We start from the raw sequence: 68,068 nt of genomic DNA on the forward strand, positions 1-68,068 counted from the left end.
ACTGCCCGCTACTCCACTGCAAATCCGCGCAGCAAACAAGCGAAGGCAGAGGCCTCGTCTCTTGTAGAAAGACGTCTACCATACCACTTGTATAATACAACATGAAATGGCAACCGCTAGAACGCCAGAGTGAGCGTCGAATAAACGCATCCAAAGCTTCTCGCACCGTCTGTCCTCTATGATCGTTCCACAGGCTTTGCTGCCTCAGGATTTCTCAGAAGATTGTTTCTTTCCGTACCTGATCAAGCTCAAGGTCCCACTGCCCGATGTCCTCATGTCGGGTCCAGTCTCGCCACCGCGGAAGAAAATTTTCAGACATCACACCAGGCTYATCTCTCCATGTTTCAGAGCTCCCGACCTGGCAGGACGACGGCTCCGGTGCAATCTCACAACCGGGGCAGAGAATAGTCTACGGCAGTGATAGAACGAAGCTGAACGAAACGGCGCTGCCTCCGGCTCATCTTACTCCTCACCCAATGCGGATTCTGTAAAACTTTTGCGCGCAACCGGGAGTGCTCAGCACATCCGAAGCTACACCAAAAGCAATTTGATATCAAGCAAAACCGGCACGAGGGCTTGGCGGAAAAGAGAGCCCTCAAACCCAGTTCGTGTGTAAGAATAGATGGCCGTAGATGCGGCATGAAGGAGTCTGTGACCAGGAAGCTCACTAGGTCAATTGTTATTGACCATCGCACAGCTCGCAGACACCACTCGGCAGTCTCGCTGTTGCACAAGTGCATTGACTTGAGCTGTTCCCAAGATCCGTCGGCCACGACATCTACAAGGCCACAACAGTGCCGCCGTACTTTACCGTCCGCTCCGGGCTAACGAGACGAGTATCCCGTGAGCGACATTCCTGTGATCAGTGCCGGTCAGCTTTGGAGATCTCGTTACACTTACGATCAAGCTCCCTACCACAGGCTTTCAACCTACTCAGRGCTCTCCTCAAACATTCTGGGCATGTCAGACAGTTTCAAATGCATTCTCTTCAAGCTCAGGACATTTGATACCCCAGCACCGAGGCCCCGAAATCATCAACGTCGACGCTGCACTGCGCTCGAGTCCAGCGGGCTTCTCGGCGCCCGCGACATCTTCGGACTGCCTACCCAGGTACAGTGACTGAACCTAACCGCCGTCACCATCAACACATAGCAAGGCCGCTGCTTAACATCTTGATGTTAGAAAGATAGAAGCGGGTGGTGAGGTGGAATACAAGGATGAAACCGAGCCATCCCGACGGGTGTCCATGGCACCCTCATATTTGGATAACGGAACACACTCCCCCGCGGGATCCTTGCGATTGGAGGATACCATGGGGAATGGGATAGTACTGTCGTCCATTCCCTTCTTCGGCTTTGGGTCCTTGCGACGAGAAGGCGTGCCCGGCCGGTGATGCGTCTCCTTATACTTCACAACGACAGTCTTCTTGCTGCGTCTCGCAGCGCTGGCGGGGATCGCAATCTGCTGTTACTGATGCCAAAGGAAGAAGAAGAAGAAGCTGATCTGCTCGATCTACGGCTATGGTCACAGATCTCCATCTACTTGGACGACAGCCTGACTTACACACGTAAAATTGATCATGCCAGCCTTTTTCGACAAATCCTCCCCAAGCCAACACGACTCCAGATTACATTGTTGCCAGCCAGGTGAAATGTGGCTTCTTGGAGAAGAAAGTGCCGACTGGACTTCAGGAGTCAGCTCGTGGATGTCGCGTTTGCCGGGGTCTGCCTCACAACCACATCTTCTACAAGCCCGCAGCCAGACTGCTCCACAGGGCCCAATAGCCCTATCTCGGCTGTTAATCCAGCATCAATCTGCAGCGCTTGTAAACTTCGTCCGCTACAGCAGCTTGCAAAGTCACAACGATGGGAGCAAAACATTTCCAAGCTTCCTTCACGAGTTCAAGAAGACCCATGAACCGCGAAGAAAGGCGCAAATGTATTCATCAGCACAGCAATAAGGTCATCAAACTTGGATTGTGTGTTATGCTCTGGTAATTCTACCGCTAGTAAAGCTTTGAAGCGGTCTATATCGCGATCATTGAATGAAAGTATTGGATATTATGTGCCGTCCATGCGTCCCTTTTGCTGTGCTCTGTCAGACCCCTGGAAATGCGGTGTTGCACCGCATTCTCTACTCAAGCGCGACTGAGTAGCCTGCGTCACATTACTTTACCCGAGCAATACACCTCTTCGTAATGGCCTGTGAAGCCAGAGTTGTGGTTCGCCAGTGGTCTTCTTGTCCTCCTCTGTGATTGCGCATTCCCGCATGTAGTAGAGGTTGCTCACCAACGTCCTTCCACACCCAAGCCGGATCCATGTTGCCTATTGAGGCTCAACGCTGAGGCATGAGACCTTTTCGCTCGTGTCAAAGTCAGATAGGGGTAACTTCGACAACACTTTGTGCATCTCAAGTTTTTCTCCTTTGCCGACCATCGACTACACCATCCCGCAATCATTCTCATGGGAGATCTTATATCCGGCACCTGGCTGTAGTCCGAAGAAAATGTATTGGCGTGGCAAAGCAAAATTGGCAGGATACTGCGAGCTGATTATAGGAAGATGTGGGTTCGACGGCCAGATCTCAAGGAAGCTGGACGAGCACTCAACCCTTTCCCTTCTTCCTCTACGACATTTGTGTGGTCGAAAGCGGCCACGAAGTGATTGAGGCCAAGGATACGATGATCACTAGTTGCGAGCCGGGTGGATTTCCAGTCTGTAAGTCGGGTCGAGAGGTACTGCGCTGGAGAGCCTTCGAGCTTGCTCTGCMATTGTGCAGTTGTTGGGTCGTTCAATACGCTCTGAATCGGAGATCTAGAAGACATGGTAATCCGAAAGTTGTAAGAGATTCGCGGCAGAGAGCTTAGCTGGTCGATAGGTACGAACAATGTCAAGAACGCTTCACTCTTCCACTCGAACCCACGGCAGCGACGTGTCCACTCTGTGTATATCGAAAGCTAGGGTGATGAAGAGCCGGAAGATATGAGCATGGTGACATGTGTATTCTTTCTGATCCACCGCAGCGCGCGTGTCCGACTCGCCTTGGAGGTGCGAGTCGGGTCAGAGAGATCCTTCCATTCGCCCAATATGAGAACTCCGGTGTTCAGCCTGGAACTGTGATCGCGAGTTTGATCCGGTTTTCCCTCTCGGTTGCTGCTGCTGGATCACTTGCATCCCGAAGCGTGGAAATTTTTTTGTAACGCAACCAAGGCGCCCTACCGAACGCGTTCAATATGCCCTTGACGTAGCAGTGACGCTCTCATCATCTCGAAACGCTCTCTTCAATTTCAATGGATACATACGCCGCCCTTGCCGCTGCTTCCAATCATCTGTGCAGAAACATTAGAGGAGATTCGTAACGCCGTTTCTATCTCCCACTCGTCATCATGTTCTTAGTCACTGGCGTCAATATTCTTCTCCCACTCCCTTAAGATCTCAAGGTCGATTCCCATCCATTCTATGTCGAGGCTCTCAGGCCAGTCTTGTAATCCTTCGTCCGTGATGAGTGGTCTCCAGCCCAGGCCTGGGAGCTTATTTGTCATGGACTCAACTGCAAAGGAGGCCATGCCCAAGACACGAATATGAGGTTTACCAGAGTAGGTCTGGTTGACTATCTCGTTGACTCTTCCAACGTGATACGAGTTCGGCTTAGGATCGTACGAAGCAATCAGACGGCGGATACTACTCAATTCAACCGCAGTCGGATGCTTGGTCTTGAGTTCCCAAGCAATAGTTGAAGAGGAAGAGTAGGAAGGAGGAGTCAAGCAGAATGTTGTGGAGATGGTKGCGCGAAGCTCCGTCCTGTCCATAATCTTCAAGGAATCGGGGATTTCTACGGAGCAGTTGAGGTATCGTTGCTCTTCGCACAACATCTTCTTGCATCATTGGAACCAAGGGAAGAAGTAAAACTTATCCGGGCTCAGCAGATTTTGACCGCTGCGTCTGTCTAAAGTGAGAAAGATGGTGGTGTGCTTCTTCAGCGCGCGAAGAGCCTGCTTCCGGGTGTCACGGGAGATTGAAGTCATTATAGGAAGCCGATGCCATTCCAAGATCGTGGAGTCCCATTCCTCCAGCTCCTCCTGACCCAATACTACAGGTGCGCACGTCGGATGATACAAAGATATTTTGAGGTTGAGGTCCAGTCGCTTTGGGATAGCATGCTCGAGGATGAGGTTTTTTAGTTCGGCTGGTAATGTGATCCAGAGGGTGGACATTGGCAGAACGCCGGATCCTGGTGTGGTGGGGCCGAGGGCGAGCATGGTGGCGATCTATGAACTTGTTAGCCATGTGCATCAAAGGTGCGACTAGCATGGGAGAATCGACTCACCTCCATGTGGCTCTTCTATACGGTCAGTGCAATATGCTGGTGTATAGCTTGTTGATGCGTCGAAGAAGGAACGCAGAGACACAACCGGCGCAAAAAGAGAGTCACCAGTAACAATGTCGAGCGATGATATTCGAGATTAAGAAGTAAGACGCGAGACACGCGACCTTGCGGCGAAGTTCGGTTTCTGCCGAGTAGATCCCGCCCGCCTCAGTCAAATGACCTCAAAGCTGTCAACATGAGCTTCCTCTCAGCCTGTCGCCTGCAATGTTACCTAACTCGCCATATGCAGTAGAAGCAGAGAGACATCTTGCTTATGAGGACGATACCACAGACTAGGTGAAAGAAGAAGAAGACATTGTTGAATTTATGATTGGTGATTGTATTTGATTCTTGTCTGCATAGCAAAGCAGACTCCAACGATCCTAGTCGTTAAAGTCATGTACCAAAGTCCGCGGCCACACAYCCCTCTTCGCCTACTTCTCACTCACGGGCACACCGCCCTCCTCAAGACTCTCCTGCTCACCATCCGGTTTCGACCCCTTCAAGCACTGCTCAACGGTGCTCTCCCAGATCCCCTCTTCAAAAGCCTTCGTTCCCATCTCCCAGATCGCCTTGGCCTCCCCCTTGCGTCCGAGGTTCAGCATGCTAGCCCAAGCGCTGATCATGCAGCGTACTGCGAGAGGTCGGTCTTGGAGCTGCTGCTCGCCCATGAAAGCTTCCACGTTGATGCGCTGGAAGCCGTTGCGGAAAGGACAGGTCACGATGGGAGTTGGCTCGGTGATGAGGTTCTCCACGCCGCGGATGTTGCGCGCGGGAGATTGGTTGGTGGAAGACTGTCGGGTGGGGTTAGTGTTTGACCATAGGCMGTTGGAGGTTGAAGGGTTGTTGATAACCATTTTGATGGTGTTCGAGTGTTTTGGAGGTTGGTTGCGCGTGTGACTTTGCTTGTGTGTAAAGAACTTGGATGTTGGAGAAGTGGTGAAGTACGCGACGCAAAAGTGGTTGTGGATGAGGTTGATGTTTCGTGGGGAAGATTGAAGGTTAAGTAGCCGCCGATTCTGGWTTGTGCGACTTGATGGCCCGTGCAGCATTATTCTGCACAAGGCCATTTTAAATTTGAGCACAAAGGAGCCAGAAGAAAGTTCTCTAGTGATTGAGAACAAGGGATTGCGCCAAACTATGCCGTCCATTCTTTTGGGCAAGTTCACAGACCGCACAAGGGGATAAGATAATGCATACGGGGAGCAGGAGCAGTCGATTCAGGATACGCTGGACAACGAGAATGCCACTCGCCACATAGCTGTGTACCATGCTCTCCCCAATAGCCGCTTCGGTAATCCGCATGGCTGGCCTTCGCGTTTCATTGCCTCATCTATTCTTCGTTGAACTCCTTGAGCGCTTCGTCGAACTCAAGGAAGCCATAGATGACTCTCCCAAGGTGCTTCAAATCTCCGCAGTGCTTCGCATCTCCCGCTTCATCGAACTCCGCCCAAGACTTCAAGATGTGAAACTTCGCATTCTCGCGACGCTCTCTCAGCTCAGCCTCTGTTGGGAACTGCACGTACGGCTTCTTGGCAATGCTGAAGGCTTCTTTGCCGAAGATGGTCTGGCCAAGGTCCTCGACCAGGGCGGCGGCGTTGTCTCCCCCAGCGGCGAGCTCAGCACGGGCAAGAGCAAGCTGACTCAGGGCTTCCTCTTCGTTCACGGGCTGCGTCAGCTTGGGGTAGCCGGCGGCAGCAGTGGAGATGGTCGCAGAAGTGGAAGTGGTGGCAGCAGAGGAAGACGCTTTGGCGGCGGAACCGGCGGTTACACGGCTGATCCTCTTTGCGGTGGGAGTGGCCTGAGAATCATATGAGCTGTGCGCGTTTTGGAGGACCGCATCTATTCGTACCATTTTAAATAGCTCCTCGACTCTTGTCTATATCTGCTGGTGAAAAGGGGCTTGTCGATGTTTTCTTGTCGAGTTTGATGATGTGTATATACTGTATCTTTGAAATGGTGATGGAAGTTATGGTGTGATGTAGAGAACGGAGGAATGTTGTAAACGGGTGGTGTGGTCTAATATCTGAAATCGTGCATTGACAATTTCGTTTGCTAGCGCGGCGCAAGAGGTACATAGAAAGTTTATTTCAATTCTGCCCCTCTCGACATACACCTTTTGTCAAAACAACGAAAGCAACTCCACAATCATCAAACCACACAATCACAACATGGACAACGCTGCTCTTTGTGACTTGATCCAGCGCGCCTTCGAGGCGGCGCTTGCTGGCGACCGTCCGCCTCCCGATCGAACCTATCTGGTGGAGGAAACGGTGGAGAGCATGATGGAGAGTGTCAAGGCGCATGCCGCAGACGTACGTATAGCGCGCACTGTCGGTCGAACTACAGCTAACGCCATGTCACAGCTCGACGCTCTACTCGACAAAAAGGTCGAAAACGTAGTGAAGTTCCGTGACTTCAACACGTTCGGCACCTATGWTGAAGACGAGGAATACTCTCGTCCAAAGCCAAAGCGGAAGTCAAAGGGAAAGGGAAAGGGAAAGGGTAGAGCTTCGGCCAAGGCGGGCAAGATCGACGAGCATGCTTTCGTGTCGGACTCCGCGCCGGTGGCAAAGAATGGAAAGGTGAAAAAGGGAAAAGCTGCAATCGGAGACCAGGACAAGGAGTCCGAGGAAGACTCACCCCCGAAGTTAATCCTCAAGGTCAAAGGAAAGACGAAGGCGAAGGAGAAGACCAACTCCAGCGTATTGATTTTCAACAGCGAGGAGGAAGATGTTGCGGTTGCGGCTGAGTCCCCACCAATCCCAAAGGAGAAGGCTAAGGGCAAGAAGAGCGTGCACTTCAAGGAGGGCGAAAAGGGTGCAACGGATGCGGCCCCCCGGCCAGTGCCAAGGAAGTCGCGCAGGAAGAAGGGAGCACTCACTCCAGACGACGAGGGCGAAGATGTCCCGGTGGCGGCCGAGTCCGTATCAATGTCAAAGAAGATGGCAAAGACTGTGCAAGTCGCGGAGCGCGAAGAGGATACGCCGGTGGCCGCCTCCCCGCTAGTGCCAAAGAAGACGCGCGGAGAGAAGCGAGCATTGACTCCAGAGGATGACGGTGAAGATGGCGCGGCTGTACAGACTACTCCACCACCAGCAAAGCGCACCAGAGCAGGGAAGAAGGCAGAGAAGTTGTCTGAGGAGGAAGGCGGAGAAGAGGCTGTGAAGGAGGATATCGCTGTGACTGAGAAGCGCAAGAAGAACACGGCTGCTGTTGCCAAGGGTCGGGCCAGGAAGAAGCAGGAAATGGAGGATTTGCGTGAGGAGGTGGCGAGGTTGAAGGGTGCAAAGGCTGCCGAGTGAAAATGCTTGGAGCGGTACTGCGTGACGATGGGATCATCGTCGGCCTGGAGGATGGTCGGAGACTCACTTCGGTGCCTGGTCGGTCCTCGTTACAGCCGGGAGATCTCAGCTTCTGATTATGGACGTCTGATATCTAGAGACGACACCATTGTGCTCTTATCAACTCTATCGGTCTGTGATAGATTTGAAATGCGATCGGAAAACGGCGTTATGGGATTTGCAAAAATGCATGTTGTCTTTTGAAACTTCCTCGTCTCTCTTCTTCCTCGTCTCCCTTCTTTTTCTCTCCCTTCGTTCTCTCTCCTTTCCTTCTCTCTCTATTGAACTACTGACGATGCAAGTACATGGGACTCTCGGGTGGGAAGAACGGTGCTGCATAGACGGCGCGCGAACATTTCGTCAGAGGCGTACCATACACTGCTATCCTACACCATTGACCTCCTTCCTAATATCACGCTCGGTAGTGCTAACTACGACACTTTTCTGTTGGCGGGCCTRCTATGCTCGTTCTCAAACCACGAGCGACCCGCGCTGATCGATAGACTGTCTTTAAACTTGCTTGAGCTCTCTAAGGATTCACGACGACTTTGTCGACAGCGAGATGCCTCCCTTTAAACAAATACTCCAGCGTCTTCAACAAGCAAGCCTTGTTGCCTGGGTAAGATTTCGACACGCATTGTTTCGACAGCTGTACAGCTCCACTGTTGATCACCATATCTCGCCTGACAGCAAGGTGAACATGACATGACGTGGGAGTCTCGCCTCTGAAGGTGCCGCTATTGATAACAGGATGGCTTAAGCGCTTAGAAGGCGTTTCAGCGACTGCAAGTATACGGTAGGTAAAGGAACCCTTCCAATGGCTCTCATCATACTCTCATCATGATCCTACGACTTGATACAGCATTGACGTGCTTTCCCAAAACTTACTCTTCCTCTCTTCCTCTTCTCGTTCCTCAATAACTTCGAACATTCTAAGCCCTCATCATGTTCGTTTCCCAATTTCAGATTGGCAATGAGGAGCAGTCGGGCCGATGAACCCTCATGTCATTACTTTGCCATATACCTCAAGATTGGACTTGCATCTTTGGGGAAAGTTCTTCATCCCGCTTTCTCGGACGAAATCCGCAGAATTCTACATAGTGCAGATTCGGATCCCAAAAAAGCAGCAGCGAGACCAGAGAGTCGGTCACAGAGGGGCTGTTAGCTTTCCATGATCGCCCTCAGAGTGGGAAAACAATATCGGATGCGCAACTCTGACCTCCATCTCATGCTACAAGATCATGGTCCAATGTGCTGACCATACTCTGCTGCCCTAGAGAAGTTGCCGAGACCAAGAAGACTGTGAAMGGCTATAGAATCGGACAACGATGACCTTTCACCAGAAATACAGTGCCACAGTGACATTGCCCAACTTTTGAGCGTCTCGGCCTCCTGCAAAAGATACAGCTAGGTCTTATTCAGAAGCCACACAAGTGTGTTGGGGGACTTCGGTCCAATTCGTGTGATGATGAGCCAAGTTAGCTCGTGCTTTGATCGCTAAAAACAGTCATAGTGATGTGAAAATGTCGATATTTTTGTCAGTGAGTCGTAAGTACTTGTCAACAATCGTGGTACATCACTCAAGCGTAGAGTCGTATCATTCGTATTTAAAGCATGGGAAATCACACTACAGGGATGATCAGCGCTTTGCCTGAATGTTCCCCGCTTCAACCATTCTCCAAGCGGCTTTGCACGCCACGCCCCGAGTTGGCCGTTCAAACCTGGTCGTCAGAATCTTCTTCCCAATCTATGCCCGCCAATCCYATAAAATCATCTTCCCACAAGAAATTGTCCACCTTCGTTTTCCTCTCCATTCGCTCCCGCTCTGCCAGACCGAAACGGCGATTCTCCTCCATCTGCAGATCGCGAGCGGTGTTCCTCCTCAGGCGGTGCTCGTCGGCCTGAGCATCCATCTGGTCGATCGCAATTCGCCAAAACCCAGACAAGTTCTCCGGAGATCTCCAGGGGACCAATGATTCGTCCAGAGAAAGAAAAGTTGACGATTCTTCATGCTTGCATCGTCGGTACGTGACGAATGAACCGTCCGAATGCTTCTCCGTATGGACGGAGGACGACTTGTCGATGCACTTCTTGGCCGTCGACACAATATCCATGAAGAGCGCCTCTACATGTCCTTCCATCTCGGATTCATCGCCATAGCCCGCATTCAACACAACGTCTTCCAGTATCTCGGTCATCTGTTCCACGGGCCGATTAGGTGTGGTCATAGCCAAGTCCACACCCCGAATGACGTTGAAGAGGCGATCATTTGACAACGATCCCCCTTTTACTAACTCCATCGCTACAAGCCACTGTCCCCAAGCCGTGCACGCAAGCAGCTGAGCAATCTCATGTTGCTTGGGTTGCGCAGTCGCAAGGATGCTGGTTGATGGCCGGACACCATCACTACGCCGGTGCGTGTCTGATGAATGTCTGGTAATAGTGGGAATCTGGAGTCGGCGAAGATCTTCTCTCAGGCTGTTGATTGCCTCCGTCTGAGCTTTGATTAGGTTTTGCTTTTCCGCCTGGAGATCCCCGAGGCATGTTTCGAGATGTTCCGCAAGGGCCTGCATATTTTCATTCGAATCGGAACCGTCCGAACCCCAAATTCCCTTTGGAGAAGTCATGATGTAGCGCATTGCGTCGACGTAGAGCCCATACCATTCCAGTTTTACGGCAAGCCGCAAAAGAGTAAGGGCCTCAGCTGGACGTAAGAGTAGAAAACACCGATATCACCTAGAGACCGAATGACCTCTTGGGCAACTAGAGAAAGGCAGCCATAGTAGTCGGCGAGGGAGCACAGGTCGCAGAGCTTGACGAAGTCGAAGCGCTTTGTAACGTAATGAGACCGGCCGAGGTAGCTCGTAGGAGCATAACCGCAAAAGCCTCTGAGCGGCTCGAGCGGCTCACCAAGGAGGAGCTTAATGAGGATCATGTGTTGTTCGGCAGATGATATGCGCGCAGGTTCCAGTTGACATTCTTGCATTGTAAGGACCCGCCATTCAGGCGCAGCAAGGTCCGAGCAGCTGAATGGGATGGAACACGGAATTTGTGTCGCTTTCGATAGCGCCTGCATGTGTTAGTGATAGACAGGTTCAGTTCGACTTTCGCAGATTCGTACCTTTGCTTCGAGAAGATATGTCTCTTCCACCGGGTTGAGTGCGAGAGTGGAAACGCGTATTTCCTCGCCGTTGTCAGTCGTCACAAGCTCCGACTTGTCCCAGATGGCGCAATACCTGTCCTCCCCCGAATGACGAAGCGTTGGTGCCAAAGTCGGACAGTGCTTCATAATCGTTTCGCGATCGACGAGAAGATCTTGGGTCGCATCTTCGGTCAATTTGATCCGGAGACCACCACGCGTGTTTTGCAATTTGGAGTGGGACTCAGCCATCGTCAACTGCTAGGAGGTGACGATTCTGTGATGATGGGTTGCTTTTGAGCATTCGAGGTTGCAGCGGGAGATTGCTGTTGGTGTTTTGTCAAGCTTGTGATTGAGAGTCTGAAGTCCAAATAGTGTTGAGCGGTACGGGCCTTAGCGCGAGTGAAAGTGGGGCCGCACTTGGCTCCAACCCCTCTCCACAGGAATCGCGAAGAGAATCATCGTCACCGATCCGAATGACTTCAGCCGTGATATCTGCTTTGGGTGATCCCGATGCCAAGAGCCGAACACGTATGTAAACTGTCGATATTGTCGGCCATTCTCCTATGGCGCGTCTTTATCGCCCTTCGCCCAAGCCTGAGGTTGGCAGAGCACTCTTAACACCTAAGACGACGTGATAGACAGTGATGGGACGCAAACAACGTCGCGAACACGGCAATGAACCATCGTCTACTCCAAGCTATCTCAACCCCGGAAGCTTCAGAGCGGCTGAGTTTACCATAATTACAAGTAAGTCAATCCAGACGCAAGCACACTGGGAATAAGGCATTTTTTGCGCGGAGAACAACATCGAACACCGGGGGGAGTAGACATGGWGCAACACTGAAAGCTTCCTTGCTTACTTGGCCAGAGGATGTCATGCCTCATCATTACTGCGATCAAACATTTGAGATATTGACTGGGTTTCAGGTTCTGCCGCCAAGACGAGGGGATTGGAGGCGAGTAGAATATTTTGAACATCAGCCAAGGCGCTCTGCATTCAGAAGGTAGCAGGCCGAAGATAAAGCAAACGAACGCAAGCATCGACATCACTCCATCCACTCACTCGATCCCTCGTCCCCTCACATGTCGAGCACGACCCTCTGCAGCCCAATCCTCAGCCTTCTTCTTTTGTGCCCTGAATTGCGCCTCCCACTCCGCTTTTCGAGCCATAAGCCCGCGATACGCCCGCAAGCAGGCCGCCATGCTCGAGGGAGCAGGGAGATCTTCGCGCCCTGGTAACACGTCTTTGGTTGCGTTGTTTGCCATCACATCATGGAAGTACGCCAAGTGACCCGGCATCCAGTACTCCCAAAAGTCTGTTCCCTCAGTGATGTGGTGGTAGACCTTTCCCTCAATACCCGCGAACACAAGGTCGAGGTCGGCGTTCGGAGAGCCTTCCAGCGTCTTCCAAGTCGGATTTGCGAAAGTTTCAACTTGGTGGCCGGCGGAAGGGCGGATGAGTGTCGCAGAGAAAAGCTTGATCACACTGCGAACGAGGTATGGTGAGACGATCCTTAGCGCGAGGTACTGCTGAAGATATAGCGCCGGCGCACGGTCGATCTCAGCCTCGTTGGTGACGGTGGCGATAGTATACCACTCGTCAGTCGCGCGCTCGTCGGCGCTGCGTACGGAGTCACGCATGTCAAGTACGATGGCGATGCGCTTGCTGGTCAGCTCTTGTCTCCAGGCGGCGTTCATACCCTCGCGCCACGCTTTACAGACGACGAACTGCGCTTCGTATGCGCGCCACTCGTCGCCGTTGAGCATGTAAGCGACCGTCTCATCGTGGTATCCGGCGCCGGTGGCGTCAGGTTTCTTGCGGAGGGTGACGTGTAGGTCGACGGCAAGATATGCCATGATTTCGACTTGAACATGCTCGGGTAGGTGGGCGAAGTTGGTCTCCGGCTTGGGCGCGCTGGTGTATGGGGCAAAAGCCCAAGGAAACGCGTCTGKGACTGCGTTCTTCGCCGCCTCGTTCTCATCGCGGAGCTGCTGGATTTTGGCGGACCATATGCGGTTGCGCGTGGCGTCGTCCATGACTGGCGCGGTGGAAGTCTGGATGTCCGCGCATTAGCTTGAGTGACACTCGACATGAAGGAGGACTTACTGCTTGTTCAGACATAGATACAAGTATCATTAATGGAATATACAAGGTAATGTGTATATACTCGATGGAGAAGTTGAGTTTGTGGAAGGTGAGGATGTGGAGGTTCAGATTGTGGAAGGTGAGGTTGTGGAAGAGAAGATGTGTGGGCAAGCTTTCAGTGTACAAGTGTTTGCCAAGAAGCTTCGCGAACCGCACCGACCTTGACGGCAGATCCCAGAGCACCCCACTCACGGGGTCTTACAGGGTCTACGTTTGGCGAGTGGTATCGGGATAAACCATAAAGGTACTTTCTTGGGTCTCCTCGCATCTTGTGCGGCAATCTTCTCTCCCTTCCCAAGGATGATCACGGTTTTGGTCAGGACAATGGGCTAAGGAAGGGCTGCGAACTGACCTACCCCTGGGCAAATACCCAAGAACGAACTAGTATTAGCAGGCGCAGACTGAGGGTTTGGGATCACTATCATCACTAGGTATTATACAAGCGGCGATCCATTAGTCCGGCTTAGAGCTGTCAATATGAGGATTATTCCTTAGGACAAGGCATCCTTAGTCATGTCCATTAATGTCCCGAGGCGTTGCTTTCTACAGGCTCGATGGTTCAAAGCCTATTAGGATCCCTGCTATTAGCAGAGTAGCCTTCRATCAGTCGAGAGATCAGGTCCGGGCGCTACTCTTGTTGATGATTTCTCATATCGACAGCTCCGGTCCGGCTACCGGCTACTTCCAGATCCCAAACCATACAGGGAGAAACCTTGATAAGAGACAGTAAAAGATGTTGTTTTTCCCTAATGGAAACGCCTGTAAACACCGCGGGTCCCCGTTAACGTTACATGCTCTCAAAGTTCAAAATAAACAACCTCAAAAATGCGCTGTTCCGCTATGTAAAATCCAATAACACCCAGCCAGCCGCGTTTGATGTTGTCAACTGACATCCCATTGAATGCTCGCACATTGATTCCCTCCCCCAGGCGCTTGGTCATCCTCCCAAAAGAAGCCTAATATTCGTCTTCCGTGCCGTCGGAAGAATCCTCGTCAGTGAAGACGTGTCCAAGCGCGCGACGCAACTGCCTCCTCTCCCGCTTGACTTTCTTCTCCTCCCACTCGATGCGTCGCTCCTCCTCCCCTTCCCGCAGGCCCTCAACTTCGTCGACAGCCTCCTCCCAGAACTCCTCTAGCGCATCTTGAGAGCTCCAAGGGAACGTGGTCTCGTTGTGCGGCAAGAACGTCAAGTATTCTGCCTCTGGCTTGGAGTACCGGGCACGACGCCAAGTTACCGCTGTCCCGTCGCTCAGCTCCACGTCACAAGGCGAGAGAGCCTTCTTGACCAGACTGTTCGCTGCCAAGACAATGTGTCTCAACTCAGTACTGACTTGCTTGATCGCGGGGGAGGAAGGATTGTGCCCCATAGACACCAAGATCTTCTCCGCGGTATGTTGACCAAACAGATCGGCAGGGAACTTCTTCGCCGCCCAATGCTCGATCTGTGAGATTGTCGAAGCGAAAGATCCAGCTGGTCGACACAGAGGGTTGCCGGAGCGAGAGGTGTAGACTAGGTCGCCAGACTCATGCTGGATCAACCAATTGCTAAAGATCGATCCAGCAAGCCAACGAGAGGTGTAGGGGCTCAACTCACGCGAGCTTCTGTTCAATAGAGGGTAGTCAAGGACGTTGGAGTACGATGTTCGTACAGGGATTGAGGTGCCGGCCGTCTTGACATCCAATGGCACGAGCGTCAGGTTGCGAAGCTCGATGGCAAGACGCGGAATCATTCCGGTCTACTCGCTTTTCAGCCGATCCAACTCAAGCGAGAACTCATCCTCAGTGAGATTGAGGTGGCTTGCCATCTGCTTGTGCAAGTCCGTGAGCCCGCCGGAAACCCGGAGGCTGGCCATGATATGGCGGAAAGCGTCAAGATATACCTCCTTGGACTCGAGGATGACAGAAAAGCGAAGCATTGCAAGCGAGTTTCGGCTCAGGAGCTCCCAGAAGTCCTTACAATCTGTCATCATCTTAACGGCCTTGCTCGAGATGGCATGCAGGCCTCCATAGTATTGCGCGTATGCGCATGCTTCTAGGAGGGTCGAAAACTCGCGCGACTCGGTAAAAGGACGGTAATGGGTGTCCTCGAGTCGAAACGTGTGCTCCTGATCGTGAAGGAGCCTGAAGAGGAGGATGTGTGACTCGATGGCATGTACGCGCGCATCGGATCGGTGGTTGAAGAACTCCTTGGAGACAGTCTGCCAGACAGCCGGCCCGAGCTCAGATCTCGTGAAAAGCGGGTAGAACGAGGACCCATTGCTTGGTTTATAGTCCTGTGTAAAGTCAGCGCCATGTTGAAGGGTCGACATAAGAAAACGTACCTCGCTTTCGAGGAGGAAAGTGCCTTCTACTGGATTTAGTGCCAGCGTCGTCACTCGTACCTCTTGGTCTGGGCCACCGCCTTCGACGCGCTCGAGTATCGACTTGTCCCACATAGGGTTATAATGCGGTTCTCCTAGGTGGCGGAGAGTGGGCGCGAGGGTTGGGAAATGCTCGATAACAAGCAGGCGGTCGAGGATAAGATCCTCTGCGCGGTTCGGTGTAAATCGGATGCGGAGAGTGCCGCCGTCAACGCGCATGGTCGCGTTGGAGATGCTGAGGCCGGCGAGAAGGTCCGACATCATTCTCAGTGATTGTTGATGAGGGAGGATGGGTGAGTGACTGTTGATGAGGGAGGATGGGTACTGGTGTCAGGGGTTGCGAAGGGATCGAGGTTGTGGAGATGTTGTTGGGAGGAAGAGGTTGTTGTTGGAAGCTCGACTTTTAAAGAGTCGCGGCAGTTTTAGCGTGCAATTAAGTTCTGTCATGTCAAACTCTAAGCTTTGCGACGTCACCCCGCAGGGCTCGTGATCACAATCGGCATGTGGAAGAAACTCGCCGCCAATCTACTAGGACTCTACACCACAAGAAGCCACCCGCAGGTCTCATCGGATCCAGTCACAAAGGATGCCTCCGGGGGATCTCGTCGGTACTGTCGAGCCGCAGGGACTTCCTCACGGCCTTAGTGTACTTGGAGTAGTACGGATAAGCAGAGCTGTCGATATGAGGATATTTCATCGAGACAAGACACTTCTAGTCGTCTTTATGACGTCTTAAGGCCTTACTCTCCGCAGGAGTGACGATTCTAGAGCTGCTGGAACATATATTACTAGTAGAGTGCCTCGTTATATAACGGAGAGAGCAGTGAAGGGCGCGGGTTTTTTGATGATTCTCTCATATCGACAGCTCTACGGACAGGACATCAAGTTGAGAGAGTCGTCGCTCCAAAGGAGGCAATACTGCGAGTAGTACACAGGGTCCTAACGCATTGCGAAGCGCTTCATCTTGGATGTCGAGATGGACAGCGTGGTAACGAGGCAAGTCTCCACGGGGAGGGGTCTAGGAATCTGAGCGCTATATTGTTCATGACAGGCCGAGGGTTTGCGTCGTCGGCATCGYATCGTGTGCTGTGTATAACATGTCTGGCTGGCTGCTGGGTATAGAGACTATTTGATGTAGTATACCGTTGAATGAAATGTAAGATGAGATTCGAGAGAGATAGAGAGACGGATAGTGAGATGTAGGGCGTCAAGAGGGAAGCATATAAATCAGGAGATAGAAAGCATCCCTTACACACGATAGACAAACTATTCCCAAAGCATCCCTTACACACCATAGACAAACTATTCCCCTCCGCGAGGGCAAACTACAGGTCTTGTGTTTGCTTCATCGTAATTGGACTCACCGTCTTTTTTTAAGGCTGTGCAAAGAGCAAGCATGGCGTAGTAGAGCAAGAAGACGGGCTGGTGACACGTGATAATCGGATGAGATCCGGCACTGCCATCGAACAGCCTCCGGACGTTTGTTTGTGGGCCTTGGCTTGCTCGGGACTACCTAACGTTCCCTGCCAACTCCCTGACATGTGCCTGCCGTGCTGGGGTTGCCGTCCGTTCGAGGAATTTACCGAGTATCGTTGCGAGCAGCTTCATTGACTACCATGCAACCCTTTCACGGTATCTGTTCCTGGCTCGTAGATGCAGCATAAGCCCATTGTGGCTCGGAAACACCACCTTCGTCCGCACATCAAGCTCCTTTCCCCCGAGCCTCATTTTCGTGTCGTTGACTTCCAATTTGTCTTGCCAATGAATGCCAGTGTCGTAAGCATAGGGGACTCCCTGCTTGTGAGCCTGATTCTGGTAGTAGAGCAAGACGTAGGAGACAGAAGCAGAGTTTTACGGTTCAAAGACCGGCCCACAATGGCGCAGGTCGACGGACAAAGACAGTTGTGAAAACCACGGAATAACCCGTTGAAATTTCGTGAGGGAGTCAGGAAGATACTGTTGGCTGCATTCGAATGAGCTACCGTCTTTGTTTCCTTCATTCGCGCGACCTGGTTCACTCTTCGGGACGACAGGCTGAGAGATCACAAGAGGTTCTAGGGGTATCTTTCAACCTTAAATGTGACAGCACCGCCGGTGGAAGCCTGCATGTGGGTTCCAGCCTTGTACCTCGCGCCGCCGAGTCCGTCAGCTCTGTTGACGTTTGGCTTTCCCCTGCGCGCCCGAGATGGGCTCAGTAAAAATCCGTCTTTATTGACACGGGCAGGGCAGTGATCATGTGAAGCCGCGAGACGACGCTGTGAGTGTGAAATAAGAGCATGATTGCGTAAGTCACAAGCCCAAGTCAGAGTGGGCGCCGGCTAGCACAATCTTCATTTCACTCCGAGACCCCGTCGAGGCCTTCCGATCCCCTTCGCTCTGAAACCTGCTCACGGAGCATTTTGTGCAGTGGTTCATGGGCGTCCGGAAGTCGACTGCTAGGAAGTCGAACCGGGGAGCTCACTGACGAGCTGGATGAGATGTCGTCCCACCGAAACTAAGATCGCATGAGCTCCAGCAGTGGCGTCAGCATTGATGTCCGCATAGCAGAAATTCTGGCCTGGAGTTCTGACAGAGAGGTTCGGGATCATTTTGCGACTCGATACATGGACGCAGCTTGTGATTCCCTTTCCTTCTCTGAGCGCCAGCGGGGGCCATGATCTCGTTTTCAGTACGAAGTCGCGCCCGAAACAAAGTCCTTGTCATTTCTTGACCATATTGACGAGGGACTGGGAATTCTCTTTCGTTGGCTGTGGAGCGCAATATGAACATGCAGCCTGGTGGAATCGGAATCATTCTCTGCTCACAGCTGACTGTCGATGCTCTCGAGTTCTTGCTTGAGACCAGATTTTCCACGATGTACAAGTTGGTAGACACGACGCCCTATCATCAGGACCGATGGACATGGCGATTTGAGGAAATCATTCTGCTGCGTCTAGAGGGAGGAGTCCAAGCTGTCTTTCGAATTTGCGTTTATGGAAAGAGGATCGGGTTGCGAAAGAAGATGGTCCCGCGTCCCGTCACCGCCGGGTTGTTGGTGGTCGAAGAGATTGCAGAGGTATCCTCATATCAGCGGTTATGCTCAACGATAGCGTGCTTCGATATGACTGCTCAGAAATGCTGCTGCTCCCCTTCTGCTTGCCTTTCTCATCCCTGCACGCTCTGAATTGTTTTGCTCACCATCATACCTTGAAAGGTATGTGCAGACGCAACTTGACAGAACTTTCATCGTCAATACAGAGCTAGCTGATGAAAATGTTTTGAACTCTCATTCTCGCCGACGGTGCTTGCTTGGTCCAGTGCTGCGAGTAAAACTTTCCAGACAGCCACAGCGCTGAAGACGAGGCTCGGGAGCACAGTGTTGATGAGACAGTCACCGCCATCAGTGTGAGAGTGGAGGAGTTGGACACCGATGTGCCGGGGTAGCTAGCGAGGAGTAATCGTCAGCCATGGGGATCTGGATGCTGCTTTTACATTGAAGTGATAATGCTGACTTGCGTTTTTCCACTAGAAAGATATGAAGCAAAGTCAAGCGTATTGGCCCGTCTTCCTTCATGCCCACTTGTATGTCACTTGGAATCTCATCGATAGAGAATTCCGCCCGAGTCCTGGCACCTTTGCTTACTACAAGACCTCCTGAGCAAGGCTACGAGACTGCATGATTGATGTCCTCGCCAAGGTCAAGGTGGGAGCTGAGGATCTGAGTGCTTCTTGTTCCGTGTCACTGGTCCCTTGCCGCACCGTTTTTTCCGCATCGTTTCTGCTACCTCGCTGCATCGCCCCCGCTGTAGTCGGCTGTGAGCTTCAACTCTTCGATCGTCGGCGTTCCCGCTCTTCTCCTCTTGACCGCACCCTCTTTTTCGGTTTTTCGTCTCCGGCCCATGGCCCCGCAGAGCTGAGGTAACGTTKCTCCTCTTCGGCCAACCTTGCACATCGAAGCAAAGTTCCGTGCAGAGGTGGCGAAGAAGCCGTCCCGTCGTGCCTATCGCTTCTCTGCTTGGATGTTGCACGGTAAGACATTGTCCCTGCTGCTCTCTGGTAGGTTTACGAAGAGTGCTCACGCTCTACGGGCCTCGATAGGGAGATGAGGTTTGCCGCAGCCGCATCGTCCGCAGGAAAAATGCCGGATGATGCAGAGATGAGGCATCGTCCCTGGAGAGTGGCGCGGACAGCTTGCATGGTAAGACACTTTGCTCGGTGGTGGCATCAAGACGGCTGCTGGAGGAATATGATCAAACTGTCGCGATGGTAGCTGTCCCATTCTTTGCGTCTTCTCGGTCGAATCTCTTCTGCATTGTCAAAGGCCTCCAATGCAGGCTTCCTGCAACTGTTATCGATGGCACCCAGTTCCACCAGATCATGTTCCACGTCTTTCTGCCTTTGCTTCTGTTCCTCGCATCTTCACCGTCCAGGAGAGAGGTGTCTCAATGTCATTCCGGCGCTCTTTCCCCGAAGGTTGAGCATCCGAATTGCAGTGTTCTCCAATCGTCCTAATTCCAGATGCTCTTCCTTGTCGTTGCAGTAGTTCATGCGACCTGTCCGGTTCTGGATCCATGCAGACCTGAATCGATCCACCGCTGTAGGCGCAAGCGACGTATCAAAGCTACCTTGCTGGGGCCAATGAGCTCAAAGGCACGCCCACTGCCGTCACTGCAGATTTGTGGAGAGGTCGTCGTCAGATCTCGTAGAGCTACAAATGGCGAATCATCAGTTTCGGCGAAGCAAAAATTAAACTGGGAGCGGAAGGATTGATCAAACCTGCTGGAAACCCGCTGCAAAGTCACGCTCTTCAGCGGAGGAGGAGGCCGAAAGGCTGGACCGCGGTGATGCTGTGCTCGCTTATAGCATCTGCATAGCGGCACGTCAGCTCTTGCGCTGCTCTCATTGATGATTGCTGTCGTGATGAGGTCGCTGTGTTCTCTATGTACAGTCCAAGGTGAGATCGCCGGCCTGGTGTGCAAATGGGCGCCAGCTGCATGGTTTGAGGACAGGCTTCTTGACGCCGCTGTTGCAGTGCGGAACCGCAGTGCTTCTCTAAAATTGATGGGCAGTGAGGCTATCAAAGACGACATGAGAGACACCGTAGCTACTTGATACCTCTCTGCCGTTTGTTTGATGAAGAGGCACACTCGGCATCGCCCCCAACTCCTATGCAGCATCACGGCTCCGTCAATCCAACGCGTCTGCCGTCGCAGTATCCACGCACTCAGCCCGCTTCCAATCACAACAACAACTCGAAAAGCGAACGCGAAGAATCTTCTTCAAGATGCTACACAAGGCAACAACACTGATGAAAATGAAAGCTGTGTAGATGGTTCCCCTTTGAAGCACTGCATGAAGCGAGCGAGGCAATGGGGTCAGTTCGGTACCAGTTTGTTTCATACTTACCTGATTGTTGTCGTTATGATTGTTGTCGATGTGGTTGTCGTGGTGGCTTCCCTCAGGCGGTTGACTGGCGTGAGGAGCGATCGGTGATGGGGGAAAACAGTAAAGAAATCTTTCATACATACCTGATGGTGACTGTCGATGAAGTCATGGTCGTTGATGTTGTTGATGGTTGTTGGTGCGAGTGGGTGATGGTGGTCGATGAAGATGGTGATGGTGATGAATGCCGAAGCCAGACTGTGATGGATGTTAGTTGATGATGATGATGATGGAGGATGAGGATGGAAGCTTACCATATCGTTCGAGAGATGTTCTCATGAGAACGTTTTGTTTGAGTGTGGACTGAGGAGTGTGTTGAAGACTTAATGAAGACAAAAACCGTTCAAGTTGCGTTCGAAATTCGYGGATACTTATATCCATCTTGGACGTTCCACAGCCCGCGCAAGCAGTATTCTAGCTACGCGTACGGATCACGCACCGATGACGGCGAGGTGAGGTTTGGAAGCAAGGTAGAGGGGGGCCTGCTGGCGTAAGGGTTTGCGGGAAGGGCGGGAGGACTGAGACGCTCGGGCCCTTTGGGTTGGGCGGCGGGAAGGCCTTGCGTTTCGAGGGCAGTTTGGATGCCGTACAGCTATTCATACAGTCTATAGATGTAGCTGAAGTCGCCTCAATGGCCTATGGATCGATTGAACTCGCCCTGTCACTTGTGTGTATCCGCCGTGATGATGGGAGATGGACGTTGGAGCCCAACCCGGCCGACCAAGGCGCGTCTTGCAGTCGAGGGATGATCACGACAGGAGGCCCCGCCTCTCATCCTCCTCGTTTCTATGTAGCATTGAGGCTCTTCGAACAGATGAGATTGCCTTGCGGCTTCTCGAGAGTGCTCGCTGAAGCATCATTCCCCTAGCCTCCCTGCTCTGGCTTGATCGAGACTTCGCTGAGGCCGCCAGGCTCCTCAAAGAACTCGTTCCCGCCGCGGAACCATCGCAAAGGCTGGCTGTAGAGCGGCCGACAACCCATCCTGTGCATGGCGAACTACGCCAGGGGTGCCCGAGATGCGTTCTGGTGGCGGCAATAATGCTGAGCAAGATCTGACTCCACAGTCCGAAAATCCTACAGCGGCATTCAGCCATGCAATATCGCTCCACCCGCACGATCAATGGCAACGACCAGTGGCACCCGTCAAAGGCAGTCAAGCGAGTTGWAACGCAGCCTCGCGGCCTCGAGCAGCCCACGGCCGTCGAAACCTGGACTGAACTCCCGCATCCGCAGCATTCCCGCTTCATTGCAAGTCCGGCCAAATCAGCCACGAAGGATACACACGATGGACGAGTTGTACAGTGTGCATGAAGGACAGAATTACGACCTGCAGCACAAGGATTGGAACAGGACAACTGTGCATAGAGGCCTTCGTAAGATGATCGAGGCCAGTCCTGCTTACTCCTGAATCGATCATTGATTCTGAGACTGATCGGTTTGTTCGCCGGCACACTCGATCACCGCGGGCCTGTCAAGCCCAACTTGAGATCCTCGAAGAATTCCTCCAGTCGTGAAGCTTAGCAAGAGGCCGGGAGGATTTGACATCGTCACATCAAACACTGAAGGTCCGAAGAAGAGCTTGGATCCCACGAGCACAGAAGCAGACAAGAGCAGACACAGAATTTGGCGGGCAGGAGTGAAAGGTGATGGAACTTGCACACAAGGAATCGAGAGCAGAAGCATCAATCAAAAAGTCAAATGCCGAGCCTTTGACGAATCCCCCGGCTGCTTCTACTTCAGTCTCATTGACGTGCTGTGCGTCTTTTCGCGACCCTTTGGCAGTGGTTGGGGCATCATACGCGTAGGATTACCCGTGGGACTGTTGAGTGTTCAAACTCGGCACCATTCCGCTCATCACCAGGTAGCAGAGGGCAAAGCAAAAGGTGAGCATGCCCATCCAGACCCAGAGGCTTCTGACGCCAACACCACCACTCGTGTTCGAAGTAGTGACTCTAGAAATGAGCGCCGCGATATGAACTTGGATCGCGGCGCTTGCGACGAAGATTGTATCTTACCCGAGCCGTGCACGCAGACATTGTCCACGGCGGAACTGTATCAAAATTGATCTGACTTGAGCAGGCAGGACGTTGACAGCTCAGCAAGACGCTGCTGCACACCATACTTTCTGTTCTCGATCGCTACAGTAACGAATCGACGCCGACCATCGAAGCATAAGCAATCCGAGCACCTCCATTGCAAGCACATACAAGCCTTACACGACACCGCCCTGCTCGAGGCAGCCGCTCAGCGGAGACCAGGTGTGATAAATCCATGACGGCAATGAGCGATGCAGACAGTAGGAACAAGACAAAGGACAGTTTGGGAGCCATGAGTCTGGCCTCAGAGAAGAACTGTGCAACGACGCCGTGAGGCTTCTAGCCAGCGTTCAGCCCATGAAGCCTGACCGACTGTGACCGAGGACGTTGTCATCCAGCACAACAATCTGCCTTCTCTCGGAATAAGTCGACCAAAGATGAATCCCAGTGAATACGTCTAAACTTGCGAAGTTCCAAAAGCAGCGATGAGATCGCAGGACAGGAGGAACAGTGCGATAGATTTGCCTTCGTCCCGGCAGGAAGTACAATCTTGAGTGCGCTACCATGGCYCCAGGGTACCCAGGCGGAATCGACTTCTGTGGGAGAATGAGCTTCCATGATCCACAACATATCAACCAAAGTCATCGTCGCAGGGTATGAAAGAGCTGGAATGGAGACCCCGTTCGGAATCCAAATCTCACATCGTACCAGGAGGTTGTTCGCAGTGTCTCTTTGGTATCCCCCACGGCGAGTTCACAACTCTTAAGCTTTTCCCTGGCAAAGTGTCAGCGGCATATCGCACACCGCTCCCACCCACGACCGGTCGTTGTGTATGCGTGCGCGCCCACATTCTCCTTTCACTCCAGACCTCCGAACGGTATCAGATTCGTGTTCGCGACACTCACACCCGCAAACACTTCGCGGCAGTACAAAGTCGTTTGTTCGCCGCCATCATTCGCGTCGGCAAGTTTTACAGGGAACCCAACTACATCCGGAACTCAGTAGACCTGGCTAAGGACGCTGCCTGTGTGTATGCCGAGTACCGCGGATGCCTTCAAGGCTTCCCTGTCCTACACCGATTCCACGAACAGCGGGAGTGGACGGCGATTTGCTGCTTATCGGCTTGGAACCCGACCTGGAGGAAACGTTCAAAAGCGTGGTCAGAAGATTTTGCGTCTCCAATGTGCCCTCAGGGCCGAGATCATCTGCATCGAGGCTACCATCGATCGATCTCAAGGACTGGCAGACAGACGCACACCCTGTTGTCTGCGCCCCGCTGGAGTCACCCTACTGCGTTTCGCGCGGATTGCCTGTCGATAATCGCGCAATACTCCCGTAACATCACCGTCTCAAACCAAATGTCTCCTATGCAGCGCAGTTTGCCATGTCATCGTCGTTCATGGAATATCTCCCTCGTGTCGAGCACGGATGTCGCCTTGAGCCTCATACCCTCGCTGCCATCGGTTATGCAGCGAGACCACCCAGCCAGCAGAGAGAAACCCGCGGAGAGGAGGACTGGAGAGCCGTCAGCACGTTGGTCTCGATCGAAGTGTCGACCACGATGTTGTGAGGGGGTCTCTCAGCTCCCGCACCGCCGTGCTTGGGCTGGATGACGAGCGTATCCCAACATTGAATGTTGGCCTCCTGATCACACAACTCCCGCACACAGCCGAGAAACCAGTTCTGGGACTTACCAGTCACGACCTTCCTGAAGATCTCCGCGAACGACGAGTTGCTCTTCAGATCTGCCAGTATCGCGTTGCCTATGGGACGAGCACGGAGATACGACTCCTTCGCGTTCTAGCCTGGATGAACATGATTGGCGTGGCAAGCGGTCATTGGGCGAGCAGCAGCAGCAAAGCGGCAAAGCTGTGATACGGTGAGTGGAGATCGATCAAATGATGGTAGATCTTTACGTTTCGGAGCATATTGGCCGCGCTCTTGTGATCGGCTGGCAAAAGGTAACAGACAGGGCGGCTGGTCTTGTTGCTTTTGCAGCTACCGCAACAAGGGCGTTCGCCCAGCCTGCATCTGTAACGAGAGTGGACAGGGTTGGGAGAGGGTAACCTGCGTACCGAATGAATCCCAAAGGCAACCTGAATACTTGGGTTTCAAGTACGACTCCCAAAAGCCTCGAATGCAACATTTGACGTTTCGTCCGGGCCACTGAGCTCGTGACTTCCGAGCATCCATTGATGAGCTCAACACAGTCTCATATCTCACAATGACCACCATTGGTCCGCCGAAGTCAGCTCGTCTTCCGCTTATACCTGACCAAGCCATCTTCGGCTGTCCAATTCCATTCGACTGTCGCGTAGTCTGCGGTCGAAGCTTGTCCTTGGCTGTGTTGAAGATCTTTCTTCCCACTTCTTGCGGCATTGGGCGTTTCCATCAACACAGTCCACCGGAACACTTAGAGGCTTGCATCACTCCTTTCTCCTTTGCAGATGAACAGTTCTCGCCATCGTAGCAATATTATCAGAGATCACAGCAGACTGAGCCTGGGGAACAGGATCAGATTCCGATGTACCGAGCGTCTGGCCCGTAGTGAAGACCTTGCCAAAGGCGATCCGACGGGCTTTGAYGCGAAGCGAAGCGGCTTCAGGTGATTCCCAACTTTCAGACACCACGGTTGTGGCTTGCGCTCCCGATATGACGGGAGTCAAAGTCGGTGAGAGCCACCAAAACCTTCCTGTGTTGTGTTTATTCTGACATGACAGTCTTGATCCGCAGAGAATAATCTCAAAAGACAGAATCGGACCGTTCCTTCCCACACTGCGAAGTTGAAACTCAGGTGTATCGTGGTTGGATCGAAGAATGGAGACAATCAGCAATGCCGTTGTAAACTCTCGACACATTGCCTTGAAGTCAGGAAAGTAATTCATTGATATCAAAGCCACGCTGTTGGAAGAGTTGCACAGACCAATCTTCCTCCAAAGCCAGCATTTATCCAAGTGTAGCGTAGCCAGAACAATTTCCTTTGTCCGCCGAATCCGGGCCAGGAGGCGGTGGATACCAACAGACACGCGTCAATGGGTGACCTGTCATCGTGTTAGGAGCTTCTCAAGAGTTCTACCAACATGGCCTTGCTAGCAACCTCGAGGCCAGCACAGACGAGATGGTGATAGACTGTCAGCAAGGTTTGTGCGGCAGTTTGATGTCTCTTTGCATGGCTAAGCCTGCTCAACGTTGAAGCCCGTTCCTTGAACTCAAGTCGCATCCTTTCTCGATGCAAGTGGTCTCCACAGGCCTCCGGGCAGARGCCAGGMTACTTTCTGCGCCAGGCAGATCTGTCGAGCGGAATGCCCTTGTTTCTATCCTGAAAGGTGATTCACACAAACGTTTGCTTCAGAGCTGATCATTGGAGCCCGTGGTCCGAGGACTGCAGTAGCAGTCATTGGGGAAGTATGCCTCTTAGCAGATTTCTGGCTGTTGTTCGATGAGATCCTGCGTCGGTAGCCAATGTAGCTAAATGGCCGAGCGAGGAGTCGAAAGATGAGCAATGTCCCATTCGGCCTTGAAGGAGTCTTTGACCGATCCTGTGATTTGAAAGCAAAAGGTCGTCACTAGTAGGGAGATCGTCGTCTATGTAGCTCATATCTTTGCATCTTGATATTGATGAGATGTTCTATGTTCGTGTGAGACACGCATGCATGCTTCAATAGAGAGTGGTTGTCCATCTCTGCCCCATTCCCTCACTTCACGCGAGTCAAATGCAACGTGCCCTATACTGCGCCGTCATGAATGTAGGAAGCTCGATCTTCCAACACATCGTCCACTCGTCTCTCGGTCCGCGGTTGGCGTAGTTCCCCGTCGCCCGCATGGTCACACACATAGAAGAAATTCTCCTGATGCGTTCCGACACTAGCGCGTTTTAAGCTTACGCGCGGTGCCGCTCACTAAACCTCGAGTAATTTTTCACCACAAACAACGACCGAACACCACCTCCGACTTCACCCGGAACTTCAGTCCACCACAACATCCACCATTGTCACCTTCTGGCTGCGGGTCTTCTAGCAGTCACCTTCGGAACATCACCAAAATCAGGACCAGCAACAGCAACATGTCCTCAGCGCCAAGATTCCAGAATGTGTCGCGCGTCGGACCGCTCCCCAAATACTTGCCGAGATACGAAGACGTGAGTGGGTACCCAACACCCCCGGTAGCACCTCACAGTATTCGGAAAGCAAAAGATCGCAAAAAGTATGAACTCGCGTTGGTCGAGCATGGAAAACGTGTAGCCGCCTGGAGATTGACGCAAAATCCATGTCGCGTTCTGATTATCCACCCGACCAAATCAATGGTGCACAAGACAGCCCAGTACTTCGAGTACCAGAAAGCTCTGACAGCTCGGAAAGTACACATGCGGGAAGTGGTCAAGATCCTCTATCGCCAGCTCGACTGGGACATCGTGGCGACAGTCTTTCCTCGGGTCTTTGTCCGGGGCTTCGAACCTCGCACCATCACAATCACACCTCGGGGACTCGAGATCACTCTTGGCGAGCATTACATCGTCTACACTGGAGAAAAGCTCGCCAGAGGTACCTCCATTGCCCGCATTCTCGAAGGCTTCGTGGCCGAAAAGCTTCTAGCGGAAGTCTTCGCCGTGGCCCAAGATCCCTTCCTTCCGATTGCAACCATCAAGAACAACGAGAAAGTCGCTGCGAAACTGGTGGAGCTCATCAGCAAGGAGATTCTGAGATCCTCCACCATCGAGATCGAGCCCGTCTTCACTTCCGGTGGCCAAGGCGGATGGGTGCCCGTTCCCGCTATCCYCACCAGCTCCATCACCTCTGTCCAACACATCAACATCCTGCTCCCTCTGCTTGAGAACGGAAAGGTCCTGTCACACTACTATCCAGCCAAGCTTTACACCATGCAGCTCGAAATCATCAAGATCAAGACCTTCTTCCCGTCTGCCAAGAGTGTCATTGTCACCGTCACAGAGCATACAGGTGTGGCGGGTACGCCCCGTAAGACATATCTTGCGAGGAACTCGACCATTTCGGCGACTCAGATGATGACGAAGATGCAGACTCCTGGCAGCTTCGTCCCAGACGAGGAGACTACATTGGAGGCTGAGTTGGCTGTTCTGAAGGTCGCGCTCGCGCTGGGTTGCATGGGTGGATCGGTTGAAACGGGTGTGGAGCTTGTGAAGAAGGCGCGCGTCGTCCCGCATATTCTGGGCCGAAGCCCATAGTGCTAAGAGATCCGCGGTGCATGTCGTCGCGCTGATGGCGGCTCTATGGGCTGCGGTAGTTAGCAGAATCGTCKATATGACTGAATGAAAATGTTGTCGGATACTCTCTCCCTTCAATAATGTGACTCGCTGCTAACAATCAGGCTTCTCGTGGGCTTAGAATAGTCGATCATGTGGAGAGCGAGGCCTGAAGATGTAGACACATAGCAGTCGACATACATCTATCGTGGACACAGAAACACTCGCACTACCGTCGGGGGCTCCCTTCACTTGAAAACAGACGCTCTGCCAACTATCAAGAAACTCGTCAACTAAAAGTCGTCGATACTGTAGAGAGCGTAGGTCTCAACACATGTACCAGTCGAGTCGAATCTGTCATCAACTCACTGCTTATGCGGAGGTGTCGATATGGGAGATCAAAGTTGCCAATACGAGAAGATTTCAACACAGTAAAATGCTCTCCACGTTGAATAACAGGCGCTCTACAAACGATTTGAATTCCAGTAGACCTAGAATCATCGATAGTACGGAGGGCGAGGCCAGCAGATGAAGACACATAGCAGTCGACTCGGATCTTTTGCAGAATCAAAGAAAGTCATAGTGCCGTGGACTGACTGCACCCTTGCACTCGACAACAGACGCTCTACCAACTATCAGGATTCCAGTAGGCCTTGAATGGTCGATATCGCGGAGAGCAATTGCTTTAAATCTGTTGTCGGCTCATTTTCCAAACAAAGCTGTCGATATGAAGGATCGGAATTGTTAACAGAGGAAAGTCACAGTGCTGTCGAATGCTTTCCGCGGTGAGCAACAGGCGCTCTACCAACGATTGAATTCCAGTAGACCAAGAGTCGTCGATACTACAGAGAGTGTTGACCGAAAGGCACATAGCAGTCGAATGAGACCTGTTGAAAAGCTATCGTTGACGAGAAAACAGGATTTCCCAGATTGCCACGGGGAACGCGATTCGTGATCTTGTGATTGTCGAAGCTGTCGATGTGCGAACTATCTACCAGAGCAGCGCCCTAGACTGCGCTCTCAGTCAATTGACGGGCCACTCTGCTGGTAGCAAGAGTCGTAGTATAGCTGATGTTGTGGACCTTGTGGAGAGCAGGGCCTGAGGACGATGTGCAAAGAACTAGGAGGACTTTGCTTCGGCAAATGATCTTTGTATTGACAGCCTTGGTCTCTGTGTACCGGTATGCCATTTGGAGTTCTTTGCAGCAGATATGAAAACCATCGGGGATGAAAGCATCCCTCGTCGCTCTCTCGATTGTTTGGTAGGCCACTCTGCTGGTAGTAATGGTCGCAGCAGGCATAAAACCTTCAAATGTGGGGAGAGCGAGGCCTTGGGGTCCGAAAGGTATGACTGAAGTTGTMGTATCCCCATGTAGAGTGCTCATACAGACAGTTACAGCCGTTTCTTTGTTAGATCCATGGTCATTGTCAATCTCAAAGCAGGTCTTCGGGGCCTTAGACCCAAGAAGGGAAGGTGGACAGAACTCATACCGTTACCAATTTCTTCTGACCTTCCTTTCTCCATACAAAGGCGTGGGTCCTTGTAGGTTTCCTGCTCAGATTCTGGACGGTGATAGTCGCAATTGCCAACGGGAGAGATCAAGATTGCGGGATGATCGTAGACAGCACTCGCTATCTGCAAAGAAAAGCAGATCAAGATCTTTGCGGCTTACTCGCTTCGCACAGCTGTCTGACTTGTCTCAATGGAAAGCATGTTCCGGGATTGCTTCCCATGGGAATGTTTGCAAAGTGATCCAAGCAGACAATGACTAGGCCCCTGAGGCAGTTTACTGGAAAGAAATGCTCTAGTCTTCCGTGAGAACAGCAAGACTCCTGCTCCCATTCGTGTATATTCCTATCTCGATTATGTATATGTCGTCCATCCGATGAACGGGCTTGAGCCGGAAGCAGAAGCGGGAATGATATCCACTCCAAGTGCAGATCCTTTGGTATATGTAAATGTATACAAACGGAAGTCTCTGGCTCATCGTCAGCATGCTATTCCAGCAACCAAATCAGAGCATAGGTTAAGTTGGACCTATAGCTACCACCTGAGCCATCTCATCCCTGGCGGCTGGAGTGGAGTACGCTTCAGAGAGCATGAGTTCCTAGCTGGTGGCTTCGTTGTCTGGCCATGGGTACTGGCAACTCCTGATTATATCCATATCTTTGGGTGACCTCCTTGAAGGCGTTCCCTCCATACTCGGAGGAGGTACTTTTAGTGAACAGTCGAAATCATGTTGATACACAGAACTTGAGTTGAAAATACGTGGGAGGTTCTTGAGAAGTCACTCGAAAAGGGGTTCCGACCTCCGACGCGCTCTGTCGGCCTCATCAACCTCCACTTCAACATTCGACCACCAAATCAACAACGGATTCCTCCTCCTCATTCCACAACAGAACAGCATTCAAACTCATCGACCACCATCTTGTCACCAACAAACATGCATCCGATTCTTTTTTGGGGCCCGCCGTTGGCAAACATTTGCGCATGTCTTCCTGATGAAGATCTCAGAAGCCTGGCCGCGACGAGCCGTAAGATGCGCAGAATGATCAAGAAGATCATGTCACAATCGCGAACGTGTAGGCCTGATGGGCGCCCACCGCCATTCCGCCAGGCCCTGATAGTCCACCCGAAGCAGTCCAACGCCGCAAAACGCATTCGATACAAGCAGTACTCGATCGAGAAAAAAGCTGCGCGCGCGACCGATGCATGGTTGCTGGAGCTACTTTGCTTGAGGATGCCTGACGACATCATGGAGAACAATCTTCTCCCTGCCCTCATCCGTTCTTTTGAACGACGCGAGGTTATCATTGAAACAGCCACCCAGCGCATCTGGCTCTACAAGGACATCAGACAGCACGATTTCACAAATGAGGACATGTCACACGGCGCCACGAGCTCGATCACTCCTCTCCTCCGGTCTGTGACTCAGAGCCGCATCCTCGCCAAGTTCATTGCGGCTAGCAAGGAACCCAGCCTCGCCGCGAAACTACGAGCAAAGCAGATCTCTGTCCGTGACTCTCTCCTCCCGGCCTTCGGAAAGGCGCTCATGAGCTACGGCAACATCTCGAGTCCAGCAACTTTCCCATCCACTCGCTACCCACAGTCCTCCCTCATACCACTTGCTTTGAAGGACTACAACAACATCATCGGAAACCTCGAACTGACATTCGCCATCAATCACACTGTCTCGAAGGCCCTGTACTACTACCCGACTCAACTCCACGACTGCCAAAAGGGAGCCAAATCCATCCTCAAATCTTTCCCGACGTTGAAGAACCTCCGCATCAAAGTCACGGAGATTCAAAAGACCCCTGTCGAGGGGCCTACTCAATTTCTCGTCCAACGACCCTCCATACAGAAATACCACCTCGTTTATGTCGAAGGCGCCTTTTCGCAGGATGAGACAATCATATTCGAGGCGCTGATGCAGACCTTGGCTGCGAGCTTGGTGGAGATCGGAGGACTGCGTCAGACAAGTGTGTTGGCGGTAGAGAAAATGATAGGTGACCCGACGAAGGAGACGCTCTGGGTAAATGGTGTTTTGCAGTCTTAAAAGCTCGGGTTTGGATAGATGACAGGAGCGTTTATGTGGCAATTGGAATTGAGCGGGTTGAACGGTGTGCTGTCGATCTGATACCTCTATAAAATGATTTCCTCGCGTTTTCAAATCTCCTCGCTTGTGACGATATGACCTTCGCACGACGGTTTTGGACTCCAATGAAGGCCATCGGGCAGGGAATACAACGCATACGTGGGACTGATTGAATACATGTTATGTGCTCGAGGCCATGGAAGTCAGTGGCGCCCATCAGCACTTGCAATTCACCCAATCAATCGAAGAGGTAGGTATACGCCAAGTCATCTAACCTAGAGAAGAACAGAGACATCAACTTAGCCCTGTACCGTTCCCGATATGAGATACTTGCTTGGAGTGCTCCCGGCCTGGACGCTGGAATGATATGACCATCCTAATTCCCCGGCATGAGAGCGGCATTCGCATAGCCTCTGTCGATGTTACACATCGTATTCTCAACACCTTCCTGCTCCTAAGTGTGAGTTGGCTCAGGCCTGCAGCTCTGCGGCATCGGCRAGCGGAAATCATGAGGAGGTACCTGGCTTGCAGGCCGACGAATTTGCGAAGCCTGTATTCATCTTCTCTTGCAGTCTTTCCATTTGCCCTCGAATGAAAGAAACTACGAACTGTTTCCCCCCGTAGCACTAGGCAAGAAGCAGACTTTGTGCAAAGTGCCAACGAATGTTGAAGAGCTTGCTTGCTTCCTTCAGCCTCTGCAGCTTACGGGATCCTCTCCTACTTCCTGAATGAGCTCTGCTTTGGTCGTCATCATGCCTGTTGAGCCTGCGGATGCCATTCATGCCTGACTACGAATCATGATCAATCAGCCTGAGCACCAGCTTGAGGCGACCGAGGAAAGAACAAGAATGCTCAGCACGGGATCCAGGAGTCTAAGTGGCGAAGACCACGGGTTTGCATCCCTGCATCACTTTTTGATGCTCTTCTCGTCCTGTATTTACATCATGTGGGACCTTTACTGAAGTCCCAGAGACGACATCACTGTACAAATCGTGAACGTGGAGATTCTCATCCATCCGAATGCCGAGCAGTTGCCAAAGGTAACATCCGCTTCGGGCTTCAACCTCCAGCGTCCGAAATGGTCATCTTGTCGATCAACGGCAAGACTTGTTCGGCATTTTGACGCATCCAAGATGGCCGTTGTGTAGGCCTGACGGTGGTGCATTGGCGCTGCTGGACTCTTTGCAGCCCATTCAAGATCAACTTCTTCTTCCCAATGAGGGAGCTCAAGGGTGTACTCTTCCCAGCGAAGGTTTGCACCGATCAATATGAAGTGCCGTAATCTTGTTGCACTGCTGAACGTATCCGGCGCCACGCCGAATCTCTGAATCGTTGTGGCTTCTGAAGATATAGCTCTTGCTTTGTTGCATGAAGTTGAGCACCTGTCGACTGCTGCCGACTCTGTAATCTCAAAGGCTTAGTGTTGAGCACCTCCGCGACATCCGGTACCTCAGGGTCGATAGTTTCAACAGATGAGTGGACAATGGCGGCGTCTCTATGGGCTTGCAGAATGTACATTGGCCCCTGCAAGGCTGTTTGAATGCAATCAACCTTCTTTCTGCCCGGGTATGAAGGCCGATACAATAGATCAGCGCGGTCAGATCTTGGTTGTTAGTAGGAAAGGATAGGGAGATGCATCATTGCAACGCTTGCATTACTGACGACGCGTCCCAGGGGTCGGAGTCATGTGATTACTGCACGTCCGTCAGACAGGCCGCCGTAGTCAGCCGCACACACTACCAATTCCCCAAACTTCACTTTTCTTCCCTTTCCTTTTCTTCTTCACAATCACATCCAACCAGATTGTCAACATGCCACCACAACGCACAACCATGCACAAATCATCAACGCGGCAATGGCAGACATGGGACCCAGGCGGTCACCGCCGCGAAATCCTCCAACTCCAACGCCCACCGAAATGAAAAGAAAAGAAAAATTCCGACCAAGTCATCTTCACAGCCACCTTTGTCGGCCGAGTCTCTCGGCCCAACAAGGAAGATGCGTACTTTGAGTTCGAGAAAGACGAACAAACTCTCTTGTGATATTCTCGTCGCTGCAGAGATGTCGCGGCTTAAAAGGCCGCACATCGACAACGTAAGCACCAACTTCCTTCCTTCCTTCCTTCCACTGTTCAAAACTAACATCACTCAATCACAGGGATGGAAGGTCACAACAAAGGAAATCATGGACCCCCTGAAGCCCAAGAAGCAGACTCCTTCTTCTTGGAGGACATCCGCGAGGGCCACGACGTACGTACGACAATCATGGTTCGCGACATTCCGAACATGCTGGTCGTGCGCGGACCTCAAGAAGCGCACGGATGGGTACTGTCATCGACTCTACGACTTCTCGTACCTTCGCATCGACTTCAGCGAGGGCATCAAGGCCTCGGCCAGCAGCAACACCCAGAGATGTGGCGGATGAGGTTCGACGCCATGGCCTGTACGACTTCTCGTACCTCCGCATTGACTTCAGCGAGGGTACTGAGGGCTCGGCCAGCAGCAACACCCAGAGATGTGGTGGATGAGGGTCGACGTCAAGGTCATGGTAGAAAGACTTTATATAAACGATAATACCAAACATTTTATACACTTTTGTCCCTGTGCACTTCACCTGTCTTATGTATGTCCGTCTTGCAATACCTTGCTGGCTCGTTTGTCTAAGTTGCAATGCTGTGCGCGTCTTTTCACGGCCAATGTCAATTTGAATGCGTGTATGAATAACCGGTCACGCCTTTCATTTGTGGAGTATTGAAGCTGAAACTTGTGGATTTCTCATGCTTGTTCTATCTACTCTTCTACAGCAGGCTCAACAGGAGTTTCAGTGTCTTGCGTATTCTGACCAGTGAACTGCACCGTACTTCTCAAGCGATCAATGTCCAAAATCCCACTATCGCTTACGGTATCAGTGGTTTCAATATCATCTGATCCAATAACAATCGCATCGCCTCCCTGATCCCCTGCGCCACCAACTCCCTCCACCCCATCTCCATCCCCCATCCCTCCCTCACTCCCAGCAATCTCATCCGAGAACCCATTCCAAGTCTCATCCCCATCTTCAGACTCCTCATCCTCCACAACATCAAACAAAAACCTAGCCCTAGCAGCAGCCAACGCACAGCAAATTCTCGTCCTAGGCTCTCCAGTTTTGAAACTAATCAAATCACCATACCATTCCCTCGTGATTTCATTCACGAAGAATCGATGTCCGTTTTCCGCCGAAGAGATGCCTATGTCCATGCGGACTCCTACTTCTAGCGAATCGAACATTGTGGTACGGTAGGTGTCCGTCTGCTGAGTGGCGTTCGGAGTGTCTGTTGGAGAGGTTGCTGGTGAGGAGAGAGGGGAGGAATCAGGCGGTGGTGGGCTGGGTTCGGTGCTGTTTTCTGCGGTACCTGTTGCTTGTGGGGTGTCTTTTGCAGCTTTCGCAGGTCTGTCTGGTTCTGCATCCTCCTCAGGTCGCCGCTTACGCCGATTGGRGGTCGACGMAGAGGTACCTGTCTCCGCTTCCGCTCTTGGGATAGTAGGCTCAACTACATCCTCCCTCGCACCGTACTGCCGCAACTGCTCGAAGATGAACAACGCGAAAGATTCCAAGTTGTGATATGTCCGGGTCCCGCAATGCTCAGCACTTAGCAAAGCATGCGGGACGCGATTCATGACATTCACCAACGGTTCTTCCGGACGACCATCGCGAGGCTTTGTATGAAAAGCTTCGAAGACGGCGCCTTTGATGCCGCGGAGACCGGTCTCATCTGGTATCGTGACGATGATGAGCCGGAATTCGCCAAATTTGATCAGGGATGGGACTTTTCCTTGGTGAAACCAGATTGGTGCGGCGGAGATCATGTATCTTAGTCGCTCTTGGGAGAAAGGTAGAGATGCGATAGCTTGTCGATTGTTTTCGCCGGGTGGTGGTGCTACACGAGGAGAGCGCCGTCGTATTCCTGCCTGGCAACGCAGTCTTTCTGTTCGATCTGCAGTGGGGTTTAGATGCACATTGTCGCCACCTGCAGAATGGCTTCTTTTGATCACAGCTGGACCTTCAAGAGTGCAATCTTCCGTCTTGAAGCATGTTTGAGGCCGATATTGATATGCAGGAGAGATGGCCTTCTTGGCAATGTATTCCAGAGCAGCAATATCTCCAATCTTGCATTCCGAATGATGTAAATCTCCAAACTCCGGATAGCAGCGTGCTCTTCCTTCTTGTAACTCTCCGAGCCTTTGATACACGGCGTGAATCCTTGGCATGTTCGGAATTCCAGACCAGCAGAATATGAAGAGCGTCCTATGCTCGATTTGGTCTGCAGAAGTACCGTCGAGGCAAGCGAGCAACTTGTCAAAAGGCCAGTAAGAAACAGAAGGTATTGCGCCATCTTCAAGTGCTGCTCGATCAATATCATTGAGCGTATCCACGAGTTCCTGCTTTTTTCTCTTCCCTGGTGGTCCAAGACGTCGTTCTCGTATCAAACCCCTCAACTCATCTACTTTCAGGTCGCTGTAGTCTTGACTCGAGGGCGCGCAACCTACAATCCGCCCCATCTCAGAGGCGATGATGATAGATTGGTGTATCTCTCGATGCGCAGAGTCTTTAGGCCCGTTGTAGACCCATTTGGGCCCGGCTTCGTTGGTGATTCGTTTCCGCTCCGCGTCTTGGAAACAAGGTGGAATTTGATGGTTTTCTGCAATGTCCTCGCTTCCAACTGCGACCATGCTTCCAACCAGTATTCGTGAGCCTTCTTCTGGTAGCCCTTGATCATCTCCGACCCAGATGATGTGTTCGGGTCGCCATCTTTTTGGGGTTGTCCGCGATGCCATGTTCCAAGGGATTTGATCGAGGCTGCAGGTCGCACCGCCTGAGAATTGTGAATTGGATTGAGACCTGCACGCATTTTGGTGTATCGCGGATCACGGTCTGGCTGCGCAGAGCGCAGAGCGGGGCTGCAAGATGTCAAAGGAGCGGAGACACAGACACTTTAGTGGATAAAGAAGTGTGAAATCTCGCRGTGGATTCCTTGTCTGCTTGCTGTATCTGCTTTCGATCAACAAAGAATACGCTAGGCTCGACTAGTGTCTTGTCCTACATTTCGTTCGCGAGATGGCATAGTACCTTATTCACATTGATCAAAACTACAAGGTGAGCAAGTGCAGTATCAAGTCTCGCGCCGTTGACAGAGAAGCATGTGCCTCCCGAACAGTGACCTGCCTTTTGGGTCTCTACTCTGATTCGAGCCTTTTGTAGACTTACGTTTCTACTGCTGTCGATACGATCATGGCATTTTGGGAACATTAAGCGAGACGTTGAAATAGACGAGTAGTGTTTCTCGTTGATACATCTGCTTTCGCATCCTTTGCTCCCAGATACAATCCCTCTTCGATGTTCAACCCTTCCATCCCTTCCTCCACACGCCCTCCGCCTCAGGCCATAAAGGCCCGAGAAACGATGGGCGTACCCCTCCACCTCCCGCGCCCGACGCTGGGTTCAGGTTCAGACCGCCCAACCTCCGGTCATCAAAACCCGAGAGACGGCGGACGGACGTACCCCTCCACCTTGCCGCCACCGGTCCTGGGTTCAGGTTCAGACTACGCAGCCTCCGGTGAGAGAGAGCCGAGAGACGACGGACGTACCCCTCCACCTTCCCGCCGGCCCTGGGTTCAGGTTCAGACTACGCAGTACCGTGCCCTGCATGTTGTCCACCAGAGCCAGTCCGCCTCAATCTTGGTCTTCAGCAATTTTTCAGGATGAGAAATTGGCATCGCTTCCTTGACTGCGTGGTTGATGATCCATAGCCTTTCTGGGTTGACCAAGCGAATCAAAGTGCAACCATGGCGGTGCGATCAACCAATAGAACCCAGGGTGAGTGCATCCCGAATGGACGATAGAGCCAGAGCCCAGGTACTAGGTGGAAGACCTTGTAAACTGTTCAACGGGTTGGACGCGATGCCTTGTCAAGGCACTGTCCGGGGCAGTCGAAGTGCTGGCAAAGATGTTGACGTAAAGATTGACAGCGGTGGGCCACGACAGCCAGGGCAGGGAGATGCTCAAGGCGGCATCCGGAGTGATGAGGCGTCGTTGCCAAAGAGCAGCGTTGCAGCAAGAGGTCTCTGGAAAAGAGAACTTGGATGGATGTCGTGGACAAGCCAATCCGCTGATATGGCCTTGAATCTCAAGCTTTGCAAAGTTGTAGTCTTAGTCCTTCGTGTAGACAGGACGGCAGACTTGGAGTAGACTGGAGTAAAGAGCGCGGTGCACCGTGCCCGGTGAAACTCTGTAGTGTCTTTCTGGAGGATCATGTTCCCTCTAAGCCCGACCATCAAGATCCGGATCGGATGGAGGAGGTACCACCGCTCTTTTCGCAAGGCCGACATGAGTCCTTATGGTTGGTATTGAGGCCGGACGCTGGGCCTGGAGATGGTCCATATGCAGTACCTCAGAACAGGCAGTGTTCACGGGGTAGCGGGCTGTTGTCTGGCATGTGCAGAGGGCCCATTTGAAAACGGGATCGCGACTCACTCCATTGTCGGGATTCCATCGGCAGCCGAAACGACTAAGCCGTCCAACAGCATCAGAGCTGCCGTCGTCGCTGGACGTGATGCGTGGTAGGGGATATCGATGCAAACATGACGCTGTGGCATATTGAGAAGCTGGGGTTGACGCGCGCTGAGGGCGTCTGCTGAGAAAGGCCGAGATGTGATTTGGGTGGAAGCCCTACCAAAGCATGTCAGCGTACCGAGCCTGATGCTCAGGGTGAGCGACTTAMCTCTTAGTACATTCATTGACCTTGCGGCGCTGCGTGGACATGATCATGGCAGACTTTTACAGCCGAAGCAAGTGGCTTTGCAGCCCTTGATGACCTTTGGGGGATATCGATGCAAACCGAGGCAAATGTCTTTGCCGCCTGTGATAGCCTGGGGTGAAGATCGATGCGAACCGGTAGCTTCTGTGTTCGGTCGAGCGAAAGAGCTGCCGGCACGCCTCAAAGACATGCTTGAAAATTGGCAGCATTCGCGTCTTCACCGTGTATGTTGCCGCTGAGGATGGAGTTGAAGAAGTCTGCCTGGAGGATGTCAGTCTCTTAATAGCATCGAGAGAAACACCTGCGACGTACTGACCGGCTCATCTGTCACTTTTGCGGTGTTACTGACGCAGAGGCTCGTTGTGATGGCGCCATTGAAGTGAGCCGCCTGCTGCTTTGCTGAGGCGTGAAGGAGAAGAATGCAAGCCTTGTTAGCGGAGCGTCGACATGGAGTAGTGAAGAGGCGGTGACACGACGTGATATTGTAGTTGACATGTCGAGTCATGTCGATGAAGGAAGCGTGAAGGTGGATGTTGAAGTTTGCGGAAAGCAGAAGCAACGATATTGACGCGCCCTGTCTCACGCGTTTGCCGTGGACGACTTCACATTCCAAGCTCTCTTGCAACTACGTCCAATGAGTAGCCCTAGCTACATATTGCGTTGTACAGCTAAACTGTCTATTCTCACTTGCAGAGCATCGCGAACAGACGCGAATCTCGATCATTCTTGGCGATGTGCTTCTGCAGTCACTAGGGTTAGGGTTGGGGTAGTGTGCGTACGTGCGCCGACAGCGACATACTCCAGGATCGCTCAAGAGTGCACGTAGACCGGCGAGATATGATTCCTGATGGCTGGTATCTTTGATAGGCAGGGTGTCCTACGAGGCCGCTGAGAATACTCGAGCTCTTGAAACGAGAGATTCCGTTGTGGCTCTTTTAGTGACAATAAGTGGCAGAGCTGTCGATACGAGAATTCTCAACCGAGGTAGAATGCCCTTAGCCGTCTTCATGATGTCTGGAGGCGTCGCTCTCTGCAGAGTAGACAACTCTAGAGCTGCTAGAATCTCTACTACTAGTAGAGTTGTCCGTTATTTGATTGAGAGGGCAGTCAAGGGCGCTGTCTGGTTGATGATTTCCTCATGTCGACAGCTCTGATAAGTGGGAGACCTGATTCAGGATCGCTGAACTCTCGTATCACAACAGAGGAGTTATCACTGCACGGATGAGAAAAAAGTGTTGAGGGACAATGTGGCAGACTCCATTCGTATTGCTACTAGATACCATGTAGTCGTCCTCTTTGGGAAACCTGCATAGGCTCATATCGGACCACGCCCTCTGCGAGACTATTTCTCCTCCCAGTCGCCGCGAAAAGTCCGCGAACGGTATGATTAGAAGTTCATACTCATCAGTCATACCGCATCACGTCTGATTCCAGGTCGCGTACTAGCGACTGGCTGTCCCCTTTCAAAATAGTTGAGATATGAATCTGATGTAGAGTTTTGGCGTCTGCTCGCACGCTTGGATCACCGTTGAAAGGATAAAAATCCTCAATTCTTCGCCCCTGTAGGTCTTGATAAACGCCATCGAAGAGTCGGCGTGGCTGGGACCCTGGAGGCATTCTGGAGTATTTTCGGATTCATCAACATCCGTGGGCACGGCGACCTTCGATTCATCCAGCTCTCCCTCGGGCAAATGCTGCTCAGCGGCGAGGAAGCGCACATCCCGTAATGTCYTGGTATGAATCACAGGCAGGGAAATGAGCCATTTGGAGAAGATGTCGAGATCGAGGAAGACAAAGCGCGTGTTGCCATAAAACTCGCGGCTGGCGATCAGACGGGTCTGACTGTTCACTTGTAGGAATGAAGGTGGCGTGTAGGTGTTCTCGACGGTGACAGATGCATTGATTGATCCGACATCCTCGTGCGTATCGTAGTCGAACACAGCGGTCTTGATCTGATCGAACAGTTCTTGTGGGAGGCGGTCGAGGAGTGTGCAGAGAGGGAGGCGTTCACGAGCTGCGCGTAGACATCTCGCGTCCCGGTTCGGATTGATTGACACGTTGAATACTGGCGCCATTTCAAGTCGTGTCCACTGGCTATCTTGACGCGGCTTAGGATAGGCTTGTGTGTTGATGAATGTTCAGAGGTGGTGAGTAAGAGAAGATCAGTGACGTGTTGGAAGTTCAGCTGAGATGCGGCGTCGAAAAGCTCGGGCGTCTTCGAGTCCTCAAAATCGAGCCCGAAATGTGAGGTTAGCTGAAGCTTTTCCAAGGCTGCGAGAAATATGGCTTTACCGTTGAATGAGAAAGTATCCAAAGGTAAAATCAACCAACTCTTGTTCCCACGGCAAGCTTCAACCCGAATGTAGCGTCAGTCGTTGTCAAAACTCAGTGGCCATGTACGACACGCGAAATACAAGAACGAAGTGAGGCGACCAGCAAGCTGCACAGAAGAAGTTGATGACGTTGCGGCACACTTCATCGGTGAGTAATGTTCAAACGACTGGCTGGTAGATGAGGAGAGGAGGAGCTGTCCCATTGCAAGAGTTTACGATTGAGGAGCGTTAGATCATATGGCATTGGTAAAGCAAAGCTGCCTTCTGAGTGCTACATATATACTGTATTAGGATCGCCGGTGCAAAGATTCTAAGACATCGTGATGGAGTTCCAGCCCAGGAGCGATTCCGGTATCAACCAGGGGTGGTTGTGTCCGGCATCGAAGACGTATGTACCTTCACGCATCGCAACACTAACGTCCAGCGTTAGATACTGGGCTCTGATGCTCAGTAGGCCCGATCGCTGCGACAAATCTGACGCTACCAGCGGCGTGAATGTGGTTTTCAAGATCATTCGATCTGGTGCAGGTTCACACCTAAGGCACTTCGATGATGTATCGCGTAGCAATCCATAGCGCTTTCCCAATCGAATTCCGCAACAATTATTATTTCTCACCTTTGTTCGCCCCCTGATCTGTCGACACTTGCGATACAAGATGCCCTGAGTGGTAGCACGTCACAGCATCCACGTACTGACTTCCACAAGGTGGACGGCTGGAGTCTCCCCGCTTTCAATCGTCGGTCGCGTCTGTTAGTCTCCCCACTACGTCAGGAGAACTCCACGCGACAAGTCGTCCCTGGTCGAAGATGAAGCTTAAGATCGATGAAAGATGATCGCGAAAAGTGTGGTGCAAATCTCTCCATCATGACGGTGAAGGAGTCTTGCCTCCCCGACGATGGATGCTTGACGGACCATTAAGTGAGTCGATTCAAAGACATCAAACCAGGAGAGCCCGATCTAACAGGGCAGCGATGGAAAGGGCCAAACACCCAACAGATACAGTAATCGATGCGTACCAAGCCGCAACGCAAGCAAGGATTGATTGAAAGACAATCTCTTTGTTCAGAGTGAAGAATCGGTGTGCTTGACGCAGGGTGAATGCCCATTGACAATGACACCCAGGGATCGATTGATGGGACCGCTGACCTAGAAGTGATCCAGATTGATTGATCGATGACTTTGTCCACAGGTCCTTCAAAGCCGAGTGCAAATTGTTCATAGCCCTCGACAGTTACGTGCCAGATCCCCGAAGGCAAACTGCTTCAGGCCACATCTGGTACCCCGGCCTCAGCAAACTGTTCTGCTCGTCCAAGGTGCACATCTGGCGTCGTAGCTTGGGTCTATGCTGATCKTGGCCAGCTCTTGCGGGCGATATGAAGGCTGCTAGCGGCGACTCCCAGTGGTTGCAATGTATGAATCTTGCCCGCTTGTCCTGACATCGCGACTTTCCGAGTCGATGCAACAAGAATACATGTTCATCAACTCCAGTCCGGGAAGCTCCTCGCATTTTCCAACATGCTGCCTCTGTGGTCTTCCTTAGCCGGCTGCGCAATACAGCGAAGTCACTTCTCATTCTTATCCCTCTGGGTGCGTCGATTGTTCATGACTAGCAGCTCGGCAGCCCAGCTCATCCCGTCTTCTTCTCTGTCCCAATCAAAAGGATGGAAGTCCGATGGACGATGATTGTGACCATCAGCTTGAGCAAAGGCTATGTTGGTGGTGGAAGGACGGAGCCCGTTGTCTGGCCTCGTTGTAGAGTAACAGGCGACGCGTCTTTCATCCAAGTACGACTTGTATCTGCTCCTTCCGCTTGCCGACACTTCGTTCCCTTGTGTCCACGTTTTGCCAGAACACGATTGCCGTGAGTGCTTGACCTGCACCACTGTGATCTGTTCCCGTGTTGTCTGTTTTACTCCGAAGCTGAAGTCGCCTGAGCGTGGGCCATGGGCAAAGAAGCCCAGAAGGTCTGATCGGGTGGAATCATTGCTTGTTCCTCTGCGGGTATGATTGTTTGATGCCTTCAGTCTCGTTCAAGCGCGATCGGAAGGAACTGCTGATAGTCCATCGATGGCGCTGCAAAGGCATTTAATCCTGCCTCTGTGGATGGCTGGTTCGTTTTCCTGGCGGGCGCTGTCCGTCTGTCGCTGGCTGAGCCTGTCGACTTACCTGCATCATCCGGAGGTCAGTACGAACCACCGTGCAGCGTGAGACCGACCTGCACTCTGGTTCTTGATGGCAGATCCTCTGCAGCGTTACTTCATCGCCGCCTCGAGCCCGTCCAGCAGAAACAAGGCGCTGTATTTCCTTCATCTTCTTTCCTGCTATCATGGCTAGATAGGGAATGCCCCTGAATGAAAGACACTGTTGTATGGGCAAGACTGGATGGTTGAGCCTGCTAGTTACGGTGGAAGATGTCGAATCTTTGGAGGGTTGTCGAATGGTATGGCGCGGAGAATCAGTCGGCTTAACCAGAAACAACATTGCACACTCTGCAGGCTACGCTTCAAGAGAGCAACAGGCGTACGAGCAATGGAAATATTGAGTCCTCTAGAAGACCATAGCATCATCCGCCTTGAATACACACAAGTCCCGCGTGCCATACAGCTCGCCCATCGTCTCCCCAAGCCTCGTAGCCACTCCCCGCTCCTTCCCGCCCCTCCTGCCGACTGAACCCGACCCTCTGGGCTCCGTGCACATCCCGGGAGCCCCTCCGAACCAACCAAGGCACCACTCCGGCAGCCGCAAGTTTAGGAATATAAACGCAGCGTTTCCTCTCATCTCCGCCACTGGGCAGGCTGAGTTCGCTCAGTTGGCCCAGTGGTACAGAACAGTAAGTCGTCCCCCCCTCCTCCCCATTCGCCTTCACCATCCCCCAACATGAACCATGACCAGCTCGTTCGGAGAGCGGCTCTTTTTTTTGCTCTTTTTCGGGATGTATTTTTGGGGTTATGTATTGGTCAATTGCAGGCGATTGAAGTAGCTATATGTGCATTCCTTTTTGCCAAACACTCGCATTACAGTAGTGTTGAGTGCATTGCCTCTACGCACTGCCATTGCATTCCATAGCCATATCTATCTTTTGGCTTCATTGTGCATTCTTCTGCATTGTTTCTCACGGCTACATTCATTTGCCCATGTGCTGAAAGGATGGCATGCAATAACCAAGTTTGCGGTTCGAACACTTGAGCAATCAACTTTGTTGTCCAACGGCCAGGTCGCGGGTTCGAACCCCAAAACTGCCTGCCATTCCCGGAAACATTGGCATTTTCTTGGCGTCCACTCCATCCCACTCCATCTATGCCCTTGCGGCCGCATCTCTCAGTTCCACAGATAGAAACTACTCACTTCAAGATCTTATCCACAGTCGAAATGGAGTCCTCTCATCGTTCAAAGCGACGCGTGCTTTTGCCATCTTCGCGTCGGGCTGGACGCGTTTCTGCATTGCCAAATCATCACTGAACAGCACCACCTCCGCTTCTAATCACACCGCGAGCTCCATCATTGAAGATGCTGTTGCGCACAATCAGTTGCAAAGGTCAGGCGCTGCTTCGTTTAACTCCACTGCTGTCGCGACATTTGCTAACATGCTCGACAACAGATCAGACGCGAGGAACACCTTCTCACCTTTCCGGCGTGTCCAGCTCGTTCGCAGCTCATTCTCCCCTTCGGCCACTGACGCTCCGGAATCCCACGGTCCCATCAATCCTTAGAGACCCATGGACTTCGACAGCAAGTCCTTCGCTAGTTCCATCGAACCCACTCCCGCGCCGGCAACCTCCTTGAGCTAAGCCCAGATCACCGACTACAGACGCGTCTGATACCTTGGACCTTATGGCGATGCAGACAATGCAAGGTGGGTCGTAGATTGTTCAGGAATACAACGGGCAGCAATGCGATTCACAAACGGTCTTCCGCAACATCACAACCGAACAGGCACGCGCCGGCATGGCGAATCTTCCACAGGGACTCGTCAGCATGATCGAGGGGCGTCCCATGGCCGACGATATGGAGTTCCGCTACATCAAGGACTACAGCAAATTACGCGATGAGCGTAACCACGCTGGAGGGATCGCTCGGGCTCCGTGACCGCGACATGGTATTTGAGCTGGGGGCGACCGCGTCAGATAGACCATGCCGGTACGCCCACAGTGGGAGATCAGCCCGTCCGAGTACGATCCCAATAACCGACGAACCCTCCAACGTGAACCCAGCGCGACCAGCCGTGGGTCATTGACGGCGGCAGAAATGAATGGACATAAGATCCGTGGATGGGACGCGTCGTCGGAGGCCTTGAAGAATATAATACGCGGGAAAGCAGGCTCGCTCACTCCAGAACATTTCTGCACAAGACCCACCCGCGGGAAAGGAGGTTTGCTCGCTTTAAGACATTTCTGCACAGGACCCTCCGTGATGGATAATTCAATGTCCAGAGACTTCCTGCGATCCCCCTTCCGCATCAGGTTCCCTCTGACATTGCCCTCATTCGATGGCATGATGAAGAAGGGATCGTGGAATGATCATGCGTGAAGCCATGTCGACGAATAAACGCCGATGGTCCTGGCGAGGCACGACGGAGATCGGATACAGGTGAGTACAACCAGAGCCTTCAAGGCGGCGGGAGAGCAAAGAGCAAACAACACCCGACCATTGTCGTTGTTTCCCCCAGGCAATGTTGATCGCGTACACCAAAGCAAATAATGCAAGGCGAATCTTCGATCGTTCTCGACTATGAATGGCGGCAATGCCATTGTGGATCCTCTATCGCAAAGCAGACAATGTAGGGGGGCTCCTGGATCATTCCTGACCACAATTGGTGGCAATGGCATTGTGAATCCTCTATGCCAAAGCAGATAATGCAGGGTGAGTCTTGGATTGTTCTGGACTATAATTGAAGGCAATGCCATTATATTCATCTTGGCGTGGTTTTGGTGGGAGGCTGGAGTATTTAACACGCTCGAAGCCTCGCAGTAGTTCCATCTCGCTCAACAACATCGACATCGATAACCATCGAGCAACAACCTTGACAACCACCAACGTCGACTAACATCGATCAACGTTGTCAAACAATCCACAACAACCGCTCGCCATCTCCAACATGGCACAAAACCAACTCAGTGAGGTTGAGGTTCCAGCTATTCTCACCACACAGCAAATCCGCGCCGGCTTGAGCACTCTCCCACAAGAGCTCTTCARCGAGATCTACGATTTTACCTTCACCTACAACGGGGAGGATCGTCAAATTTCGAGCACTCGTGACCTTCACTTCGGCGAATTCAACGAGTTCCGCGCAACCATCGGTCGGTCACCCAACTGGAGAGACCACTCCGCGTTCAAGCGCATCGCTACCTGGACGCCACCGGCCAACATGCAGGTTGATACCACGACACGCAAGCAAGTCATGAGGCAAGTCTTTGGAAGCCAGCTTCCTTGGACGCTCTCGATGGGAACTGGCGTAGGTATGATCAACGGCCTCGACGAGTTCTACCGTTGGTTTGATGCCATGTCACCAACGGCACACCACCTCCTGGCCAATCTCGTCTTCGAAAATGAGTTTGGTCATCGAGAGAGGGGTGAGATACTTGGGCACGCGGACCGTCCGGACTGTACTGAGTGGTATGAAGTACGCATTCAGCTGGCATATCGATACTGCCGGGCCATCATGGAGATCTCTGCCCCTGGTCCATACACAGTGCTCAGGGTTTCCATCTCGGAGGGGTAGGATGAAGAAGCCTCAAGTCGGCTTTTGCAACTTTCTTGCCTCCTCTCTTTGGATACTCCTCACAATGGCGCCGACTAGCGGAGCCACTCTTATCACATCACTGCAATAACAATTTCTGCTACAACTCTTTCTTCCCTTCCACTTTCTCATCTGCATTGTTTATTGTGTGCTTGTCGCTGCCGCCGCCTACTATCCACGGGATAGGAACACGTAGTCTGGGTAGGGACCCAGCTTCGAGGGCCCCATCGACAACCCGTGGCAGCTTTACTGTCTTGATTTGAGCGAGAAATGTACCCAGTACCTTACCCTGCTCGATGCATCTAAGTTTGACCGGGCCGAAGCGGTCCGATCCCGAGTGTTGAAGTTTAACCGTAAGTCTCCACTGTTGTTACTTACTCCAACCTATCCTTTGTGACCCACACCATCACTTTATTCAAAGCAACAATGCTTTGTCAACAACACTATGGCTCTGTCCCSCGCGACAGTCGTTCATCGAGTTTCACACGCGTGGTCTAATGCAGCACTTCTTCGTGCGGATCCACACATCCAAATTACCTACCCTCAGACAATATCTCTGCTTTTGCCGCATTCCACGCACCCACTTTACTTGCACGCCTTTCAAGATGGCACGCAAGGTGCTATTGAGCGTGGAAAATTGCTCTCATCTCACGATCATATGGGAAGGCGCTTGATCAACATTTACAACCCGTATCGCGCTTCGAGCTGCCTGGGTAACCACATCATGGTACCCTTCTCGATCCAAATACGACCTGGAATTGGATCCCTTCCGTCACGGAAGCCCGCGCCTCCGGCCCTTCAACGCAGTCTGAGGACTCCGCACCTCCCAACATCGCTGTGCTCGACGCCAAATATCTCACCTCATCATCCGCATTGAACGCGCTTGACGCTCTAGCCCTCAGCACTGATAAAGACCTCAAGCCACAAGAATTTCGGAACGATGTCTTCAATCTCAAATTCACCTACAGCGGCAAGGCGCTCCTTATTATAAGGGCAGCGGGAAATGGTTCCGGTGATCACATTGCCACTTGAAAACCACTGGCTCTGTTGCAAGTGTCACGGGATACGCGCGAGGAATACGCGGAGCAGTTCCACGGCAGCAATCTTCCGTGGACTCTGAGGCAACGTGCGCAACACAATCGCCTGCGCTGGTGGCGGGCACAGTCTCAGTTGGCGCGAGCGATATTGGAGAAGGTGGAGATGACAGAGAGCGCCGAAAGCGATGCTGGCGTATAGAGGATGGCTCTATGCAAGTCGCGCACACGACCGGGCAGTCTCATCATCACGTCCGATCATTGCGTTGTTGGACTACTGCTCATGCGAAGCCCGGACCTCGCATCTTGCGAGAGGTACACACCATGCGTCGACGCAGGGAAAGGGAGTGAACTAGGATGCCTGCGGCGGTCCATTACTGCAGCCGACGGAGCGACGAAGCCATCTTTCTGGCACTCGCGCAGGGACAGCTTTCGCTGGTGTTTGAGGCACTGAACGTCTTTACCTCCGAAAGAAGGAATACCCTGCTCCACCATGAGCCTTCGAGGCTGGTGCGGGAGTGGACTCTGTTTCCCCCAAATACATATTCTCCGTTTCGTCCGCCAGATCCCCTTCCGCATCCTTGCGCTTGCCAGTGATCGAACCCATCGGCAGCATGGTTCTTCACGGTATCTTCGGAGTATCTGGGCAGATCTCCTGCCTTTCGGTAACCACCGTTGAAAATCAGGTACCACTGCTCATCTTGGAGAGTGGTCACGTTGTGGTACATGACGAGATGGTGGTCGCGTACTGGCACCGCGGTATCTGCCTCATTCCGGGCTATCCACGCCGGGAACACCGTCCCAAGTTGTCGTACACGCCACTGTGCGATATGGAACAAGAGGTGATCTAAGCTCATTTCAAGGAACTAAGATGCCTCCTCACCACCCAGCAGTACCCAACTCTCCTTGATGTCGTGTCCTCATGATGGGGCAGGAAGAATGATTGTTTGCAGCAGGAACTGCACGGTGCTCCACCATATCATCTAGACCCCCTAATTCCTCGACGAGGGCTACGCAAATTGTGGTTTCTGATACAAACAACAGGAGCCTCAAGAGTTTCGACATCCTCCACCTTCTCTGAACGGTGAAATCGATGATAGGAGACAGCGGGGCTGCAATGGCAGAGCATCTGAGAGGCGAGATCATGTTAGACGTCAAAGTCTCTCTGGAAAAGCATAGTACAGCATGGACCAAACTTCCTACACTCTTCCAGCAAACCCCTTTCTAGCTCCTGTTTCATTCTCGTAGACTGAATATGTACGTTGCCTTTGGCCTTGAGTGATTTGTTAAACGATTACACGTAGTGAACATTGATGTATCGATCCTCGTGCTTCCTCTTTCTCATGTTTCTGCCAGTGGTCGTGAGAGACGGCCCAAAATCGCCGGACGAAGGATAGATACCGATCATCATCATCTTTCCGCCATCTTTGTGTGGTTTTATTTTCTCGTCGATGTCCGCCCTCTTCAGCAACTCTGTTGATTAGCTGTCCTCGGCTCGACTTATGACTAGCGTGGATTCTGAATCAGAACCAGAATCCCGCGACTCGGGCCAGGACTTTCTTTGCTCGATTCCAACTTAGCTTCGTCAACAACAACACCCTACCCACGACCGTCAAAATATTCAACACGCGCGCTATTCTGTCCATTACGTGCTGCTGCCGCCACGTAGGCAGTGTTGGAAGCACTGCACAAATTTGCTACACTGCGGTCAACCCAGCTTTCCATCCACCAAGAAGCCAGTAAGCAATTGAACGCGCCTCCAACTCCACATATCCTACATCATGGCAGCTACCGAAACTGCTTCTTTCGTCGCGCAAGACGAGAACCTCCCCGATACCGTTCCCACCAAATCCTCGACAATACTCAGCGTTCCAGCCCTACGCGCGGGGATTTCAACCTTACCTCAAGAACTTTACGACAAGATTTTCGACTTCACATTCACATACAATGGCGAGGCTCGGGAGATCGCCTCCACCGTCGAAAACAACAACGGCGACGTCCACCTCGTCACGTGGAAACCACCAGCAGCGCTACAAGTCTCCAAGAAGACGCGCGAGACCTACGCGGCTGCGTTCTACGGCAGCGCTCTCCCATGGACCGTCGGGTGCTACGGCAACGAAGTATATGGGGACATTTGGAGTTGGTGGCACGCACAGTCGGAGAAAGCGCATGAGATATTGCTGAACGTCCACATCTCGCGGATCTCCGAACTCAGATCTGTTGGGAGCGGCTACGAGCTCATTGATATGTCATGTGAGATGGACCCTGATGGCGAACCCGAATGGTTCGGTCTATCAATGGAGAAGCACAGCATGGCTTGCCTAGACCCGGGCTCTATCTGCRAAATTTCCACGATGAAACCCGGAGGGATGATTATAGAAGGAGAGGAGTGGATCGGCGATGAGTACATCGCCGCTACCGGGGATCTGTATGTATCTGTATGCTCCTTTCTCATACATGGGGTTTTGGCTAACTTTCCGGGCCTCAGACTCGCTTCATTCACTACGCCCGACGACTCGATCGATATTCAGGTGTGGGCGTTGCAGAACAACCCAGCACCACCAAGGATCAGGATATTGTGGGGTCAACAAAACTACACCTAAGTCCAGACCGGCACGTATCCGGGGCCAACCAACATTCTCAGGCGCCTAGGATTCTCGGACGACTCGTGCTTTATGTCGGCCACTTCCAAGAGGAAGAGGTACAAGTGAATGGCTTTGAACACGGTGCAGTTGATGTCAGGATATGGGGCGCGTGCTGCGTGTTATCAATCCTGCTGCCTGGAACCTCGATCTGTTTGACGGCTAAGGCCTAGCATCGCGCGTGGTGTTAACAATACACACCCTATCTGGGGAGCTTCATTATGCTGATACTTGTCTCGCAAGCCATCGTGAGACCAAGGATAGCGTACTTTCATAATGAATAATACTTCCATGCACGTAAAGTAATCCCCATTACAGCGTACATCATTTTCACWGTCGCTCAAACATAAGCGTTGTACTCGCCTTTCGATTATTCAAGCCGTGCTCTCATGTGATATGAATAGTACAATGACTGCCGTGTCGTGCCCGCGAATCGCTTTATGTGATGCCTCGCTGCAGATGTTGGAGATGGCATAAACAAGGTTGAGGTCCGGAAGTTTCTGAATCTCGCATGTCAGAACAGCCACTCCCCTTCTTCTCTCTAGCTGTCGGCACCACAGCACGACGCACTTTCAAGACCTGTTCTACGCGTCCTTCGGGTACCATCAGACGAACAAAACGTGCACTCTCTCGTTGACAGCACTCGATTTCCCGCCAAAGCCTCGCACAATCTCAGAGCTCCTGGATTTCTCCTCTCGTCCAAGTCGAGCTCAGATTCGGCAACTCGACATGGCTTCAGTACATATTCTTCTTCTACTCCAGGCTCAAAGACGATCTAACACCTGGCAGTCTACGTCCGTTTCGTATCACCCTCTGCAGCAGCTCAAGATCCCATCCAACGACGAGCGCGCACAATCCGAAACCAAGCTCGAAATGCCACCCGCTCCTTCGCCTTTCCCCGATTGCACAGAAGCCTGGTCCGACAACTTCTTCCTCCCCGACATCCCCCCTCCACTAAGCGCAGACGAGCTACGCGCCGGCCTCGCCACATTACCACAGGAGCTCTACGATATCATCTACGAGAAGAGCTTCAAATTCAACCACAAGGAAGCGCTGCCGATTCCTATCTACTACAATACGGCTGGCAGAATTGTCACTACTTGGAAACCTCCGATGCAGCTGCAGATTGACCATAAGATGCGCGAGGAATATCTTCGGACCTATTATGGAGGTAAGGCGATTTGGTTGGCGGATCTTGAGGGCGAGGAGTGTGATTTGGTTAAGTCTTTCAACTCTTGTCTGTGGAAGTTCGGTGGAGGATGGACATGATTGAGGACAAGTGCGATTAGGTGCTCTGGTCGTCTTTGCAGGCCTAGAGCAGCTGGCTACGGTGCACAAGGTTGATCTCCTCGACGATCAAGCAGTCCGACTGTTCTCCGTGCATGGACAGGAGTGCCTATCTACGAAGCGGAGCAGTCAGAGCATCTCTCAGTGTTGGATCCCTGGCAAATTCGGCGATTTCATTTGGTGGAAGGACCGGTAATCATGGACAAGAAGCATGGAAAGACTTTACACAGAGAACGAATCATCTGTCGATTACCACCACATCGTTCATGTTTTTTAGGAGGCTCTCGTCTCTTTCCACGTAATAGCGGATCCTTCCTCAACGCCCCGTCTTCGACTGGTCCTCCGCCTCGAACATGTCGGCCACGGCTATGTGTAGTAGTGTTCCCTCGAGAACGAACGCGAAAGACTTGCCCGCCCTTGTCCTATCTGACGCCTCTCGAGGGGAGCAAGTAGTCCTTGAACATGGCTGTTCCTCCGGCCCCGTGATGTACCAGATCACGCAGACGGTTTTGCGAAGAGCTTGGGAAGTCCTGCGACGCGATATAAACTTGCTTGACCGCCGTAGAGCCTGACTTCTGCATCATCGATCGAGTCTCTCTCTCATCGTACGGAGGGAGGCGGGTCTTGCTTCATTGAGAGTCTCTCTCTCATCGTACGAAGAAGGGCGGCCTCTGTTTCCGGCAGAGTCTGTCTCTCATCGTACACAGCATCGTGATGTTCGTCTCAGCGAGAAACTATCTCCCTCGTCGTACGAAGAAGCGGCATGACTTCTGAATCATCAAGTCTCTCTCTCATCGTACGGAGCAGCTTGGCAACTATCTCATCAAGAGCCTCTCTCTCATCGTACATGGAAGAGGGTGAACTTCTGAATCACCGAGCTTCTCTCCGATCGTATAAAGACAGTGCTGTCATAGTGATAGCTATCATGTTATGGCGACTTCCAGACATGGAGAGTGTGCGTTGGTGCCTGTTTCGGCTCCTGCAAAATTTCACATGTACCCGCTATTATTCTCCTTCCTTTCCCTCACTTCCTCGCAACAACAACAACAACACCACATCACACACACAAACACACACACACACACACATACACACGCAATGGCGAACTCGCCACCACCAAATCCTCCCGGCTCGCCGCCGCCAACGCCGCCGCCATCTCCTCCTCCTCCTCCTCCTCCACCACCGCCGCCGCCGGTCGCCTAAGGGCGGCCACAACAATCTCACCAGAGACCCTACGGGGTCCCCTGAATTCTTCTATTGTCTTGCGTGAGGCTGGTCGCCATCGCCCGGACAGTTTAACGTCCTCAAACTCCTGCGTGGCCTCGCTTCTCTTCGAGACCTCGCTTGCGGCCTCGCTTACCATCGACAGCCGTTGCACCGTTTTTGTCAACAGATGTTCACGCCGCTGTCAGCATCCCCGCAACAATGACTCGAGCATCGTGGATGGTGCTGCGGTGGTCAATGCCTGACACGGTGAGGAGAGGCGTCTGGGTCAAGCCAGGCTTGCTTCACGCATGATCTTGGACAGGTACGATGGCATTCATCTTAATTACGGCACTTGCTCAACACTGACCTCTTCTCAACCAGACCCTGTGATCTCACGAGATCATTCGATAGGTGTGAGACGGGCCCACCAAGTCAGCATCACGGTCAAACCATGCGATTCCACTGCAAGCCGTCGAGCAAGCCATGAACGCCATTCGTTGATTGCTGGCACCAAGAGTGAGAAGGCGAGATCAGCTTTTGGTGATTTGGCCTGTGGGTCACCGTTGACCGCCATCATCGCCGCCGCTTCCGGCAACGTATTGTTGCTGCCGCAAGATGTCCGTAGATTGAGGGAGCTCGCAACCTCCCTGACCACCTTGGACATGACTGACGACAGCGATTATCAGGCTTCAAGACTGCTGCGTATTGAGAAAATATCTCGATGCTACCCTGGTACTCTTCGGCCATGCACTGCTGAGCACATCAAAGCGCAGACCTCCATCGCCAATGCTTTTCAGAGTATCCGCAACGCCCGCACAATTGCCAGCACCATTCTATGCATGATTTGGCACCATGAGCAAGCTTCTCAGTCTGCTTCGCCTGCCAAGAAGTGCCTGTGAGAGCTACAGTAATTCCATGCCAATCGTCGGCAGCCGCTGCCTCAGCGCCAGTTGGCACAGTTGACGAGGGTATGAGGAAAAGACGATTCTGGGACTTCATCGTCTTCCCCCTGTCTGCCAGGTGCATTCGTTCTCGGAGTCGCGAAAGCCGCCCGTTTCCTCGCAGACGGGGCCAAGGGCAAGAACATTGTCGGACCAAGGTTAAAGGTCAGAGTATTGTCAGAGCACACAGCATCAAGGAGTTATTGTGGATCACAAGACGGTACGCATTGAACTTCTCGGTGTGTCCAGCAAGCCTGTCCTGGGGAAAACAAAGAGCATTGTCGGAGCACACAGCATCAAGGAGTTATGTGTCTCTCAAGAAGCCACGCCGTATGATACTGTTGGGTGTTTTTGGCAAGCCTGTGAACGCCTCACTGGTCTCATTGCACCTGGTCAAAGCAAAGAGCATCGTCGGATCACACAGAATCAAGGAGTCATGCGTCGCTCAACAAGCCACGCCTGTTGGGTGAATTTGGCAAGCCTGTTGACGACTTACCGGTGTTCTTGACCCCGGTCAGCACAAAGAACATGGTCGGAGCGCACAGCATCAAGGGATCATTTCGCAGCTCAAGAAACTACGCCATATGATACTTCACAGTACTTTCGGCAAGCCTGTCGACGACTCACTAGCGTCTTTGCTGCCGGTCAACACAAACGGTATTACTGGTACACGCAGCCTCAAGGAAACATTCGACTCTCAAGAAACTACGCGGCATCATCCTGCTCGGTGCGTTCGGCAAGCCCGTGGACTACTGAGCGGTCGACTTTGGTCTGTTCAAGGTCGAAAGCATTTTCGACCATTTCAAAGTCAAAGCGAGAGCAGCATTGAAGAACACAGCATCAAGGAGATATTTCGAAGGTCGAGCAGCCGCGCCGCCGTATGATACAGCCGGCTGTGTCTGGTATTGCTGGTGACGAGTTTCTGGTCCCTTTCCTGTTGATCAGGGTCAAGAGCATCGCTGGAGCACACAGCATCAAGGATTCATCTCGACATATAAGAAGCCACGCCGTACGATAGTGTCCGCTGCCATTAGAACGTTTTCTACCGGGACTCTTCTCGCCGACGATCATGACGGTGAGGCCCAGGAACACTTTCGATGGCGAAGAAACACAATACTCGGATCCCAGCCGCGGCCGCAGTCTCACCGGGAAGGAAATCGGCTCGATTGGGAAGAGGGTTCGTCGAGAGAAGGAGAATGCCCGTTGCCGCTCATCTCTGGTGCCAAATGGGGATGAGGAGGCCTGGTCATACATCAAGGACGTCCTCCGGAGCATCCTCGCCAGGTCCGACGTCGAGCTGTGTTGTCTATTGTCGGTGGGATCTGTGGTCAGGGTGCTATTGACCACTTTGAGATGGTACACAACGGTATCGAGTATCGAGTATGAGAACATGCAGCTGGCTTGCGAGGCATGTCAATACTCACAGCTCCATTTGGTCTAAATACCTTCGAGTGAAACTCCCAGGCAGGTCATTGAATCTGTCGAGCTACCTCCCTGGAATCCATTTCACTTCGAGACTTGAATCTCACACTACAAGAGCAACGGTAGATGTGCAAGCTTTGTTCCTCAGAAAAAACTTGATTGCAGCGACCAATCCGTCCACTTGCTGTGTATGCTGCGTACACTTGTGATCGACGATTTGCCAAGGCAGCAACCAGCTCAGCCCACGGCGTGGGTCTTTTCTTGAAAGATCGCATTGGCTCGCCGACAAATCTATTCGCTCTTTGATCGCTTGCCTTGTTTGGTTTCGCTCAGCAAGCTTTTGTTCCGTGATAAATGGTAGGAAGGACGCAGTGGTGCCTGCAGCATCTTCTTGATATCACTGTTCCCACTCGTACTCACTTCCTTGAGCCTATACGAAACGAAAATGTGCTTTCTTACGCTGTCGCATGTGACATTTACTTTTGAATGATGTCCGAAGCCACTTGGACATCATGGATCCAAGATGGGGAAAGATCGGCGTTCTCCACTACGACCAGATGACCTCGACAACCTCATCAATCCAAATTTCTTAACTAACATACCTCTGCCACATTCTTCTCTCGGTCCGCGATCGTCCGGCAAGCTTCCTCCGACACTCTACTCGACGCGCATGTTGACGAGCGTTACAGATTACGACATTTGAAGCTTTTCCGCGCCGCTTCCAAACATATATCCGGCTACTCGACCTAGGGAATCATCGAACAGCAGCACTGTCGTATGCCCGAGTCTCTTTGTTCCATTCGAAACAATGCTAACATGAGTCGGAACTTCCCTTCCGCCATCATGCCGGACTTCAAGTGTGACACCTGCTTCGAAATGAAGACCGGCCTTCCGACCCTGATCAGATCGAACGCGCTCTGCTCAGAGTGTGTCGAAACGAACATCCTTCCCGCCTTTGTAGCCGCATGCAATCACATCTTTCACCTCCCAGCCAGATTCGGTATGGTAGTGATTGACCTGGATAGCGTCGCCAACGTCCTGCCGCCAGACCTCGTCACTCGATACGTCGAGCGAAGCCGAGAGGCAGGAACACAGTTCAAGCATCGAATGTACTGCAAGCACACCGCATCATCCGGCGAGCTGTGTGGAGTCTTTCTTGGCAGCCGCATCGATAGCCATGCCGACGTGGTGTGTACTGCGTGCCTCCGCCCATCCTGCGAGGACGGCTTCCCTCGCCTTGCCAACGCTTTCCWCTTCTGCGACATCCATCCTGCCCCAAATCCAACCGCTGGTCTCTCATCGGTCACTCGCGGCAAACAGTGGCAAGCCTGTCCAGATCAGGAATGCGGAAGGCCAGTTCAACGTAACTTGGGATGCAACCATATGACATGCCCAATCACTGTTTGCAAGACCGAGTTCTGCTTTCAATGCGGATGGCGAGTGGACGAGCACACTTTGAAAACGCATTTCGGCTGGGACGGTCAAGGCTGCGATCTGGCGGACGAGACTCCTGGACCGACAGAGGGATTCGCCGAGTGGGGAGATGCCCGTGAGCGTTTGCGAGCGTACCGCAGCAATGGTCGAGTGCTGCCCGATGGAAATGAATCTCCCTCCAGCAGCACCCAGACACAGCCCAATCTGCTGCCCGTTCGCCATGATCCAGTTCGTGCGCAGCGTGCGGCCGCCGCTCGAGCAATTCTCGCTGCTGGACGGGCTCGCGAAGATGATCCTAATGGGCAGGACAGCTCTCTCGCTGAGCCGCCTGGCTCGGGTGATCGTTAAGGCAGAGGGTCTGCAGCAACTGGCCTCATTGCGGAGCGGAGCTCTGGTCAATGGATGAGGACTTGGATGGCAGCGCGCTGGGAGTCATCGTGCCTTCGTCTACGGTGAACGGCTATACGTCAAACTTCGCCGAGTGGCTTAATCCCAATGACGAGGAGTCGAATCCGGAGCGCGTTACTCTTGTGCGCAAATCATGCAGTCTGGATGGCAAGGGAGGAACTAATGAGGGGATAGTTCACGCCACGCCGCCGACCATTGCAGCGAGTCTCATGGAGGCTGTCAGTGCCATGGACCCAGACGGCATCCGCACCAGCACGACAATCGTGCTCTTCACCTTCCAGAGCTTCCACACGAAGGTGCTGTCTAAGAAGCAGAGGGTCAATGTCAAGAATGGAAACAGCAAGCAGGCCGAGAAAGAGACCCGCAACGATATATTCATGGAGCCGATTGACGCTGCGAGATCAGATCTGGAGGAGATATTCAGGTACGCAGATTCCGAGGAAGAAGTCGACAGTCCCATCGGGTGCAAAAGGCGAAGAGGAAAAGGGATCTCTCGACAATTTCTCAAGTGCCGGCAAGTACCCCGTCGACTGATATCGCGGCCGACCCTAACCGCAGTCAGATTCACGGCCCAGTCTCTTCCGATGACTAGACCGATCAGGATTGTACCGTTGCTGGGAAGGGCATGCAGCACCAGAAGAATATTGGGACAGAGGTGGAGTGCAGGTGTAATTGTGGGGAACTCAACGGGAGCCGGAAGATCATGGTCATTACCAAGAATAGGCTTTCGCCGGAGGACATCGAGGTTGTCGGTCTCCACTACGAAGCCTAGCGATGCAATGAGCTTGGAGCCCGCTTGACCTATCCACACATTCTCCACGGAGTGAAGCCTGGTCTTTGAATCCGGCGCACGATTTCTACGCTGGAAGAGTGGTGTCTTTGAAAATGGTCATATCGGCGATAGAGATGAGGTCTACATTGCACACCCTGACCTCCTTCCTGGATACTCTTCCCCATCTAGCTACTCCAACCACTATGAAGCCATCGGCTACCCGGTTCCGGCAGCAGTCGAGCTGAGCAACAATGGCCCCATCTCCGATGCACTGGTGGCTCAACAAAAGTGGACCTTTTCAGAAGTCCAGTACTATCATTCAAGAGGCCCGTCGCGTTAAGCCCAAGACGGATTTGCAGACAAAGGCGTGATTTCAATCCAGCAACGTCAGGGAAACCCTTCTCACAGCCAATCCTGTTGGGAACTTTAGTCGTGACATCGATGGTCGCCCCTGATTTATGCAGAAGCACTTTAGTGCCAATCAAGACGACGACCAATCATCCGTGCCCGACTGTGACGCATGGGACAAATCGATCGACGGCTTTCACAGTCGTGCATTGAACGCAATGTCAGACGAAGGAAGTCTCAAGTACCTCCGGTTCTTTGATCCTATCGCATTCTCAAAGAATGTCACCGGCGAGGCCACGAGAGAGGATTCCAGTCTGTGGTCTGAGACGATTCCTCTGCCTATTTCAATGTGCACCCGTCGCCCCCGTCGGCAGCTAGTACGGACAGAACTGAAAAAGCTACGACGAGCCGTCCTACACAGCTCTCGAATCTTGTACATCAAGGCAGTGTTGATTTCAAGGAGGAAACCACCGCCCATTTCGCTGCAACGGTCTCGGCGACCGCCTTGAAGAAAGCCCTAAGTCCACTAGAGTCCGTTGAGCGGCTTAGCAGCAGACCTCCAGGTATGTAGGAACTGCGGGACGGCTAWGTGGAACTACGCTTGAGACTTAGAATTAGTGACTACAAAATGGTACTTCTTCCTTCTAATTATACATCGTGCAATCCATGCCAGCCATTGTCTTATCATTCTGCCAGTGGAACATCTCCCCCATTAGTTTGGGCTTTCTCGCCATCTTCAAAATCACTCATATGGTCTGTTCAGTGTGCAGTCTCGGGCAGCCAGGCTTGAGCTATACTCGCTCTTTCGGTAAATGTCTTCTGGATGACGAATACTGCATGGAGGCCAAGAGTAAGGCCAGGAGTGTCGAACCAACTTCAGGGCGTACTGGCGTAGATGAGCCTTCCGTGCTCGGTGGTCAGAGTAGAATGTCAGATCCAAGAAAGCATAGAGCTCGGGCATAACTTCACAAGGTTCGGAACGCCTTCCAAGCCACTGCTCGGTCGTGGGATCTCACTACTGTAAAGCCCCGCGCGGCTGTTGACGATACTTTCCAAGGCTACCTCGTACATGAACTTCATCCACTCGGGAGCRTGCTGTCCTCCAAGAGCCATGATCCACACGCCATATAGCTAGCAGATACTCTACCCTGCGAAAGTTCGCAGGTGCGATCACGTTTCTGTTGCGTCTATCGTATGGTCACTCAGCCAGGAAAAGAAACTCAACTGGTAGATCTTCAAGGCGTAAGAGTCCGAGGAGTGGGAATACGTCAATCTTGTCGGAAGAGAAGCAAATGTGAATCCGGAGGAGAAGCCGTTTCACCTTGGGGAATACACAGATCACACACGGATGCATTAGAGGCGCAGAACAACATCGAGGCTCGGAACAATGAAAGTGCTGAGCCGCGTTGCCGATGGAAAAGTAAAGGCGGCTCCAAGCCGTATATCTTTGCCAGGCCGCGCCATCATGGCCATCAATGCTGAGCTTCAATCGAATGATGCTTGCGTCTGAAGTTGCAAACTCTTCCGTCATGCTATACCTTGTACCGGAGGTAGTAAGGGGCTCGGAGTGAAGTAAAAGGCAGAACGTCGAAGCGGACGGAACACTCAGCGTATATCTCCATGTGTGGGGCCTAGTAACTCAGGTGAGTCCGGTCTCCAGGAAAGGTTGGAAAAGATATGCCTTGCAGTGGGTGGGCGGAACTACTTGCTTACGATAGATCGGTACGAAAAATCCTTTTTTTCGCGCACGCATCGTGACCCTTGCCCCCTGCTCTCGATAAGTGATTGCACATGCCAAGTATGATTCGTCTCCGCGGGTGGAATAGAGTCTTTGGAAGAGAAAGTATCTCAAACTGAGACATCTTCAGTGCTGCTCATGGAGGCCCAAGTCAAAGCTGCACGGGCGTGTCGGTGTCCATGTCGTGCGTTGCATGCTACCATATTGTATCGAAGGCGCCGTCTCAGACCAGGCGACGAGCCTCTCGCTCCTGATTGCAAGCTGCTCAGCCTTGTCGGATCAATCCTTATGCTAGCAGCGATAGTTGGACGTTCTGGTGACAATCGTTATGTTCGCGTCGTTTGATGACTTGATAAGGTGGATGAGGCGGTGCTCTCCTCCAGTGAGCTACGTTAATATTGAGCACGCACGAGTAGAGTCCTGTGGAGTCATAGCGAATCATGACCCTTGATCAATGAGCTCAGGTAGATCTCCATAATCCTTTCCTCCTGAGCGCTATCAGAATTGATGAAGAGGCTCAAAACTGCAATCTGTAGTACCTTTGCAAATCAAAGCTGGCTTTGGAACCCATATCAATTGCACGACCAGAGGATGAATGTGGGAGGCGATTCGGTTGATACATCATTGTCTTCTGTGCTTGAAAGTGGGATACGATACGCGTCCGAAGTTAGGAGCTGCTGAAGGTGTTTGGGAAATGTACCTGCTCTATGCTGCCCAAGTCTCTTGCCTTGCTGCCTGCCGTGGAGGGGTCTTGTTTTGTCGACTTGAATGTAAAGAAGCCCTGCCTTGCAGCAAGGCTCTTGATGCCAATCTTGTCTTTCTCCCCGATCGGGAGCGAGAAGAATGGCGATCCTCCCAAGACTATCGATGAATCTCGTCGGGTGCTTCTGTACATTCGACGTACGGGACGATCGTCGGGCCGATGGATATTGGAGCAGATCTTGCATGCTCATATTCGACGTGCAGCTGAGTCCAATTGCGCTGTATGTGGGAGACATTGGGCATGCATGGATGATGAACTGTATGGTCTCCAGTGCTCTTGCTCCCATTGCTTTCGGCTCCATCGCACTTGCCTTCCAGTATCATTGTGCGTCGAACGTAACGCCTGTTCCAACGTTTCCAGCCTCATGTGTCTCGCTCTCTCGATCTCTGCTCATGAACGGCAGTCTTGCAACCTGCTTCGATTTATCCTGCGGACGGAACTCGGATTCCCATATATTTCCTCGTCTTACAGCGTCTCCTGAATCACTCCGGGGATAGCGAGTCTTCTGATAGCAGCCTGCGTTGCGATCGAGTTCTTGTACCATTGTGGAGTATGCTGCATCGATCGAGGTCGTTGAAAGGGGAGCAAAGCGTCCTGCGGGTAGACTTTCAACGTTCCTGGCCTCGTTGCTGTCTGATTGAAATCAAAAAGAATGCTTGATCGATCTCATCGGGGACAGGTCCAGCTCAATCAGCGTACCGGCTGCTCGTACTGCCGCCATTAACGGCAGCGGAGTTGGTTGAACGCCTTTGTTCTTCGTAGCTGGGAAACCTGCAGGCTACGAGAACAAGGAGCAGAAGGATGCTTAGTATTCTTTGTCCGCCAGATGCAGAAGCTCGCCAAGGTGGAGAGCTGGCGACGGGAGACAAGCGGCTGGACCTGAACAAGATGCCTGCACGAAGCGCCGCGGAACACAGCGGCTTTTCGATGTTAAGTGCTGTTCTTCGGTGACTGGGTAAGGCGTAGCGCCCACCTGCAAGCATCTCTCAAGCAGTATACATATCAATGCCGTCTCCTTGAAGGGGTGAGATTGCCGAGTCTCTAGAACTCTCAAGATCCTCGGATACGACATCCGACATCTTCAAACCCTTGAGGTGAAGTTTGATTTTCCTCCCTGTCATCCCCATCACAACCATGCCGACGATGCCTGCTCACGGTCCAATACTCCGTCCACCCTGTTCCTCGTCTATCCGGCAGCAGGTCTTCTCGGTCATCTTGCATCCATGGCGCATCGAGTAGCCTACTCCTGCTCCTTTTGCGATACCAGCTGCGGTACAGAACTCTCTCAAGGTTGCCGCGCCGTGCAGCGACCTTTGCAACTCGGCAGCACCTTAACACCAGTTCTACGCCTCGCCGGTAAGACGCGATCCTACTGTGGCGGTCCTTTACTGACTGACGCCAATCCCCGCTCCGTAGCTACGGCGGCCCACTCCTTCCAGCATTACACCTGGGCGGCGTCTGTTTGCCAAGGTTCAAGCACACTACAAACGCTTCAAACGGCGCACACGAGACTTTGATCTATCACAGCAAGATACAATAGCCTCTTCAACGGCTCGCAACATACTTGTTGTGCCAGGCGACAATGACCTTCAATTCTGGCAATGCTCTGACCTCGCCAGCCGACAAACACTTCTGAGCGACGGTGAGTTGTCGAGCGCGCCTTGCCGCTACGAGCTACTCTCCAGCGGCCTTCTCTGCTCCGGTCCCCCAACGCGACGGTTGCAGCTTCCTCTTCGCATGCCGCGCGTATCCACAAGCGGTCCTCGTGTTATCAATAATTCGAGTACACGATGTCCTCGACGCATCGCGTCACCAGACATCTATGGCGGGGCAACCGGTACTCAAAAGCTGGCATGCCAGCCGCAAACGACATTGTCACCGAGGCGTTACAGTGCTGTCCCCCGGCACATCRAAGAAAACGACGCAATCGCCCGCCGGCATGACTTCGACACCACAGCGTCCCGCAGCTCTTCGCCATTACATGCAACAAAAGGCAAGTCCATCCCATTCTACCTTCCCCTTACTTCTCCAGCATGATGATACATCAAACGAAATCTCTGAGCACGAAGGATATCGACCGCCGCGCACTGACCCCGTGTCCTTGAGTGGGGCGTTGTCACGCTGGCTCGTGCGTATATCTGTTCTTTCGCCCCCGACCGTGGGTTTGGTGAAGGTCTATCCGCCCGCTATGCTACACACGTTGACCTTTCTGACTTGCAACATCCATTTCACACTCTCACATCAGCCGTACCAGGAGTGAAGAAGTTGCTAACTCAAGCCACAGATCACTGCCCAGCCTCCCCTTGACGTCGACAAGAACATCACATCCCACGCGAAGGTAAGTCATCACTCACTCCTCTCTTCCACGATCCCAACATGATGATATCAATACGGTGTGTTCTGAGTACAATACATGATAGAGAAATCAAACTTCTGATTGATATTTTACCTTTCTCTCCATTCGATCATCACTGTTTGGGTACAATCACTGACAAAATCACGCAGTCTGTTCGTATTCGCAAGGAGTCGGCCGGTCGCAGGCTCTCAAGCATCAACATGGGGAGGACCAGGAGTGCTGTCATCATCATGATTCACCGTCCGTCCAGGTAAGTAGCACCAGACAGTCGCTTCCGCCCAAGCCCTCTGCGTGATGATTCCGTCACAACGACAACCAAAAGATCGACATTGCCCGTTACGATTCCACCCCGATAGCAGTGCTGTACCTTCGGACGTTGTCGGTCCCTTCTTTCCTAGCACTTCTCCGGCTTCGATGCGGTAAGAGGAAGGGAGGTGATACTTCGGTACGGGCAGCACTTGAAAAAGCAGGTCTGTGCTTGAAGTTGGACTCATGGGGGTTGACGAGGGCTGTCCCTTGATGCAGAACTATCGATACTGTCTGAAAGCAAGAGAATAAGCAGCTCGCTTGGATGTTGTTGTTCTATGCATGACCAAGCTGACGATTCCTGACGATCCAGACTCAACGCCCGATCCAAACCCAAGCAGGCGTCTCCAATACTCATCACGAGAGCTGGCGGTGGTGAACCTTCCTTATGCAGCATCCCACCGATGACCCACAGATGCGAAGCTTTCAGAAGCACCACCGTATTCTCATCGAATCAGCGGATCACCCGGTCGAATGCATTCTCAGGCATTCACTTGCTCCCATCAAGTCAGCATTGGATTCCATCGAGACATGCTGCACAAGGTTGTTCACTGCAGGTAAGACACTCCCCCTAGTTCACATCTCCACCCTTCCTCGCCATGATGAAACAGTCAAAAGCCACACACTTGCCGAGAGACCCGGACATTGCCCACCGCAAGATCGCGACAAGGGGGGATTGCCCACGTGTTACACGGGCAATTAGAAAGCCGTCGAGACTACTAGTTAGTCCTCGACGATGTAGTAAGGCCTTAAAAGTATCATGCTCAATTTTTGAGGAACGCCATTCTTGCAGGRCTGTCCCTCGATGCTGCCAACATTGACATTTTTCTGAGCGACTGAATATCCCTTTTCAACTTGAGCGATTACCACCGTGTAAAGAAGCTAACCGCAACATACTACAGGACGCTTCAGCAGCGATCGATGGAACACCGGGATCATCCAAGGTAAGCTATTGATGTCTTTCTCTTCCCCTCCCTCGAATGATGAATCCGTCAATCACCACGCATGACGCTGAGAGACAAGATATCTGCCCGGCGCGGAACGTGTCTCCCATCGGCATACACGACGACCCAAGCGTTACACGGGTCGGGCAAGGATCAGGAATAGGTAAAGAAAATGCGGCCTCCAGAACCCATTGAGAAACTCGGTCATCTCTTCGAAGATGAACTGAATGGCACGATTTCGAAGGGCTATCYCTCTCTGCAGACAACATTGACATTTTCCTGATGATCACAAGATCCGCACTGCCCTTTGGACTTGATATGGCTTGTTGAATAGGCGCTGACAGACTTTGATCACAGTTCTCCTTCGGGGTCTTGGAAGAAGACCTTGAGCGCCGAAGCACATTCGCCGTGACATGGCCGCAAAAGTTTCTCCCAGCTGCCGATGCAATGCCTCGCTACCTGGCACGACCCCTAAGACAGCACGGCGCCTGAAGATAGGTCYGAGACGATCAGTTGATACATCCGACCCTCAAGTCAGTCGGCGGAAGTTGTACAGAAGCACTTCCACCACTCAAGTGACGCTTCTCGCAAGCTTCAGGCACGAACAGATATCAATCTCTCATGGTCCAGCAGCCCTCTTATCATTTTCTCTACCTGTATGATCCCAAAAACACATCTACTAACGCGCAGGACTCTCCCTGCCAGTACTCACAGCAACAAGATGTGACAAAAGCTCAGTAAGTCCACCTCTACCCTCCCCAGCAACCCCAAATGATGACATCCCCAAACCCACGCACACTCCCTGAGCGAGTCAGACATCGCCCGCTGCAAGACATTGAACATGCTGCCTGCCCAAGCGTTACACGGGCGGTCATACAGCATAGATCACAAGAGCAAGCATCTATGGGTCAGGACCGCTTCAAGCGGGGGGAGCGCGATTCGGAGACATTACAACAAATCGTCAATTTGGCGATGATCTTGAAGGGCTGTCTGGCTTACTTGATGTTACATTTGAAGAGTTATCTGATCTTGGATAGTTTTGAATCTTTTTTGAGACTGGAAGTACTTAGACGTTTGCTGACATTTTGCAGGATTGAATGGGATCAGGGGAGGTGGAGGTGGAAACAGGATCCCGCTCCAATCACCCAGGATCCGCCGACTCGCACGCAAGATTGGAGACTTTGATCACTTTCGACGAACCCAGCTGCAAAGTCCACAAACCTTCCTCCGACACGGAAGGTGAGTCAGTCCTACGCAGCATCTTCCCTCGACAAACAATCGATGACGAATACCAAGCACACCTACATCACGCCTGGTGTAAAATTCCCTGCATCCCTCAACTCAGCAGTCAGCATGCCCGCGGCGAGGTTGGCTCTGCGAGACAAGAAGCAGCAGTACTCATGGGAACGAGGCTGCGCGAGGGTATGGCCTTTTTTTATCCCATGGCAGATGGCAAGAATACTTCGAAGGGCTGCTGTATGTTGGGTTTGGGGGAGTTCCTGAGGTCCTGCTGTGCCGCTTTCGTCCTTCTCATGAACAGTTCGTGGATAGAGAGCTGATGGGTTGTCGACAGGGAGCTTCTTGTATGGAGACCATGCACCATTCTCTACCCTTCTCGGTTCTGACTTGGAAGCTCCTTTCAGTCAAGACTTTTCCGAAATCCAACTCTTTCGAGCTCTTCCTTCTCTCCTTCCGTTTCATTCTCCACAGTACATTCTCGTACAGCGCCGTCGACAAAAGCTATGACAAGCGCGTGCAGCTCGCTTGCTCGCCGGAAAAAGACACTAGAATGGCAGAGAAAAGCCTGAAAATCCATACCCAAGTGCTTGCCAAAAGCGTACTCCGGATTGCCGGTATATACGTACTTCTACAGCCAAGCTAATTTCGACTTTGCTACCACCGGGATGCCGAGATGTAAGCCTCCTCGCCGTTTTTGGATTCGAAAGTGTCTTCGGGTAATCTCTCCAGGCCAAGGAGCAAGATGGATGAGGTTCGGGACTCCAGCAAGTTGCACATTGCTACTCGATCCAATCCCTTCTCATTCTTATTGGGCAAAGTGTGATGCCTGCATCAGATCATTCTGTTGGACACTGAATCCCATCTGCTGTTGATGTTCTTCTCCGCGGCAATGAACAGCCAACAAAGATTCCATCAATCCATCGAAAGCTTTTGGCCTCCTTCGCCCGAAGTGCTCCAACCACTGCATGGCGAATGGTCCCAAGAATCGCATCCAGCAGTCTTCAAAACGCTAGAAGGCTTGGACGTCAACAGCAAGCCCTACCTGCAATCCCGCACTCGTCCTAGATCTCAACACCGTCAGGCAAGGTTGCGGAAATTCAGAGCCTGGGAATCAGAGTTTGATTCGATACCATTMCAAGGAACTGGCCCTCGCGGCCAACCATTTCATTGCTTGCGACCGACATCCTTCTGGCGATCGGACGACACTTTCGAGTCAAAGCCAAACCCACGGCAAGCGGCTACCTGAAGCATCACCCGCCCTTTCCCTGGCTTTCTACCCAGCCTGTTTACTCGAATCTTGCATAGCTCCATCGCTTCCAAGAATACGATCCATTCCAACAAGCCCGGCGTCAACAAAGAAGATGAGCATACCCGCAATCGTGAGATTTGCAAGGCTTCTAACATCAGCACAAGAGATGGCCGAAGAGATGCCACCACTCTGGCAAGCTTCCTTCAACTCCCAAAGTCTCGGAGGCACAGCAACATGGCCAAGTCCAAACCAGAGCAAACTCCACCAAGCTATGCCGGACAAGCAAAGTCCAGCGAGAAGATCCGGCAGAGTGCTGCATCCCTGACTTAGCTTGTCTGGGGCTGATCGGCTTGCCTCCCACCAGAGCTCTGGTTCACCTGAGCCTTGTGCCATTTCCACTGCTGGAGATACTGTCAGGGAAGCGCAAGCAAGTGCGTCCGGCGATTTGCTGCTTGCAATTACCTTTCTCTGCTTGGCCTTCAGGAGATGCTGGGCAGATTGATGGAGTCTGCGAGACTTTGGAGAACCCTGGGCACACTTTCGGCTCTGCTCACGAAGGAAGACCGGTCAATTCTTGGAGGGGACAGGAAGCAGAAAGCGATCGTGAAGAATGGAGGAGCGATGCCATTGAAAGATGTTCGAAGGAAAGCCAGGCCAGCGTCTCCACCATCATTCGATCGACATCGGAAGAGACTCCGTGCCGGCAATCTATCAGCAAACACAAGGATGGAGTAGTACGAACATCATCAACATCACCAAGGACTCACAGCTGAGGAGACCAGAGAAACAGACTGCGAAACAACTTTGATTCGAAGATATGGACACCTCAACACCGCCAATGCATCTCAGATTAAGTGCTTTCAACATCTGAAAGAACCGACCGACCGAAGCCTGACATCCATCCATTTCATCTGCTGGATGGTGGCACTGCTCTCATCATAAATGCGTAACAACCCATCCATGCCTTTCCTCAATCGCCAGCTGAGCTGCGAGGAAGAACCTCTTCCTAAAGAACATCTCACCAAGAGGATGTTCTGAAAGTCTGCATGATGAGCGAAGAAGTCAAACCGAACCGAAGAAAAAGAAAGAAAAGAGAAAGAACGAAAAGAGAAAGAACAAGACACACCACACTCAGTACCCATCTTGCATCCTCTGAACGCCAGCTGAGCTGCGGGGACATGATCCCGAACCACAAACGTGATGGGATGACAAGATGATTAGAGTCCCGCTAAGATCTTCCAGCTGGGCAGGCCCATCCAGTCCTGGAGAACGTGAAAGGAAAAAGAAGAAGACGAACCACACTCAGTACCCGTCTTGCATCCACCGAGCGCCAGCTAAGCCGCGGGGAGATGATCCCGAACCACAAACGTGATGGGATGGCAAGATGATTAGAGTCCCGCTAAAATCTTCCAGCTGGGCAGGCCCATCCAGTCCTGGAGATCGTGAAAGGAACGCGGGGTTCCAACTGGGCAGTGATCCAT

At 52.3% G+C, this 68,068-nt stretch overlaps 19 protein-coding genes; 10 read left to right on the plus strand and 9 right to left on the minus strand.

Moving 5' to 3' along the window:
• Nucleotides 1-3,391: 3,391 nt before the first annotated feature.
• RCC_08761 (uncharacterized protein) lies at nt 3,392-4,332 on the minus strand (the record flags this gene model as incomplete). XM_023774007.1 has 3 exons in its annotated part: nt 3,392-3,831; nt 3,934-4,267; nt 4,327-4,332. The coding sequence occupies 3 exons, from the start codon at nt 4,330-4,332 to the stop codon at nt 3,392-3,394; spliced, it is 780 nt and encodes a 259-aa protein (XP_023629775.1).
• Nucleotides 4,333-4,799: 467 nt separating this feature from the next.
• RCC_08762 (uncharacterized protein) lies at nt 4,800-5,222 on the minus strand (the record flags this gene model as incomplete). The annotated part of the gene is made up of 1 exon (XM_023774008.1): nt 4,800-5,222. One exon carries the CDS (start codon nt 5,220-5,222, stop codon nt 4,800-4,802), a length of 423 nt encoding a protein of 140 aa, XP_023629776.1.
• A 476-nt stretch (nt 5,223-5,698) lies between these two features.
• On the minus strand, nt 5,699-6,220 carry RCC_08763 (uncharacterized protein; the record flags this gene model as incomplete). Its single annotated transcript, XM_023774009.1, has 1 exon — nt 5,699-6,220. The coding sequence occupies one exon, from the start codon at nt 6,218-6,220 to the stop codon at nt 5,699-5,701; it is 522 nt and encodes a 173-aa protein (XP_023629777.1).
• Nucleotides 6,221-6,536: 316 nt separating this feature from the next.
• RCC_08764 (uncharacterized protein) lies at nt 6,537-7,670 on the plus strand (the record flags this gene model as incomplete). XM_023774010.1 has 2 exons in its annotated part: nt 6,537-6,680; nt 6,732-7,670. 2 exons carry the CDS (start codon nt 6,537-6,539, stop codon nt 7,668-7,670), a joined length of 1,083 nt encoding a protein of 360 aa, XP_023629778.1.
• Nucleotides 7,671-9,424: 1,754 nt separating this feature from the next.
• On the minus strand, nt 9,425-10,348 carry RCC_08765 (uncharacterized protein; the record flags this gene model as incomplete). The annotated part of the gene is made up of 1 exon (XM_023774011.1): nt 9,425-10,348. The coding sequence occupies one exon, from the start codon at nt 10,346-10,348 to the stop codon at nt 9,425-9,427; it is 924 nt and encodes a 307-aa protein (XP_023629779.1).
• Nucleotides 10,349-10,380: 32 nt separating this feature from the next.
• On the minus strand, nt 10,381-11,100 carry RCC_08766 (uncharacterized protein; the record flags this gene model as incomplete). XM_023774012.1 has 2 exons in its annotated part: nt 10,381-10,779; nt 10,831-11,100. 2 exons carry the CDS (start codon nt 11,098-11,100, stop codon nt 10,381-10,383), a joined length of 669 nt encoding a protein of 222 aa, XP_023629780.1.
• Nucleotides 11,101-11,910: 810 nt separating this feature from the next.
• Nucleotides 11,911-12,888, minus strand: RCC_08767 (uncharacterized protein; the record flags this gene model as incomplete). Its single annotated transcript, XM_023774013.1, has 1 exon — nt 11,911-12,888. One exon carries the CDS (start codon nt 12,886-12,888, stop codon nt 11,911-11,913), a length of 978 nt encoding a protein of 325 aa, XP_023629781.1.
• Nucleotides 12,889-13,953: 1,065 nt separating this feature from the next.
• RCC_08768 (uncharacterized protein) lies at nt 13,954-15,621 on the minus strand (the record flags this gene model as incomplete). XM_023774014.1 has 3 exons in its annotated part: nt 13,954-14,733; nt 14,878-15,270; nt 15,319-15,621. The coding sequence occupies 3 exons, from the start codon at nt 15,619-15,621 to the stop codon at nt 13,954-13,956; spliced, it is 1,476 nt and encodes a 491-aa protein (XP_023629782.1).
• An 11,256-nt stretch (nt 15,622-26,877) lies between these two features.
• RCC_08769 (uncharacterized protein) lies at nt 26,878-28,014 on the plus strand (the record flags this gene model as incomplete). Its single annotated transcript, XM_023774015.1, has 1 exon — nt 26,878-28,014. The coding sequence occupies one exon, from the start codon at nt 26,878-26,880 to the stop codon at nt 28,012-28,014; it is 1,137 nt and encodes a 378-aa protein (XP_023629783.1).
• A 2,462-nt stretch (nt 28,015-30,476) lies between these two features.
• Nucleotides 30,477-31,592, plus strand: RCC_08770 (uncharacterized protein; the record flags this gene model as incomplete). Its single annotated transcript, XM_023774016.1, has 1 exon — nt 30,477-31,592. The coding sequence occupies one exon, from the start codon at nt 30,477-30,479 to the stop codon at nt 31,590-31,592; it is 1,116 nt and encodes a 371-aa protein (XP_023629784.1).
• A 2,100-nt stretch (nt 31,593-33,692) lies between these two features.
• RCC_08771 (uncharacterized protein) lies at nt 33,693-34,055 on the plus strand (the record flags this gene model as incomplete). XM_023774017.1 has 2 exons in its annotated part: nt 33,693-33,725; nt 33,789-34,055. 2 exons carry the CDS (start codon nt 33,693-33,695, stop codon nt 34,053-34,055), a joined length of 300 nt encoding a protein of 99 aa, XP_023629785.1.
• Nucleotides 34,056-34,420: 365 nt separating this feature from the next.
• RCC_08772 (uncharacterized protein) lies at nt 34,421-36,448 on the minus strand (the record flags this gene model as incomplete). XM_023774018.1 has 2 exons in its annotated part: nt 34,421-35,073; nt 35,128-36,448. 2 exons carry the CDS (start codon nt 36,446-36,448, stop codon nt 34,421-34,423), a joined length of 1,974 nt encoding a protein of 657 aa, XP_023629786.1.
• A 1,008-nt stretch (nt 36,449-37,456) lies between these two features.
• On the plus strand, nt 37,457-37,859 carry RCC_08773 (uncharacterized protein; the record flags this gene model as incomplete). XM_023774019.1 has 2 exons in its annotated part: nt 37,457-37,487; nt 37,585-37,859. 2 exons carry the CDS (start codon nt 37,457-37,459, stop codon nt 37,857-37,859), a joined length of 306 nt encoding a protein of 101 aa, XP_023629787.1.
• Nucleotides 37,860-39,890: 2,031 nt separating this feature from the next.
• On the minus strand, nt 39,891-40,502 carry RCC_08774 (uncharacterized protein; the record flags this gene model as incomplete). The annotated part of the gene is made up of 1 exon (XM_023774020.1): nt 39,891-40,502. The coding sequence occupies one exon, from the start codon at nt 40,500-40,502 to the stop codon at nt 39,891-39,893; it is 612 nt and encodes a 203-aa protein (XP_023629788.1).
• A 5,354-nt stretch (nt 40,503-45,856) lies between these two features.
• RCC_08775 (uncharacterized protein) lies at nt 45,857-46,480 on the plus strand (the record flags this gene model as incomplete). Its single annotated transcript, XM_023774021.1, has 1 exon — nt 45,857-46,480. The coding sequence occupies one exon, from the start codon at nt 45,857-45,859 to the stop codon at nt 46,478-46,480; it is 624 nt and encodes a 207-aa protein (XP_023629789.1).
• Nucleotides 46,481-49,313: 2,833 nt separating this feature from the next.
• RCC_08776 (uncharacterized protein) lies at nt 49,314-50,135 on the plus strand (the record flags this gene model as incomplete). XM_023774022.1 has 2 exons in its annotated part: nt 49,314-49,960; nt 50,021-50,135. The coding sequence occupies 2 exons, from the start codon at nt 49,314-49,316 to the stop codon at nt 50,133-50,135; spliced, it is 762 nt and encodes a 253-aa protein (XP_023629790.1).
• A 768-nt stretch (nt 50,136-50,903) lies between these two features.
• RCC_08777 (uncharacterized protein) lies at nt 50,904-51,443 on the plus strand (the record flags this gene model as incomplete). The annotated part of the gene is made up of 1 exon (XM_023774023.1): nt 50,904-51,443. The coding sequence occupies one exon, from the start codon at nt 50,904-50,906 to the stop codon at nt 51,441-51,443; it is 540 nt and encodes a 179-aa protein (XP_023629791.1).
• A 4,403-nt stretch (nt 51,444-55,846) lies between these two features.
• Nucleotides 55,847-56,812, plus strand: RCC_08778 (uncharacterized protein; the record flags this gene model as incomplete). The annotated part of the gene is made up of 1 exon (XM_023774024.1): nt 55,847-56,812. The coding sequence occupies one exon, from the start codon at nt 55,847-55,849 to the stop codon at nt 56,810-56,812; it is 966 nt and encodes a 321-aa protein (XP_023629792.1).
• Nucleotides 56,813-56,862: 50 nt separating this feature from the next.
• On the plus strand, nt 56,863-57,672 carry RCC_08779 (uncharacterized protein; the record flags this gene model as incomplete). Its single annotated transcript, XM_023774025.1, has 1 exon — nt 56,863-57,672. One exon carries the CDS (start codon nt 56,863-56,865, stop codon nt 57,670-57,672), a length of 810 nt encoding a protein of 269 aa, XP_023629793.1.
• Nucleotides 57,673-68,068: the final 10,396 nt, after the last annotated feature.

This window comes from Ramularia collo-cygni, assembly GCF_900074925.1.
Source record: "Ramularia collo-cygni strain URUG2 genome assembly, contig: RCC_scaffold15, whole genome shotgun sequence".
In the NCBI taxonomy this organism is placed as follows: domain Eukaryota; kingdom Fungi; phylum Ascomycota; class Dothideomycetes; order Mycosphaerellales; family Mycosphaerellaceae; genus Ramularia; species Ramularia collo-cygni.